The sequence below is a fragment of the Euleptes europaea genome, chromosome 3, assembly GCF_029931775.1.
Source record: "Euleptes europaea isolate rEulEur1 chromosome 3, rEulEur1.hap1, whole genome shotgun sequence".
Lineage (NCBI taxonomy): Eukaryota > Metazoa > Chordata > Lepidosauria > Squamata > Sphaerodactylidae > Euleptes > Euleptes europaea.
Window position 1 is genome coordinate 28,568,307 of NC_079314.1, and position 71,577 is coordinate 28,639,883.

The following is a 71,577-nucleotide window of genomic DNA, read 5'->3' on the forward strand; positions in this document are numbered from 1 at the left end:
TTGAGGCGAGATTAGAATTAGAGTCTTTGCCCTTCTTATTTTATACACTACAGTAGGCCTTCAGACCTGGGTGTAAGCCTGATCGAATAAAATGGAACTTGCTTCTGAGTAGATCTGACTTGCTTAGGATTGTCCCCAAACTGAAGATCTGATGCTTCTCACCAGCCTTAGGCCCCTCGCTTATTAGGCTGACCATATTCCCTTGAGACAAAAACGGGACATTGGGATGGCAAAAACGGGACAGGGTTTATGTAATATTAGTGTAACCCAATCAGAGCACTTTTTCTATGAGAATTTACCCAGCCATGCCTGCATGCAGCATAAGTCATGTCAGAACTGAAGGAAACAAATGGAAGTAGGGTTGCCAGGTCCCTCTTTGCCACGGGCGGGAGGTTTTTGGGGTGGAGCCTGAGAAGAGTGGGGTTTGTGGAAGGGAGGGACTTCAATGCCATAGAGTCCAATTGCCAAAGCAGCCATTTTCTCCAGGGGAACTGATCTCTATCGGCTGGCGATCAGCTGTAATAGCAGATCTCCAGCTACTACCTGGAGGTTGGCAACCCTAGTTGGAAGTGTAATGAGGTGCAAAACGGGACACAATTGACATTTTAATTAAAAAGATGGGACAGCTGGGAAATATGATAAAAACGGGACTGTCCCGTTCAAAACGGTACGTATGGTCAGCCTATCACTTATAGTGTTCTGGTAGGGAAGGAGGATTCGGGCTGGGAGTTGGAATTTCCCAGCTTTCCCAACCCCATAAACGTGATTTCACACCTAAACCTCCAATTCCATCCTCCCCAGTCTCTGTCTCCACTTCCCCTGTATCATTTTAGAAGAAGAAGAGTTGGTTTTTATACCCCGCTTTTCTCTATCTTAACTGTGACTAGCCCAAGGTCACCCAACAGGCTTCATTTGGGGGAAACAAACCCGGTTCACCAGATTAGCCTCCGCCACTCTTAACCACTACACCACGCTGGCTCTCATATCTGGCTCTCATAGCTGGCTCTTAATAACAACTCGACATGCTTCTGTACAAACAAAGTAACATTTATTTGACCTTTTGCATTACACAGTTCACTGTGCAAATAAAATATTTGTCCGGTGACTAAGGAGCTGATATGCCTCGCTTAGAGGTTGCCGACGCAGAAGTCATAATGGTGGAATCTGGGTTTCTTCTGGAGCGGTATTGATAGAATGCTTTATAGAAGTGGAAATCAAAATTAAAATTAAAACAAAACCAAGTGTCTGTTACGATTTTTTTAAAATTAAAGTTCTGGTTCTTTATGTTGTACATGTCTCCCCAAAGTGGTGTAGAGCAACTGGATAGGCTTACTAGTTCCCTGAATGTACCTTCCTTGCTTTCTAGAACATTTTTTTGCACCTTACGGAGTCCCCACCCTGCATCCGTCTCAATCACAAATTGAGGGCTCTCTTCCGTTCCTATGTATGGGGTGCCTGATTCTGATCAGGATCATGTGGAGAAGGGGTTTCAGCCTCCCCCCTGCCCCATTTTCCTAGCCTGAGACAATCTTGGGGCGGCAGGGTAATGGGTAGGGTTGCCAGTGCCTTCTTTGCCACTGGCAGGAGGGTTTTGGGGTGGAGCCTGGGGAGGGCAGGGTTTGGAGAGGGACTTCAATGCCATGGAGTCCAATTGCCAAAGCGGCCATTTTCTCCAGGGGCACTGATCTCGATCAGCTGGAGATCAGTTGTAATAGCAGGAGATCTCCAGCTAGTACTTGGAAGGTAGCAACCCTAGTAGTGGGCCTGTTGGGGAAACCCGCCTGTATCCCAGGATACCCATGGGACTTTCAGGTTGTGGAAACAGTGCAACACCCCTTCTCCGTGTGCTCCATGGTCCTGATCCTAATCATGCACCACACATGCAGGAAAACCTACATCTTGTGTGGCTCTGGAGGACCCCAATAGGCATACCATTTCTTGAAGAGGAAGAATGTGTTGTCGAGTTGCAACTGACTCACGGCAGCCCCATCCATCAAGTGTTCCAGGCCCCTGCTTAGCAACCCCTGGACTTCCTTGGTGGTCTTCCTTCCAAGTAGTAACCAGGGCTGAGCCTGCTTAGCTTCCAAATTCTGACAAGGTCAGGGTAGCGGGCTCTTCAGGCTGCTAACATTTCTTGCCCTCCTCCAAATGTTTCCTTGAGCCTTTTTCATCATGCCAGCTTGTCTGCCCCCTCCCTTCTTACTAGGGTTGCCAACTTCCAGGTACTAGATGGAGGTGATCTTCTATTACAACCGATCTCCAGCTGATAGAGATGTGTTCACCTGAAGAAAACGACCGCTTTGTCAATTGGACTCTATGGCCTTGAAGTCTCTCCCCTCCCCAAACCCCTCAGGCTCCACCCCCCAAATCTCCAGGTATTTCCCAGCCCGAAGCTGGCAACCCTACTCCTTACAGACTGTTGTGTTCCTGCCCCTGATCTGGTTCAAATTCTGCTCCCAGCCGTTCCTTGCCTAGACTTGATTCAAGCAAAGTTTTTTCTCCCTGAGCTTGTTCTTCTGGCCTTCCCCCTTTACATTCCATTTGCTTGTGCAGAATGCATTAAAAAAAACCTCAAATCCTCACATCGATTCATGGTCTTTTTTGTTTTTTTAACTGACTCATGGAAAAGTTGCAACCTGTTTTTAACTCCTTTGAAGAGCAGGTCTCTTCAGTGCTCTCTTTGTTTTCGTCAGGGAATGAACCCAGTCAGAGAAAGGGAAAAAAAAGAGAGTAAGAACTTCCTGGACACAGAGAGAGCCAAACGCACCACACTGTTTATCCGGGAGGGTGGGGACCGTCCAGGGCAAATGGATGATAGACTCAGGTGCAGGCTTATTCACCATTTTTTTCTGTCCCTTGGGGCTAGATTTCCTTCAACACCTGGAATGGGAGCTCATTTTAGTTCATTCATAGTACAGCTAAGGATTAGGGTTACCAGCGGGAGGTTTTTGGGGTGGAGCCTGAGGAGGGCGGGGTTTGGAGAGGGGAAGGACTTCAATGGCACAGAGTCCAATTGCCCAAGCGGCCATTCTCTCCAGGGAATCTGATCTCTATTGGCTGGAGATAGGGTTGCCAGGTCCCTCTTTGCTACCGGTGGGAGGTTTTTGGGGTGGAGCCCGAGGAGGGCGGGGTTTGGGGACGAGAGGGACTTCAATGCCAGAGGGTCCAATGGCCAAAGGGCCATTTTCTCCAGGGGAACTGATTTATATCGGCTGGAGATCAGTTATAATAGCAGGAGATCTCCAGCTAGTACCTGGAGGTTGGCAACCCTATTACCAGCTTTATCAGCCACCCCTTCTCCTATCTATTATATTGGTCTACCACCTTTCTTCCAAGAAGCTCAGGGTGGTATTTCATTTTCTCCGCTTTATTTTGACAACAACCTGTGAGATAGGTTAAGCTGAAAGAATATGAGTGGCCCAAGATCATCCACCTTCGTGGTGGAGAAAGGCTTTGAACTGTCGTTTCCCCAGACCACCACTCTAGCCACTGAGCCTCCTTGCCTCTTGACTGACCTATGGAACCATAGTAGGCAAAACCTCCTGGTATGGAGCTAAGGTTACATCAGGCTGGTAATTAAAGGCACAGGAGGAGGGGAAAATGTTGACAATTACACTCAGGAAAGTAGGTTCAAGATTTAGATGGTATATGCAGTATTGTAGAGGTCTTTTTGTAGGTCGCATTCAGGTTGGGTCTCCAGGCTGGGCCTGGAGTTCTCCTGGAAATACAACTAACCGGTCACCAGCCTACAGAGATCAGTTCTCCTGGAGAAAATGGTAACTTCAGAGAGTGGACTTTATGGTATCACATTCCTGCTGAACTCCTCCCTTCCCCAAACTCTGCCCTCCCCAGGCTCCACCCTAGGACTGCCAACCTCCAGGTGGTGGCTGGAGATCTCCCGCTATTACAACTGATCTCCAGCCGATAGAGATCAGTTCCCCTGGAGAAAACGGCCGCTTTGGCCATTGGACTCTAGGGCATTGAAGTCCCTCCCTTCTCCAAACCCCACCTTCCTCAGGCTCCACCCCCAAAGTCGCCAGGTATTTCCCAACCCGGAGCTGGCAATCTTACTCCACCCCCAAATCCCCAGAAATTTCGCACTCCGGAGTTGGCAACCCTATTCCCCACCTCCTTCCTCTGCTTACTAGTAGGTCCTGTTTTGTCCTGCTGAAACGGAACATACATTCTTATTCCTTTTAAAAAAATTAAACCTGTTAATCATTATTCTGTACCTACTGGAAAGAACTTGCAAAGGTGGGGATATTAATCATAGAAGCTGTTCTGTTCCGTCGGATATTTTGGGGTGCTAAAGCGGCCGGTGATTATGGAAACGATTGCCACTGCTAATGCTGCCGTTTGGCTATGAGTGATGATAAATTTGGGCAATAGAGAGCTGACCGACTGAACGTACTCAATGAATAAAGATAAGCTTTTCATTCCATCGTTGCGGAAAGAATGTTTACAAGCATGAAATCTTGATCAAACAAAGCTTAATCGCTGGGCACGGCTTCCTTGTTCGCTAATGAACACTTGGTCCACCAGCTCCCTTGGCCAGAGCTTGGCGCCAAGGACAATACCAAGGCTATGGGTGAGTGGTGGTCTTCCTGAGTCCGGCAAGGGCCCTATGCCTCGAACGTTGAGAAGAGGGCTACGATGCAAGCAGATAAGCTGCTGCTTTTCATGCAAAAAATCCCAGGTTCAATCCTTGCCGTCTCCAGAGAAAGGATCACAGGTAACAGAGATGACAAAGACCTCTCCCTGAAACCCTGTTAGCATTGTTATATGGAATAGAACTCCTTTATCCACTTTTTTTTAGACATAGCAATTGATCCCTTCTATTCCCTTTTCAAAGAAGAATTTCTCTTGCATTCCTCTTTGTCATTTTCTGTTATGCTTCTATGCACCCCTTTGTAATTTCATCCTCTGCTGGGATGTTACACTCCATAGGGTGCTTTAATAGGAGGCGAGCAAGTTTTTGAAAGACATTGTCCGCCTCTGTGCATTGGCAGAAAGAAATCCTGGCATTCTGTAGAACCTCCCTTCCCGCTCTCCCTCTCTTCAGATTTATCTGGATTAGAGTGGAACTGAATTGAAACAGACCCCAAATTCCTAAAAAGAGGGGGAGAAATGGATTGCTCAATTGCACGGAGAAATGGGATAAAGAGGAATGAAGAGAATGTCTCTTAACAACTCTACCAGCCCAAGTATGCAGCCCCGGGCTAAACAGACAAGTGGTCTGACTCAATATAAGGCAGCTTCATATGTTTAAGACACAGCATTGGGCGGGCTTCCAGGATGGCAGGACATTCAACGCATGGCCATCTTTTGCCCTAATAAATCTCATGGTACCACACCTAGAAAAGGAAACCTTTTGATATTCTTGGTAGAAAAGAGCTCAGAAGGTATCTCCAGTTAAAGGGACCAGGCAAGTATGTGATGTGAAAGACCCCAGCCTGAGACCCTGGAGAGCCACTGCCAGTCTGAGTACACAATACTGACCTTAATGGACCAAGGGTCTGATTCAGTATAAGGCAGCTTCATGAGTTCACACAAGAGCTAATATAACACCACTCCTGTGTTATTTGAACACTTAGCAAGGTACGGACAACAGGGTGACAGTTTACATGGATGATGAACAAAAAAAGGTTTTGAAACACTGTGGATCCAAATGAAGTATTCAAGATGCTGAAAGAGCTTGGTCCATCTTTGCCAGCTAAGGAGCGTCTTTCGGATACATTTTCAAAAGGAATATATAGCCCATTTCAGATGCACCTCTGATTTGTGGTTTATCCCTGCCATAAAAGATGAGCAATTGACATGCTAGAATTTGTAAACCTGATTTTTTTTCAGGCCCTATATCAATCAAAACAAATTGCCCTGGGCTGATTAAAAAAAAAAAATCTCCGCCTGATCTGCTTGCTGTACAAAGGACTCTATTTGGGGGAGGATGGGGCTGGCCACAGGTGGGGCAAAAGCACTGCCATTTGCTATTGACATCATGCCTAGAGCTAGGGCTGCCAGGTCCCTCTTCGCCACTGGTGGAAGGTTTTGGGGGCGGAGCCTGAGGAGGGCGGGGTTTGGGGAACGGAGGGAATTCAATGCCATAGAGTCCAATGGCCAAAGTGGCCATTTTCTCAAGGCGAACTGATCTCTATCAGCTGGAGATCAGTTGATATAGCAGGAGATCTCCAGCTAGGACCTGGAGGCTGGCAACTCACCCTAGGGCGGTCAGGGCTCCTGCTACGGGGGGGAGGCCTTCTGCCAGTAGCCTGCTTTGCTTGCTGATCATGGTGGGAGAAAACAACAACAAGACAGCAAGGTCGGCTGCATCTCTATGTCACTTCTGGGGAAAACCCAGGAGTGTAAGCGATTCCTAGAGGTACCCTACATCAGTTCTGGGTTTTCCTCGGAAGTGATGTAATGATGTTGCATGCCCCCTTTCCCCTGCCACAGACCTTCCCACCAATTGTCTGACTCAACCTGGCAATGCTAGCTACACCCATGGACCAAGAAATTGCTGTGTGGCACTCAGCATTATTTACTGGCTGGGAACTTTGCCTTAAGCCACCTAGTGAGTTTCTGGCAGTGGTGAGTTTTGAAGCAGGTTCTTCCCGGCACTCACATTTAGGCATTCTAGAAAAGGGCAAGAGTCCAATAGCACCTTAAAGACTAACAACAATATTTTCTGGTAGGGTATGAGCTTTCGTTAGCCACAGCTCACTTCTTCAGATATCTGAAGAAGTGAGCTGTGGCTCACGAAAGTTCATACCCTACCAGAAAATATTGTTGTTAGTCTTTCAGGTGCTACTGGACTTTTGCCCTTTTCTACTACTGCAGACAGACTAACACGGCTACCCACTGTGAATTTAGCCATTCTGTTAGACTCGCTTTGTAACTGTAGGGACCTGGGTGCCCTAATGGTCAGCTTCCTTTTCTAAAACGGGGTTCCTCTTTTCCACTCCTCAAAGGCCATCAAGAGTAGCACAACTACTCTGTATGGCTTTTAGGATGAGATGGGAGTTTCCTTACTTCCTCACTGTTCACAATGAACGGTTGTTTCAATTTTACCAGCCCTCCCCCACCCCCAAGAGTGTTCCCATTCTTATAAAAAATCTTTCCACTTCCACTGAACTCAGGGTTGTCAGCAGGTCTGGGGAAAATGGAGGCTGCCAGATGACAATTTTTATGGTTTTGCCATAGAGTTTCTGGCGATTCCTAGGACCCGTGCCACTTCCAGGTTATTCCGAGAAGTGATGTTACATAGTTGGCCTGGCAGCCATTTTCACTTTTCTTCCACCACTGCTCCAAGGTGGGCATCAGATGATCCCCCACCCTCACTGGGGGCGTTGGCAACCCTGGAAAAAATGTCCAGTATCTTTAAGTAAAGGTCCCCTGTGCAAGCACCGGGTCATTCTTGACCCATGGGGTGATGTCACATCCCGACATTTTCTAGGCAGACTTTGTTTATGGGGTGGTTTGCCAGTGGCTTCCCCAGTCTTCCCTTTACCCCCAGCAAGCTGGGTACTCATTTGACCGACCTTGGAAGGATGGAAGGCTGAGTCAACCTTGAGCCGGCTACCTGAAACAGACTTCCGTCGGGATCGAACTCAGGTCGTGAGCAGAGCTTTTGACTGCAATACTGAAGCTAAATGGGCAGTTGAAGCTTTTCATGGCATGGAGGTAAATAACATCACCGGATCAATAACATCCCATTAAACCTCTACTAAAGGGACAGAATATTATTTCTTCAGGCAGTTAGCAACAACCCCAATTCATTTCAAATTTCACTTTAGGTACAGTTTCCACAGGCAAGTTTGACTGCTACCAGAGTAAACCCCTCTTCATTCTTTCTCAGGGTGCTTCTGTCCACCGCAGGAAGGAGAATTTACTTCCTCCCAAGAAAGCTGAGCAAAGACTTGACTCCTAGTCCTTTCGTTCAGTGAAACCATGGTCTTGCGTATGAAAAGTTTGCCGACAATTCAGAAGTAAGGCGCTTGCTCTTGCGTAATCCCCGTAGAGGCATCGAATGCTGTTTATGCTCGTGTGAACCCAAGCATATATCGGCTAGCGACGAGCCAGCTCTCTCCATCCCACAACAAATTTGGCTTATATGGCATCTCTTTTGGCTTCCATCAAAACGTCTCAGACGATTTGTCATTCTTTGAAATCCCCTTCGAATGAAAGTTTGGTAGCAGATCCACAGACATTTCCAGTTGATTTATGTAGCTTTGGGTTTTGGACCTCAGGGACTTGATTCTCTTGGAGAAAATTGGCCTGCAGGGGAAGGAAAGCCAAATGAGGTATGCTCCATGAATGTTCCTGTTTAACTAACTAACCCGTTTTAGCAGCTCTGCGCAGCCCTGTGTCAACATTCATACGAGTCAACAGAAGGAACCAAGCTCAGAGCTTCTACGGGGTCTTCTGAATAGGGTTGCCAGGTCCCTCTTCACCACCGGTGGGAGGTTTTTGGGGTGGAGCCTGAGGAGGGTGGGGTTTGGGAAGGGGAGGGACTTCAATGCCATAGAGTCCAATTGCCAAAGTGGCCATTTTCTCCAGGAGAACTGATCTCTTTTGGCTGGAGATCAGTCATAATAGCAGTAGATCTCCAGCTAGTACCTGGAGATTGGCAACCCTACTTCTGAAGACCACAATATGCGTTAGATTTAGCTCTCATAGCAACTATCTGTTAGTCACATCTTTACAAGTTAGGGAAATAAAACAAGTTGCAAAGCTTTTTGTTTAAAAAGGATTTAAAAGTATTGCAACATCCTCCAGAGGTACACAAACCACATTTTGTGCTGGAACGTCTGAGGCATGCATTTTGTCTCAAGAGGAGTTACGGCTTCATGTAAACAGACTGCAAGGACTACGTCCCAGTCTTTAAGCGTCAGTGCTGCTCCCTGGTGGGGGGGAAAAATCAGTTGGCAACGTTTTGCGGAGGGGAGGCCTCCATTCCAAGCCATCTCATCCCCATCCCATGTTTCCAACGCCACCTAAAGCGGAACCATCCAAACACTAGTCGGCCATCAGGGGTTCCTCCCATCCCCTCAAATTAAAGTCAAGTTAGGGGCAGAGGCTCTGAGGGCCTCGGAGTGTGTCAGCTTTACTTTTCCATCCAGCGGTTGCTCCAGCCGCAGATGGCACTGGCAGGTCGAGGCCTTGCTGTAAGACAGAGACTTCTTGTTCTTCTTCCACTTCTGCGCCGAGCGGACGACCCGCTTGAAGATGAGGTAGAAGATCTCGCAGACGGTGAGAACGATGCAGATGGCGGAGGCGCCGACCATGAAGTAGGTGAACACCCTCTTCTCTGTAGGCCGTGCGATATAGCAGTCCACAGTGTTTGGGCACGGGTCCAGGTTTATGCACTTGACCAGACGGGGCAGGTCAAAACTGTTCCATATTCTGTGAAGGATGTAGAGGAAGATGATCTCAATGGCCAACTTGAAGAAGAGGGTGAAGAGGTAAGTCCACCAAAGGCCACCATGCTTCTTGCCCGTGTTACTATAGAGCTTGGGACAGTTTTCACCATTCTTCTCCCGATTCTTCCTCTCCCGATCCTCGCGGTAGGCCACGTGCATGATGACCAGCAGTGAGGGGCAGGTGACGAAGATGAGCTGCAGGGCCCACAGGCGGATGTGGGAGATGGGGAAGAAGTAGTCATAGCAGACGTTGGTGCAACCAGGCTGCCGGTGGTTACAGTCAAAGTCCTTCTGCTCATCCCCCCAAACCCGCTCAGCAGCCACTACGAAAACCAGGACACGGAATACAAACACGACAGAGAGCCAGATGCGGCCGAAGGCTGTGGAGTACTTGTTCACCCCACTCAGCAGGCCCTGTAAGGTCTTCCAGTCCATGGCGGCAGAAGTCTGCGGAGGCCCCGCTCACCCGAGCCTGGGGAAAGAAACAAGAAACACCAAGTCAGTGCCTCCAGGCAGTCTGTAAAGCCAGAAATTGGTGGTGGATAAATTAGAGACTTGTTATTGACTGGTGGTCTGTCTGTTTTCAGCCGGCGACTTACAAAATGTCATCAGTGCAAGGAAGGCATGAGATGAGCCTCAAGGGAAAGGCATTCCATATAGGGTGGCCAATCTCCAGGTACTAGCTGCAGATCTCCCACTGTTACAACTGATCTCCAGCCAATAGAGATCGGTTCCTCTGGAGAAAATGGCTGCTTTGGCAATTGGCCTCTATGGCATTGAAGTTCCTCCCCAAACCCCGCCCTCCTCTGGGGCTCTGCCCCAAAAACCTCCCGCTGGTGGCGAAGAGGGACCTGGCAACCCTAATTCCATAAGTGAGGTGCCACTACTGAAAAACTCCTGTCTCTGGTTGCCACCCCCCTCACCTCTGAAGGCAGAGGCACAGAGAGCAGGGCTTGTGAGGCAGACCTTAACTGGCAGGCTGAACAGTATGGGAGGAGGAGGTCCTTCGAGCAACCCGGCCCCAAGACATTTAGGGCTTTAAGGGTAAAAACCAGCAGTGTGAATGCTGCCCGGAAAGAAACGGGCAGCCAGCGCAGATCTCTCAGCTCTAGGGCGATACAATCCCCATCTTTTATTATTTATTTTATTTACGTCATTTATGCCCCCACCTTTCTCCCCGACGGGCCCCCGAAACAACCCCGTGAAGCAGGTGAGGCTGAGAGGGTGTGACTGGTCCACGGCCACCAAGCAAGCTTCCAAGATGGAGTGGGGATTCAGACAGAGATGCCCCAGGTCCCAGTCCGGCACTGGGATCGCTATGCCGTGCATGACAGTCTGGCTGCTGCCTTTTGTGGGAGCGGAAGTTTCCAGACTGTTTTCAATGGCAGCCCCATGTAGAGGGCATTACAGTAATCTAACCTGGATATAATGCAAGTATGGATCACCAATAGGGTTGCCAACCTCCAGGTCCTCCAAAGCAAAGTAAACACAGAATGGCAAAAGTGTGTAAATTACTATACCTCTTCCCAGCGACATACCTTTCAACATTAGAAGGAAATACAACTAGGAGGGCATTTACGTTAGCCTGATGCTCGGCTATGCCCTCCGCAGTACTAGAAGGAAAATTCCAAAAATATTCCCCTCTCACAAAGGCTTTGACCCTGTAACAGTGGGGAACCAGAAACATCGGAACATGTCCTCCTTAGGTGTAGCTACTATAAGGAGGACAGGGAGAAGATTCTTGGCCCTCTTTTAAGAAAGAGTACTGGTTATCCTGAAGCTGTTAAGAGTTGACATCCTTCTTAAGGATGAATTTTCTCAGGTAACAAAGTTAGAGGCCAAGTTTTGTAGAATAGTAGTTAATCATAGGAAACGTAAATATAAACAGGAATGAAAAGTTGTAGAGTGGAGTGATTGCTTAAGTTGTATTGTTGACCAGTTGTTTTAACAAGGGTAACATTTTATATAGTTCACAGTGGGTAGCCGTGTTAGTCTGTCTGCAGTAGTAGAAAAGAGCAAGAGTCCACTAGCACCTTAAAGTCTAACAAAAATATTTTCTGGCAGGGTATGAGCTTTCGTGAGCCACAGCTCACTTCTTCTTCTTGATCTGAAGAAGTGAGCTGTGGCTCACGAAAGCTCATACCCTGCCAGAAAATATTTTTGTTAGTCTTTAAGGTGCTAGTGGACTCTTTCTCTTTTCTACTATTTTATATAGTGTTTTAATTAAAATGTTCTGTTTTATACTGCTGCTCTGGGTAGGGCAATGTACCTGTAAATATTTTATGTTTGGTCATAGGACTGTAATAAACAATGTATATATACTATATCTCTTTACCAGAAATCAACAAGCTGCACTTAACAAACTATGAACATATTGCTCTCAATGTAAAACCAGAGAGTCGTAGGTAAATCACTCAATATTCTATCTCTGTCTTCCATGGAGAAAGAAAATTTACAGATACTTTTTCTTTCTCCATGGAAGATAGAGAAAGAATATTGAGTGATTTACCTATGACTCTCTGGTTTTACATCGAGAGCAATATGTTCATAGTTTGTTAAGTGCAGCTTGTTGATTTCTGGTAAAGAGATATAGTAATTTACACACTTTTGCAATTCTGTGTTTACTTTGCTTTGGAGCATTCTGCTTTGTACACAGAGGTGTCAAGTTTTGCTAACCTCCATGTACTAGCTGGAGATCTCCCCCCTTTTAGTTATATTTCAACATGGATTTTATTGCTTTCACAAACTGTCTTGTTCATATTTGGGAGTTTTGCTGCCAATCATGTATTGTGCTTACACAACCTTAATAAGTGCATATGTACAATGCAGGTTTCCGTAAGTCAGCTTACCGTTTTTCAAACTTTTGTTCCCAGAACGGTGATTTAGGTGGAACTTAGCAGCGAACTCTGGAGCTGTCTTGACTATAAAGCTGCCCCAGTCTCCTTAAAAAAAAAAAATTAGGGCATCTAATCTGGTCTTGCCAAAAATGCTGGCATCATAATATTTATTAATCTGGGCTGGGTAACTGGAGACAGCTAATTATTAGGCAATCATTTCTCGCCGACTCACAGCCTCCCTGGTTGTTTGTAGCACCATTAGCTAACCAGGAAGCATTTAACGAGAAGGCAGGTGAGGAGAAGGCTTTCATTTGTCACACCCCGTTTCAAATTCAGCATCTGCCACTCAATCAAGGGAGGCTCAGCAGCCAGGAGGGAAACCGTAAGGCCTTAAATCAAGCAGGACTTCAAGCTTTCTGCCACAGAGCTGGCTAGCTTGTTAAAGTCAATGCATGGGATTCAGATCATCCCCTGCACTTATTTTTGGCTCTCGGTATCCCATGTAGGTCACAGAGTTGCAAGGACAAGCCTGGGACAGATTTCCCTATTTCAGTCTAAACTCTATACCTTGCAACCCCAGCCCCACTTAGGTCTGTGGTTCCAAACCTTCTTTTGCCTGCCCACTTTTCTCCTGCCAATGGTGTATGTCCTCAGATAGCATGGACTTCAGGTTTTGGCGGCCTCTGGGCAAGAGGCCATCACTAGGCCTCCCCCTCCACTGATTTTCCCTTTCACTCTGGGTCCAGTTCCTACTGCTGTCCAGATGGAGCTGCTCCTTCTTCTCACCGCTGACACTGCACAGGCAAACAGGCAGCAATTACAAAGAGGAGAAGGAAGAGGGTGTGCAGTGGGTTGGCGCAGCCCTTGCAGAGTGTGGTTTTTCATGGGAGGCCTGTGATGCTGGCCTTTGCCCCATATCTACTTTCCAGTTTTCTTCCAGTCCTACTTCCTGGCTCCTCCTTTTTGTAACTCCTTGTCTCTACTACCCTTTCTTAAGTCCCTGGTTGTCAGGCCACTGCTTACTTTGCCCCACTTCTTTTAGCCTTTCTGTCTTTTGACCAAACTTCCTTACACTCCTCTCTTTCTCTGTCAACAGCATCCAGTCCTTCCTGATCTTAATCGCTATGAACTTTCCTCAGAGCATCCTCTCCAGTTCACCTTGTCTTGACCCAGTTCAAGACTGCTGCTACTTTCCAAAAGGCACAGTCCCTACTAACCCTTCCTTTTCTGTCTGATCCCTTTCTCACAATCCATTGCTTACTCTGTACCTTCTTCTAAGCTTCATGTCATTTGCTTCCATTTTCCCAACCTTTATCTCATTTTCAGGTAAGGTTTCAGTCCAGGCTGAGCTGATGTCTTCCAGTGAGCAGTATCAGGTCCCAAAATGTTCCCCAGGTGACACCACTATACCTGTATTGCACACTACTCTTCACAGCTAATTTTTTATTGTTTCAAAATCTGCCTCCTTCCTCCTGACAACAAATGATGACATCATCTAGTAGCCAATGGGATTTGGCTGCATGGCAGTATCAATGAAGGTAAAGTGAAGCCGATACAGAGTGACGGTAAATAGGAAGAATTATCCTCAGTAAGCATTCTTGGTCCTCTGTGACATCCCATTACTCATATGGTGAAATCTGATTCGGTAATAAATTATGATGCCACTGTTACTTAAATGAAGGCTAATTTGAAGGGGAAAAATCATACTGGAAAATGAAACCAACGGAAGTTACAAAGATTTCCCAATGGAAATCTGTCTCTGCACCTGAAAAGGGTTGGAGAGGGCTTGGAGATAAAACAATTTTTTTTGTCTCTTTAAAAGAAGTTAAATGAGGTGTTATTCAACAGGTGATGTTATTTAAACTCATGTCATGAAAAGCTTCAACTGCCCATTTCCACACAATAACCCTCTGTTAAAGATAGGGGATATTCATCCCCCCACTCCCTAGGTCTGTTGGCATTAGGGTTGCCAGGTCCCTGGTCGCCACTGGTGGAAGGTTTTTGGGGTGGAGCCTGAGGCGGGCGGGGTTTGCAGAGGGGAGGGACTTCAATGCCATAGTGTCTGATTGCCAAAACGGCTGTTTCCTCCAGTACCTGGAGGTTGGCAACCCTAAACACGTTGAGGACCTCTGGTGGGGAGGCTATAGTGGATAACAAACAGAGCACTTGATGCTACAGCACAGAAGGCCAACACAGTTTTAGGTTCCTTTCACAATACAGGCCTGCAGTAATGCAGAGTAATGCAGCTAACCAGCCATATACTGCCGGTACTTGACAAAATATCTCTTGCTTCCCCCCCCCCCCCAGTCCTAAACAGGGTGCAAAAATCTGAGCTGCTGAAGCACTTAGTTAGTTGCTGTGCCATGGGCAGGTGATCCACATAGGGTTGCCAACCTCCAGGTGGGGCCTGGCGATCTCCCAGAAATACAACTGATCTCCAAACTACAGAGATCAGTTCCCCTGGAGAAAATGGTAGATTCAAAAAGTGGACTCTACGGCACCACACCACTGCTGTGGTCCCTCTGCTCCCCAAACCCCACCCTCCCAAGGCTCCACCCCCAAATCCCCATGGATTTCCCATCTCAGAGCTGGCAACCCTAGCAGACCCAAGATTAGGGTTGCCAACCTCCAGGTACTAGCTGGACATCTGCTATTACAACTGATCTCCAGCAGATAGAGATCAGTTCACCTGGAGAAAATGGCCGCTTTGGCCATTGGACTCTGTGGCACTGAAGTCCCTCCCCAAATCCCACCCTCCTCAGGCTCTGCCGCAAAACCTCCCGCCGGTGGTAAAGAGGGACCCTGGCAATCCTACCCAAGATGTACAGTGAGCAGAAACTTAATTTCCAAAATTCGGGAAAATAATCATCGCTTGGCTTGAGAGGGAAGCTCCACATCAGCATAGGGTTGCCAGGTCCCTCTTTGCCACCGGTGGGAGGTTTTTGGGGCGGAGCCTGAGGAGGGCAGGGTTTGGGAAGGGGAGGGACTTCAATGCCATAGAGTCCAATTGCCAAAGCCACCATTTTCTCCAGGTGAACTGATCCCTATCGGCTGGAGATCAGTTGTAATAGCAGGAGTTCTCCAGCTAGTACCTGGAGGTTGGCAACCCTACATCAGCAACATGTCATTTCTCCATAAGTGGCCCCTGAAAGTGTCAGAGGCCCAGCCCTTCTTTGCATCTGGTCACCCTCTGGGTCTAGGTTGGCCAGTTTCTCAACCAGCCTCTGCACCTACGTCTTTAAGAACTGCTGGATGCGCAAACAGGAACAGCAGCTTGTGTTTACCGCCATCGTCTGAAAAGCTTCACTTGCAGATTTGTGTGTGTGTGTGTGTGGGGGGGGGTTGCACTTGGAGATACTGTTTACATAGGGTTGCCAGGTCCCCCTTCACCACCACAGGTGGGAGGTTTTTGGGGCACAGCCTGAGGAGGGCGTGGTTTGGGGAGGGACTTCAATGCCATAGAGGCCGATTGCCAAAGCAGCCATTTTCTCCAGGTGATCTGATCTCTCAGCTGGAGATCAGTTGCAATAGCAGGAAATCTCCAGCTAGTACCTGGAGGTTGGCAACCCTATGTTTACAGCAGTCTGGCTTATCTTTTTCTGGTCACTTGGCCACACTATATCCCTTCCCTCATCCGATCCAACTCCGGTTTTTGCTTGGACCGTGAGAAAGTTTCCTTGTTAAGCAAGCTAGTTAAATTTCACGGGGCTGCTGTCCGTCCTTTAATAAAGAGCTTTGTAAGCTCTTAACTGGAGCTTTTCATATCTTTGGAATGCATCGAGTGGGTAGGGTTGGTTTCCTCTTTACCCTGCCTGGCTCTCTCTACCCTGCCTGAGATTTCACAGGTGGCTGATGATTTACGTTTTATTTTCTCTGGGCATGTTCCGAAAAACAGCATTCGCTAGACCACGTTCGACAGACCTTTCCTCGGAGTGGCAGCGCTTGGCTTGATGTACCTATTTGCAAAATGACTCCAGCCAGGAGAAAACATTGCTGTCTCGCCTTGAAGAAATGCTGGGTGCTGCAGAAGATTTTGGAGCACTTTTTTTTAAAGGGGGGAGCACAGACAGTTCCTGCGGACTTTCAGCTGAGCCTCTTATAACTTGCTGTTGCCATGTGCGAGCTAAAGCTACAGTTCAACCCCCCTCTCCCCCCCCCCCGGTCCACTGTGGCTTCACATTAAGTTGGAGAACCATCAGTGGCAGCAAACATCAACAGGTTTGTCAGCTGGTTCTCATTTTTGAACCCACGAGAATAGGGTTGCCAACCTCCAGGCACTAGCTGGAGGTATCCTGCTATTACAACTGATCTCCAGCTGATAGTTCACCTGGAGAAAGTGGCCGCTTTGGCAATGGGTCTCTATGGCACTGAACTCCCTTCCCTTCCCCAAACCCTTCCCTCCTTAAGCTTTGCCCTAAAAACTTCCCACTGGTGGCAACAAGGAACCTGACAACCCAATGCGAGAAGCTTTTAAGGAACCACAGAGTTCCCTGGAGCAAATTCCCATGTGGCGTATTTATTAAAATTATTACAATGGAACAGTCTGTTGCCACCTCTGATATTTGTATGTGTTGGTTTACTCTCAGGGGATGGAGGTCCAGCTCAGTTGGTTCTACAACGGTGTGTGTGTGTGTGTGTTAAGTGCCGTCAAGTCACTTCCGACTCTTGGCAACCCTATGAATGAAAGTCCTCCAAAATGTCCTATCTTTGAAAGCCTTGCTCAGATCTTGCAAATTGAAGGCTGCAACAGTAGGCTTAGGCTTTCCAACCTCCAGGTACTAGCTGGAGATCTCCTGCTATTACAACTGATCTCCAGCCGATAGAGATCAGCTCCCCTGGAGAAAATGGCTGCTTTGGCAATTGGACTCTATGCCATTGAAGTCCCTCCCCAAACCACATCCTCCTCAGGCTCCGCCCCCAAAACCTCCCGCTGGTGGCGAAGAGGGACCTGGCAACCCTATGTAGGCTGCGTGAGCTCCCTTGTCCTGAAACTCCTTTTCCCCGTAACCTTATCTTCTTCCTAATAAATGGATGTGCTTTTGAACACACCCGTCTCTGCTGCATGACCCTGAGGAAACATCCCATCTCATTTAAGATTCACTGGCTTGATTCATTCTCTGGATGACCCCAGTTTTTAGACTTTGGTATTATGGATTGTTTAGGGATGTCTGGGTATGAAGGCTTATGGCTCCTTTTTTGGGAGTGGAGCAACTTGGTCCTTAAAAATTGGAGGTCAGGTGAAAGTTCAACAGGATCAGCCTCCATCCACATCTCTATGCCAGGAAAGCTATAGCTGCTGAACATCTGCGAGGTTAAAAAAAAAGCAGTGGTAGGCTGTAACATTTATTTATTTACTTGATTTATACCCTGCCTTTCTCCCCAATGGAGACCTGAAGAGAGCCTGTGTGGTGTAATGGTTTAGAGTGGTGGACTCTAAATCTGGAGAGCTGGGTTGGTTTCCCCACTTCTACACATGAAACCAGCTGGGTGACCTTGGGCTAGTCACAGTGCTCTCAAAACTCTCTCAGCCCCACCTACCTCACAAGGTGTCTGTTGTGGGGAGAGGAAGGGAAAGAGATTGTAAGCCTGTTTGATTCACCTTAAAAGGTAGAGAAAGTCGGCATTTAAAAACCTCCTCCTCCTCCTCCTCCTCTTCTTCTTCTTCTTCTTCTTCTTCTTCTTCTTCTTCTTCTATCATTCTCCTCTACTACAACCTCACAACAACAACCCTGTGAGGTAGATGAGGCAGAGTGTATGTGTGATTAGCCCACAGCCACCCAGCAGGCTTCCGGGGCAAATAGGGAATTGAAACCTGGGTCTCCCAGAGCCTAGTCTGACACTCTAACCACTATATAACACCGTCTGTCACCTTTGTACACAGATCAATATCATTCCAGACAAGATTGCATTACTTTGTGAGACAATGCTGAGTGTGTATCTGCCATGAGTAATGTGAATTTTTTAAAAAAACCATTATGCCCGTAACAGGGTTGGGATAAAGTGGGGAAATGCCACCCATTCTCCACTCTAATTTATCCTGACTCATTCCGCCTCCGGCGAGGCCCAAGTCTTAGCTGAGGTGGAAAAATCGACATCTGGGCTGCACCTCCTCTGACTTGCACGACTGAATACAAAAATGTACTCCTGTGCCTCTCTGGGGAAAGGCTAGGTTATATGCTAGTTTTCTTTATGCAGGGAGTTAATTTTTTTTATAATAAATGGGCATTCCATCACATGTCAACCCACACCTACAGTTAGGGTTGCCAGGTCCCTCTTCACCATTGGCGGGAGGTTTTTGGGGCAGAGCCTGAGGAGGGCAGGGTTTGAGGAGGGGAGGTGCCAGAGAGTCCAATTGCCAAAGTGGCCATTTTCTCCAGGAGATCAGTTGTAATAGCAGGAGATCTCCAGCTACTACCTGGAGGTTGGCAACCCTACCTACTGTGGTATTCTACCTCAGTGAGAACTAGTCCATTGCAGAGCCTGGCCACAGAACCAGGGAAAGGAAGTGACTTTCAATTAACTGAAGAAGGGTTGAAAGTGCCAAGAGTACCAGTCTGTGATTTCAAGGTGATTTTAATCCTAGACAGGGATGCCAGTGAAACTTTTCCCATCTCACGCCATGAAAATCTTTACCTGCTAAATCCCTTTTCAGGCTGTTAATGGCACCGGAGGAGGACCAGTCGAAAACCGTGGCAATCCTATCAGTTTGTTCATCCATACAGTGTCTAAATACAATAATGTCTAAATACAATAGCTTGGATAGAGTCTGGTGTAGGGGGGTCAAACATAAGGCCCGCGGGCCTGATCCGGCCCCTTGAGAGCTTTTATCCAGCCTGAGAGCCCGCCGAGGCAGCTACCCCACCCCAGTCCCGATCTGGGCTGGCGAGGCATGGCCCAGCCTGGCCAAGTGACATTTATGTCACACCCAGCCCTCGTAACAATTGAGTCTAGTGCTTCTGCAAGCACAAGGATTTTAACCTCTCCCCTCCCACGGGAGACCAGTGTGTCTGCTGAAATCTTGGTATCTGAAGAAGGGAGCTGTGACTCACGACAGCTGATACCTGCCAGAAATTTTGTTAGTCTTTAAGGTGCTGCTGGACTCTTGCTTTTTGCTCCTGAAATCTTGTTCTTGTGGGACTCCTGCCACCCCAGGGACAGGAAGGGGGAGACAAGAAACTCACACTGCGTGAGTGGAAACCCATGCACCTGAAGAGAGGCTAGCCGTGATCCAAAGCAAAATCTCTATTTTAGAAGCACCAAACTTTTCACAAAATGGTAAGAAAAGGACTTTAAATAATAATAATAATATTTTTACACACACTTGAAAAGCACAGCTGTTCATGTTAAAGTTCCTGATATTCTTCATTGCCAGCATAGTTAAGCCAGCCGAGTTAAAAAAGAAGGCTTCTGTTTAATAAGGACATTCAATACTGGACAACTGCTCTCCCCATTAGGAAGTTTGTCTTCATGTTCAACCCAAATCTGCCCACCTCTAACTTAAGCCCATCAGATCATCTCACCCTCTAGAGCAGCAGAGAACAAGTCTGATCAATTTTCTTATGATTTTATATTTATCGATTAAAGTACATTAATCTAATTTTTCTTCCCAATCGGGACCCAAAGTGGCTTACAACATCGTTATCCTCTCCTCCGTTTTATCTTCACCACCACAACCCTACAAGGCTGAGACACCCAAGCTCACCCAGCGAGCTTCCATGGTGGAATGCGGGTCCAGCTAGGGTTGCCAGGTCCCTCTTCTTTACCGGCAGGAGGTTTTTGGGCGGAGCCTGAGGAGGGCGGGGTTCAGGGAGGGACTTCAATGCCATAGAGTCCGATTGCCAAAGCGGCCATTTCCTCCAGGTGAACTGATCTCTGTTGCCTGGAGATCAGTTGCAATAGCAGGAGATCTCCAGCTTGTACCTGGAGATGGGTAACCCTAGGTCCAGCACATCAGCCAATACATCACATTTGGTTTGCAGGGAATTGCAAGCGATGCTTTTCAAAGTATAGAGGCAAGCATTCTCATCCATTAATCTTTGCAAATAAGGGTATTGTTAAATGCATAGCACAGGGCGTAGGCTGGGAAGCTCGCAACTAGCAACCTTTAACTAACTAAATGTACTGTAGAGGAGCAGATTACTGGGTCACTTTCCAATTTTGTATTAGTCAGGGCTGCAGTCATATCTCAGTTTCCTACTTTTGCATTTCTCAGGTCCATATGAACAGGCAGGACTGTTACTACTTGCAACATGACTGGATTTGCATTCACGCAACTGGGGAATTATTCATATGTCTTTGCAGGCAATTGTGATTTGCTCACAATGATCAGTGGGAAGCCAAGGGCATGTTGATACCAGCCTGCAGAGAACTTCTCCAGTTTTGGCTGGAGTCGAAACGAAACATCACACTGAACTTCGGCAAAACTTTGCATTTGCAGTGCAAAACGTTACGAACTGGGCTTTGAATCGGGAGCGTAAATTTCCCTCCCAGCAATCTGAGTGGTGTTTTGCTTGCTGCCTGTTATGTAAGAAAACCCTCAGAAAATGCAATGAAGGCAAAGCCAGATGAAAGGATATCCCTTCCCCCTCTGTAGAAATGTTTTCCACACCTGTTTTGACTTGGCTCCTTTTCTTCCCCTTTTACAACTTGCTTCCTGTCTAGATTGAGTCAAGTTTGGCAGGCATTCCATAGGAAATCGCAGAAACTATTGAGAGTTTTGGGTGTGTGCCGTCAAGTCACCGCTGATTTACGGCGACCCTGTCAGGTTTTCAAGGCAAGAGACATTCGGAGGCGTTTGCCATGGCTTGCCTCTGTGTGGGCTGCGAGAATTTGGAGACAGCGGTGACTGGCCCAAGATCACCCAGCGGGCTTCGTGTGGAGGAGTGGGGAATTGAACCCATTTCGCCAGATTAGAGTCCGCCGCTCTTAACCACTACACCACGCTGGCTCTCATCAAGAGTTAAGCAGTGTCAATAAGTCTTGGTATTCATAAAGTGCTTTCAGTGTTCAAACCACTTCAGATGAATTGGCCTGCATCCCCCCCCCCTCACTCTGCTCAGCAAAGTTTGAATTCTTCCACCTGTTGAAGAGCCACTTCGAGGAAGAGAGGAAGGCTTTATACTTTGCTGAGCTGAAGGGTGGGATGAAGGACCTTTGTTTTTTTCATTCCCTTCACAGGTCAGGCCAGAAGAAGAAAAAGAAGAAGAGTTGGTTTTTGTATGCCAACTTTCTCTACCACTTAAGGAAGAATCAAACCGGCTTACAATCACCTTCCCCTCCCCACAATAGACACCCTTGTGAGGTAGGTTGGGCTGAGAGAGTGTGACTAGCCCAAGGTCACCCAGCTGTCCTCGTGTGGAGGAGTGGCGAAACAAATCCAGTTCACCAGATTAGCCTCCGCCGCTCATGTGGAGGAGTGGGGAACCAAACCCGGTTCTCCAGATCAGACCCCACCGCTCCAAACCACCACTCTTAACCATTACACCACACTGGCTCTCACCGAGGCGGTCACCAAGTCCTTCTCTTGCCTGCAGTCCAATGTGCTGGGCATTGGAACCAGGGCTGGGAACGAAGGCGGCATGGTGTAGCCCGATCTCATCAGATCTCAGAAGGTAAGCAGGGTTGGTACTTGGCAGGGAGACCACCCAGAACGACTCTGGAGAGGAAGGCAATGGTAAAAACCTCCTCTGCTTCTCGCTTGCATCGAAACCCTCTTTCTGGGGTCACTATAAGTTGGTTGCGGCTTGATGGCAGTTACATATGCAGTAGGGTTGCCAGGTCCCTCTTTGCTACTGGTGGGAGGTTTTTGGGGCAGAACCTAAGGAGGGTGCAGTTTGGGGAGGGAAAGGACTTCAGTGCCATAGAGTCCAATTGCCAAGGCAGCCAGGTGAACTGATCTATTATCGGCTGGAGATCAGCTGTAATAGCAGGGGATCTCCAGCTAGTACCTGGAGGTTGGCAATTCTAGTATGTTGGGAGGAATCCTAATCAGGTCTACTTATGTCTGTACTTTACTCCCAGGGGAGTGCTCTTAGAGCTTCAGCAGTAGATTTGCAAGGGAGGGAGGCAGGTCAGACTGAATTCCTGAGAAGTGCTGGATCATGGCCTGGAGGTCCTGTAGGGCTGCCAACGGACCAAAAACAATAAATAGCAGCTTGTTCTGCAGGAAGCAGCAGGTGAAAGATTTTCTCAGGATGAATATCAGAATAAATGCATGTTAAAGTCTGCAGATCAGGTGGCTATTGAAGGCCCAGGGCCCAGGAGCTGGTTTGGAAACAATCTTGGCCGTCTTGTCCTCCGCAGAAGTCCTAACACTGTCACTTGGATTTAATCGTCACCATTTACATGCCTGGCGTATTCCTGAATTTTAAACTGCCATTCTAAGAATATCCCAGTTTTTAAAACTGGTCCTCCTTTGCATTTAAAACACCCACAGAATTTTAACAGCAGAAACTTTTCCCAGTCTTGGAGAGAAGCCATGTAGGGAAATGCCACCTGTTCAATTCTGCACTTTGAGCTGCTAAAGTTAAAAGCACAGGAGCAAGCTTCTTGAAAAGTTGGCAACAGTGCTCCTAATTGGTGCTTCTTGTACCTGGTAGCCAGGCTAAATACCTACCATTCCTAGCCTGTTCTTCCAACATATCTGGCTTCCAAACACATTGCTTCTTTAAACAGAGAAGCATTTTCTACTCTCACCCAAACCTGCTTGGGTTCTTAACTCTGCTTTCCCTGTGCTCCAGGCGGTGCTTACATGGGAGTTCACTGTTTAGAGAGGGGACTGGAGATGAGCTGTCAGTCTAATGTAGAAAGTGGAATTAACCTCATAAATGCTGCAGCAGTGTAAACCCATCTGCCAGCCATGTCCTGCTTGGATTGTTGCATCTCACAGGGGTTCAAATCCACAGTGGTGTCCTGGATGACCCACGGTGAGGCCCAGGTAGAGTTGCCAACCTCCAGATACTAGCTGGAGATCTCATGCTATTACAACTGATGTCCAGCCGATAAGAGATCAGTTCATTTGGAGAAAATGGCTGCTTTGGCAATCGGACTCTATGGCATTGAAGTCCTTCCCCTCCCCAAACCCCGCCCTCCTCAGGCTCTGCCCCAAAAACATCCTGCCGGTGGCAAAGAGGGACCTGGCAACCCTAGGCCCAGGGCATAGAGAATGGAGCTTGGACCAGAGAGACCCAAATGCAAATCCTGTCCCTCTCCAGAGGTTCTTTCTGGAAAGTTGAGTAAGTCACTCTTCTCAGTTTCCAGGTTGAAAAACCAAACCTTACTGAGTTGTTGTGAGGGCAAAATGTAAGGAAGTCTGTAAACTGTGGTATACTGATTCAAATGTCAGACTGCAATCCAGTAGACCCAGGTTTGAAGCCCCACTCTTACATGGAAGCGCTCTTCGTGACTTTGGGCCAGTCACACATGCTCAGTCCTCTCAGCCTAACCTACCTCACAGGAGTAGAAAAGAGCAAGAGTCCAGTAGCACTTAAAGACTAACACAATTTCTGGCAGGGTATGAGCTTTTGTGAGTCACAGCTCAATTCTTCAGATACAGCTAGAATGTGAGTCCATCTATCTTTAAGTAGAGAAGAGTGAATTCAGACACCCAATGGCAATAGCATGTAAATGTCAACAGCAGGTAAATGATATTAGCAGGCATGATTGAGTTAAGTGTGATATGCAGAGGAGGAGTAGGCTGGAGAAATCAACATTGGTAATGAGACAGGAATTCCAGGTCTCTATTCAATCCAGGAGAATGCATTGTCAGAATTCACTCTTCTCTGCTTAAGGATAGATGAACTCACATTCGAGCTGCTATCTGAGGAAGTGGGCTGTGACTCACGAAAGCTCATACCCTGCCAGAAATTATGTTAGTCTTTAAGGTGCTACTGGACTCTTACTCTTTTCTTCTACTACAGACAGACTAACATTGGCTACCCATTGTGGTCTACCTCACAGGGTTGTTGTGAGGATAAATATGGAGGATGGGAGAATAAGGTAAGCCACTTTGGATCCCCCTTGGGGAGAAAAAGTTGGGTATAAAAGGAGTAAATTAGTTTATAAAGTAGTTTGCAACTGAAATGCTATGTGAGGTGCTAAATTCCTTCCTGGAGCACTGCCATGTATTATTTATTGAGTAAATCTACATGCTTCCTTTTCTCCTGTAATACAGGCCTTACAAACTTTGATTACCACAGGTAATCAAAAAATAAGAATACACTCACTCAAAATCTGAATCCGTTTAGCTCAACCACTCCGCACCCCAATGCATCTTCTCTCAGCCCCCCTTCAGTAATAAAAAGTTTTGCATTTATGTAGTGCTGTGGGCATATTTAGCACATCTGCTACTACTGCTGCTAATGAATAGCGTGCTGCCAGGTTGCAATCGATTCATGGTGACCTCATACACAAGATGTGCAAGAAAAGAGATGAGCGGAGGAGGTGGGTTTGCCATTGCCTTCCTCCCCATAGCAACTCCAGTCTTCCTGGGTGGTCTCCCATCCAAGTACTAATTGTGGCCAACCCTGCTTAGCTTCCAAACTTGGACAAGCTCAGGCTAAGCCTATTACAGCTAATTTTAAAGCATCTCAAAATTCAAAAATGAAAGACAAGCTCTGCTTGCAGATTTGCAATGTAGCTACATTCCTTAGGATAACCACGTCCTTTCCCTAGATCTGTGGATGGGTCGGTGTGACAAAGATTGCTGAAGTGTACCTGGTGCTCTTTCTTCTGCTGCTGTTCAGGCCACTTTCAATAAGTTCTGTGATCAGCTAAGTCAGGCATAGGCCATTTAGGCATGGCTGTTTCCTTGTTAGGGTTGCCAGCTCCGGGTTGGGAAATACCTGGAGATTTTGAGGGTGGAACCTGAGGAGGGCAGAGTTTGGGGAGGGACTTCAATGCTATAGAGTTCAATTGCCAGAGCACCCATTTTCTCCAGGTGAACTGATCTTTGTCACCTGGAGATCAGTTGTAATAGCAGGAGATCTCCAGCCACCACCTGGAGGTTGGCAACCCTATTCCTTGTGATAACCCCACCGACTACTTCTGGGCTTTGCCTTGATTATGCATGCCTTTTCCGACCGGCAGAAGCCGCCTGGCTCTCCCCTTGCGTTTCCGCGCATTTTGCCCGCGTTTTCTGGATTCGTGTTTAGCTAGCATCCAGAAAACCCGGGCGAAATGCAGGGAAACGTGCGGGGAGAGTGAGGCGACCTCTGACAGTCTGAAAATGCATGCATAATCAAGGCAAAGCCCCAAAGTAGTTGTTGGGGTGACCGTGAGGAAACAGCCATGCATAAATGGCCATAGTGGCTGGAGGCAGAGAAGAGGGGAATTCAAATATTAAATCACTCTAGGTGACTCAAGTAGGTGAGCCACAGTATATGCTCTAGAACAGGGCACGAATGATCTAGATCACCCAGCACCCAGCAGGATTTGCTAAGCATCCTCTGCAACTCTTCTGTTACCCAAATGAATCTGATTGTAGTTCAGGACCAGCAAGAGGAAGTATTTCTTTCCCCAACACATCATTAAAGTATGAGGATGGCCCAGGCTAGCCTGAGCTCACCAGATCTCAGAAGCTAAGCAGGGTCAGCCCTGGTTAGTATTTGGATGGGAGACCACCAAGGAATACCAGGGTTGCTGTGCAGAGGAAGGCACTGGAAAACCACCTCTGTTAGTCTCTTGCCATGAAAACCCCAAAAGGGGTCGCCATAAGTCGGCTGCGACTTGACAGCACTTTACACACACACTCTCTGTGACACGCTGATGGCTGCTAACTAGAGCATTTCAAAATTTTAAAGGAGAGGGGCAAAATGGAGCTTCCATGTGCAAAGGCTGAATACCTTTGGGTACCGGGTGGTGAAGGATGGCTGCCACCTTTGGGGCCTGCCACAAAACCTCACTTGGTGACTTCAGGCCAATCCCACCTTCTCAGCCTAACCTACCTCAAAGGGTTGTTGTGAGGATATAATGGAGGAGAAGAAAATGATGCAAGCTGCTTGGGGTCCCCATTGGGGAGAAAGGCAAGGTAAGTCAACAAATAAGCAAAGTATAAATGCAAGAATCTTGAAGGGCAGGCTCACACAAATATCACAGGCTCCTGCATGACACAATGACCGGTAGGTGCGAATTTGGTTTACCAATCAGTGCATTTAGGAGCAGGGCTGAAACTCAGGGGCAGAGAACCTGCTTTGCGTGCCGAAGGTCCAGTTAAAAGGATCAGGTAGTAGGGGATGTGAAAGACCTCCACCTGAGAACCTGAGGAGCCGCTGCCGGTCAGAAAGGCTGACCTTGCTAGACCAAGGGTCTGACTCATAGGGTTGCCAACCGCCAGGTAGTAGCTGGAGATCTGCTATTACAACTGATCTGCAGCGGATTGAGTTCAGTTCACCTGAAGAAAAATGGACGCTTTTGGCAATTGGACTCTATGGCAGTGAAGTCCCCCCTCCCCTCTCCAAACCCCGCCCTCCTCAAGCTCTGCCCCCAAAACCTCCCGCCAGTGGCCAAGAGGGACCTGGCAACCCTACTGACTCATTATACGTCAGCTCCATGCGTTCAACTTTTCAGTAGAGGTATTCGTATTCTCCATTGCCAGTCATCATGGTCCCCATACATAGAAAAAAAAGGCACATTTACAACCATCCATAAATTCACAGAACCGCCAAGTGCCTTTCCCCTTTTCTCAGTATATATTAGTATAAGTGCATATATGAATATTTAGACTTCCCTATTATCTCTCCCTCTCACATACGCTGATTTCAGAAACCCCCAGGGCTAACAGATGTCATTTGTTCCAAACCTCCGTCTCTTAGAACGGAGTAAGTACCCTATATTTCAAAAGCATGTCGCGCCACAGCTTTCTGAAAACAAAACAAAACAGATTCCATCGCTTCATAAGGACCTCTTTTTTTCCACTCCCTAAATAGTACTAGTTACTACCACTTTCCTTTGTAAGGAAAGATATCCCCAAGACTATAGCGGTGATCGGCAGCTTGGAAGGAAGGAAGGAAAGAAAGAAAGAAGGAAAGAAGGAAAGAAGGAAAGAAAGAAAGAAAGAAAGAAAGAAAGAACAATGTAAAAGTTACAAGCTTGATGTTCTCTGATTGAAATCAAAAGTACTATACTTAAACATGCTAACTTTGGCTGGATCATACCAAAACAGCGCAAGGTTCCCAACAACACCACAAACTCCTGAATTCAGAAGAAGAAGAGTTGGTTTTTATATGCTGACTTTCTCTGCCAGTTAAGGGAGAATCAAAACGGCTTACAATCACCTTCCCTTCCCCTCCCTACAACAGAGGTAAGTGGGGCTGAGAGAGCTCTAACAGAGCTGTGACTTGCCCAAGGTCACCCAGCTGGCTTTGTGTGTAGGAATGGGGAAACCAATCCAGTTCACCAGATTAGCCTCTGCCGTTCATGTGGAGGAGTGGGGAATTAAACCTGGTTCTCCAGATCAGACTCCAGTCCACCACTCCAAGCCACCGTTCTTAACCCCTACACCATGCTGGCTCTTCTGCTTTAACCTTTCCCCCCTCTCCTTGAAGCCCACTTGTTCTTTTTAGGTTTCCAGTTCACAAAACCCACCAGCAGCTAAGGTGAGTCGAGCAAGTGAAAGGGTGAAATAGACTCTTCCTTGTAACAGGCATCAAACAATGCCTGTTTCCTTTCGACCAGCCTGGGTGGATTTGCTGCTTGGCAAGCGGATGGCAAAAATTTCTTCCAGGCCGACCGGACCCACAGCGAGAAATTGGATCCAGAGAACATAATGCGTGTGTCAAAAACACATCATTCGAATGTTTGGTTGAAACGATCCAGACCCGCTTATTTTTTTTTACAATATATTCATCGTTTCAACTTTGCTTTTATAGGAAACATTGGCACTGTCGTGAACTGCGTGTCAGGTTGCTTCCTACTAGCTGGTTTCGAACGTAAATAAATCTCGGTCTGTCTGTCCAGCAGGCTAGCTAGCTTCCAAAGCCCCTCTTCGACACCCTAGTAACACGTGAAATTCCACTTACCAACTCAGAACCTTCCTTGGCCCCCAGCACGGTCAACCTCACCCAAAAGAGCAGCAGGGAATTGCCCCGCGAGGTCGGAGTCCCCACGCCGGAGGGTTTATGCCATGAAACTTTCTCTCCTATCCAGGCAAGCGAAGCACCTAAGGATCGTGGGTTCCTTGCATCTCAATGAGCTGCCTCCTTCTCGGCTGAACTGAGTAATGTAGGTGTGGTCTTTTTGAGGTTGTGCAAGGGGAAAGGAATCCTTTTTTTTTTTGCAAGTGGCAAAGGCGGGAAGGAGGAGGAGGAAAGGCAGAGTAGAGTTTCACTGGGCTGGTTTTGCAGCTGGCCTTGGCTGCAGGAGAGCAGGAGGGGGCCAGCAGAAGATGCTGGTCCCCGAAGGTTGGGATGGCAAATGGGGCGTACCCCTTCTCCTCTCCCTTCTTGTCCCAGGATGAGGGATCCCACTTTTTCTTTGCACATGGCACTTGCCAAGTTGGCCTATGAATGCTGGCTGTTCCAGGTCACAAGTTGGGTGCTGTCCAGCAGCGGTGTTAGCTGCCGCTCTCTGGACGCCTGATAGTATGTGGGAGAGAAGTGCATTGGTTGAATTAGTTTTCCCCCCCCCCCCTCAGGATCTCTGTAGAAACTTAAGAGCACATGGTGCTTTTACAATGGAACCTGAGCAAAAATGACAGGTCTCTACCCAAAAGAGCTTGCATTATAAATGTCAAGAATAGATGAGAAATTGAGGGGTGGGGGGAAGCAGGACGGGAGGAGAAGGGTAGCGGCAAAGACACAGGATTCTTAATAGAAGAACCTGCCCTACGGAGATGGGCCAGCAAGAAGACTAGTAGCTAGAAGAACAGTGGTCACATTTCCCCTCCAGCATCTAACACAGCCAGTGTGGTGCAATGGTTAGGGTTGCCAGGTCTCTCTTCGCCACCAGCGGGAGGTTTTTGGGGTGGAGCCTGAGGAAAGCAGGGTTTGGGGAGGGGAGGGACTTCAATGCCATAGAGTCCAATTGCCAAAGTGGCCATTTTCTCCAGGGGAACTGATCTCTATCGACTGGAAATCTGTTGTAATAGTGGGAGATCTCCAGCTATTACCTGGAGGTTGGCAACCCTAGCAATGGTTCAAGTGTTGAACTAGGATTGGGGAGGCCCAGGTTCAAATCCCCACTCTGCTACATGAACACATGAAGCTGCCTTCTACTGAATCAGACCCTTGGTCCATCAAAGTCTACTCAGACGGGCAGCGGCTCTCCAGGGTCTCAGGCTGAGGTCTTTCACAGAAGCTTGCTGGATGAATTTGGACCAGGCACACACACTCATCCTAACCCACCTCGCAGGGTTGTTGTGAGGATAAAATGGATGAGGGAAGAATGATGTAAGGTGCTGTGGGTCTGCACTGGGGAGAAAGTCAGGGCATAAATGAAGGAAATAAACGTGTAGGACAGGCGACATAAAACAACATTCAGCGCAAACAACTAGAAAAGATGGACATCAGCTGTAATTCTGCAAAAACTCCAGGCTCCATCTTATCTCCTTCCCATCCTCTCCATCCCAAACCTCAAAGCCATCTGTCATGTGTGTGCAAAGTGTAATTAAGCTGCAGCCAACTTATGGTAACCCCAGCAAGGGGCTGGCAAGTGAGAAGCAGAGGTGGTTTGCCATTGCCTTCCTCGGCAGAGTCCTCCTTGGTGGGCTCCCTTCCAAGTACCGACCCCGCTTAGCTTCCAAAATCTGATGAGATCAGGCTGTATCATTCTGCCATCCTCCACCATCTCTCATAAGTATGTTTGCCAGCTCCTGGCTGGAAAAATACCTGGAGATTTTTGGGGCGGAGCCTGAGGAGGACGGGGTTTGGGGAGGGGAGGGACTTCAATTGCCAAAGCGGCCATTTTCTCTAGGTGAACTGATCTCTAACAGCGGGAGATCAGTTGTAACAGCAGGAGATCTCCAGCTAGTACCTGGAGGTTGGCAATCCTACTCATTAGGGTTGCCAGGTCCCTCTTCGCCACCAGCGGGAGGTTTTTGGGGCGGAGCCTGAGGAGGGCGGGGTTTGGGAGGGGAGGGATTTCAATGCCATAGAGTCCAGTTGCCAAAGCGGCCTTTTTCTCTAGGTGAACTGATCTCTATCGGCTGGAGATCAGTTGTAATAGAAGGCGATCTCTGGCTAGTACCTGGAGGTTGGCAACCCGACTCATAGGCAGCAGAAAATGTGTAGGTGTGGATATTGGCCCCTTATGTTAAGGAAAAATTTCCCCATTTGAAAATAAAATCCAGAGTGCAGAATGCAGCAGAAAACCTTCTGGTGCACCACTAACTTATGCAGCTGTCCCACAACTATAGGTCTTGAGATAATTACTCCTTTCCCTAAGTAGCTACAATTTATACTTCCAGAATGATTTCTGTATATACTGCTTTCAGAATAATTTTGTGTTCTCTGCCACTCCCCTCCCTCCCAAATCTCCTTTCCCGTTGGAAATAGCTGTGGTCAGAGGAATCTGGCAATTTGTTCTTGGCAGCATCCTTGGTCTTCTTGACTCAGACTTGGACAGAGAACTTGTTTTCTTCAACTCTGAAGTTTGGAACATCGAAGGAAGGTTGCCACAGCCATAATTAAATCCTATCGTGTTCGTGTCCTCGTTTACCAGACCAAGAGGCCGCTGCCTGCCGTGGGTAAACCCATGGATCCCTTCTGCAAACACGGTCTCTTTCCACCCCACAAAAAGCCTTCCCCTGAAAGTTGCGGTTAGTGATAGTATTAGATGTTGGATGGTATTGAGAACTCCTAACTGTGGGATTATAATGTGGAATTTGGGAACTACATTTTTAATATAGTTGCTTTCACATTGGTTAATGGCTTAAAGTTAGGGTTGCCAAACTCCAGGTACTAGCTCCATCTCCTGCTATCACAACTGTCCTCCAGCCGACAATGATCAGTTCACCTGGAGAAAACGGCCACTTTAGCAATTGGACTCTATGGCATTGAAGTCCCTCCTTTCTCCAAACCCCGCCCTCCTCAGGCTCTGCCCCCAAAACCTCCTGCCGGTGGCAAAGAGGGACCTGGCAACCTTACTTAAAGTTATGGCCTTGGTCCAATGTAGGGTTGCCAGTTCTGGGTTAGAAACTTTCTGGAGATTTGAGGGTGAAACCTTGGGGAGGGTGGGGTTTGGGGAAGGGAGTGGGGCCTGATGCTGTAGAGTCCATCCTCCAGAGCAGCCATTTCTCCAAGGGACCTGATCTCTGTACCCTGGAGATCAGTTGTAATTCTAGGAGATCTCCAGCCCCCCCTCCCCCCGGAGCTTGACAACCGTATGGGCAAGAACTAGGGTTGCCAACCCCCAGTACTAGCTGGAGATCTCCTGCTATTAAAACTGATCTCCAGCTGATAGTGATCAGTTCCCCTGGAGAAAATGGCTGCTTTGGCAATTGGACTCTACAGCATTGAAGTCCCTCCCCTCCCCAAACCCCACACTCCTCAGGCTCCGCCCCAAAAACCTCCCGCCAGTGGCAAAGAGGGACCTGGCAACACTAGCTATAACCTTGTATCCCATCCTCATTTCCATTTAAAGATGAGCTTGGTTGTGTTTCAGCAAGGGATGCTACTGGGGGCTACCTGCTAAGGCTTCTTGCTCCCCCAGGCATCTGTAAACACAGAGCGGCAAGCGGCGCATGCTCAGTAGGGCTTCCTGAAGTTCAGCATGATTATGAGAGTCTGGGAAGCTCTACTGGGCATGGGTAGATTGCTGTGCTGTGTATAAAGATGCCTGGGGGAACCAGGAGTGTTCGCTGCCCGGTAGGGTTGCCAAACTCCAAGTGGAGTCTGGAGTTCTCCATCAAAAACTGAAAATGCAGCTAACTATCTCCCCTTTTAAAGTGGTGGCTAAGTTGTCATTGGAAGAGAATTTGCTTGGAAATGTGGCTGAGATCCCTGCGGCATTTCATGCCAGCTCTGGTCTGGCTCTTCTGAGTCATCTTCTCCCCGATGCATGAGAGCTGACAGTCTGCAGTTTCAGCCCTAGAAAGCTTTCATTAAACTCAGAGTGTTGATTGAGGATGTCTCTTCTCCCTGTGGCCTAGGCTTGCCTGTTTGTTCTTCTGCGGGGCACAGGAGAAAGCCCAGGTTGTTCTCTCTCTGTCTCCCCCACCCACCCACTTATCCTCCCTCCTGTAGGGTGAGGGGAGGGGTGTGTCTTTGCTTTGTTTTTGCTCCTATTCATTGGCTGAACCAAGTGAGCCAAAGTTGAGCATGCCCTTTGTTTTCATGCGCGCACCTGTTTCTCCCACTGTTCAAGCCTATGGGAGGAGCTTCAATCACATTGTTTTTCTGAGGTTCCCAAACCCCGCCCTCCTCAGGCTCCGCCCCAAAAACCTGGCAACCCTACCCTTTGCTCTTGTGCCTTTAATAACAGCGTGAGTAGCAGCATATCCATGCTATGAAATGCTTTGGATGATTTCTGCAAAAAAGCCACTGTTGAAGGCACAAGAGCAGCCCCCTCTCCCATTTTGCCAGACAAAGAAGAAGAAGAGGAGCAGGAGGAGTTGGTTTTATACTCCGTTTTTCTCTACTGACAGGAGCCTCAAAGTGGCTTACAATCACCTTCCTTCCCCCCACCCTCCCCACAACAGGCACCTTGTGAAGTAGATGGGGCTGAGGGAGTTCTGAGAGAACTGTGACTAGCCCAAGGTCACCCAAAAGGCTGCATGTGGAGAAGTGGGGAATCTAATTTGGCTCTCCAGATTAGAGTCCGCCACTCATGTGGAGGTAGGGTTGCCAGGTCCCTCTTCGCCACCAACGGGAGGTTTTTGGGGCAGAGCCTGAGGAGGGCAGGGTTTGGGGTGAAATGCCTGAAATCATTATGTTATTGAAAATGTATTCTTTCACTGAAGAAATGTATTCATTCACTAAACATGTACTGGAAACGTATTCTCTGATTTGAAATATATTCTTTGTACTCAATAAAGTATATCTGCACTCATGAACATGCCACACTCAGCATATTAGAGGTGGCTTGTATAGTTACACCAAGCACTTGCATACGTTACGGGCCTCAGGTATAAGAGGTTCACTGTTGCTCCTTAGTTAGAAGCTAATTAAAGAATCCATAGATGGCCTTAGTATACTTGCATAAGCTGGTTTTCCAGAGATAAGAACCAGCTAGGAACCCTCTTAGTTAGCCTTGGCAGCTGCCAGGGTCCAAGATAAGAAGAACTGCAGTAATTTAGGATCAAATAGAGAAGCACCTGGGAATGTGGGTCTTCACTGCTCCTTAGTGAGAATGAGATCACCATTTCTAACGCCTCCGAATCTCTAAAAGGGTATTCAAATCCTTAAATATCTATTATTGGTTCTATTTATTGACGCCATGTATTTCGTCTTTTGTACCTCCCATTACCAAAGATTATATCCGTGCTTGCACTCCTTTGATGTTTGTGTGAATTGTCCTGCGCATTTGGGGCAATTTTCACCCGGTGTGTCTATTGGGCCTAATAAACAAACTGCTTTGAACTATCAACCTCCTACTGTGTTATTATCATTGGGAATTGATACAATAATACAGGCTTATCAGGGGAGGGGAGGGACTTCAATGCCATAGAGTTCAATTGCCAAAGCGGCCATGTTCACCAGTCGAACTGATCTCTACCTGCTGGAGATCAGTTGTAGTAGCAGGAGATCTCCAGCTAGTACCTGGAGGTTGGCAACCCTATGTGGAGGAGCGGAGAATCAAACTCAGTTCTCCAGATTAGCGTTCGCTGCTCTTAACCACTACATCACACCGGCTACTCTTAACCACTACACCCCATATGCTAGCTGTGATTATGAATGTTCAGATGCTGGTTTGGCTCATGTCCTGTTCACCAGTTGCAAACAGAGAACCTGTTTTTCAATGGACTATTTATCTGTCCATTGACCTGTTTGTGAGTGCTCCGCAGGTACCTTCCCTGTATTCTTTCCTAACAGTGCAGTCCAGGGCAATCTGCTTTTCACGCATGCACATTCTCACAGAACACAATTTCTTTCATTAATTCAGAGATATATGATTCTTTGCAGAACATTGAAGAATCCCTGAGACCATGGCAATGGTTTATTTGCACAAGAAAATGGGCAATAAAATGTGCCACAGAGTCAGAGAAAAAAACAGGAATTGGGTTTCTGGTCCGAGACAGCCATTTGGCTTGACTGCCATTTGTAAAGCATGATCGGTGGTAAGGAGCATGCAGCATGTGCCAGGTAACCTGATTGGAGGAAAATTGGGGTCTCTCTCATGAGGGGTAGGACCCTAAAGCTAGATTGGGAAGTCTCCTGTCAAAGTGGGCAGAGAGGTTTAAAAGGTGGAATCGTCCTTTGATCTGGGTTCAAATCCTTTACCCAGGTGTTGTGACCATACACTGGGACCCAAGTTCCTCTGAAAACAGGGCAGTAGGGAGTTCAGGGATGTGTTTGCTCCACCAAAGGTAACTTAGCTAGAACTGTGTTTTTATATTTCTTTTCCTTAGATCTGTACTCATTAGGAATGGCAGCTATTTTCCATGCATGTGCTCAAGCTTAACCTGTAGTAATAAAGTTTCTTTCCTGTTTAAGAAAGCAGACAGTGATTCAAATCCTATCCTCATGCCTAGACTGCTCATGCACATTAGGAACATGCATGCACCGGATTTGGGTGGGGGATAAAGTAATTAGAAAGCTCTGCCCTTTGTACTTGCTCAGAGGCAGCCTTACCAGGGTACCCCAAGGGACTGGTTATGTGACAGGCTGGGTTTTACAACTTGGGGTGGTGGCACGAACAGAAACATGCTTTTACATGCAGGCCATCACGCAACCCGCATGTGAGAACACACAGACCCAGGGTGGGTTTGTGACAAGTTTACTCCCCCACTTTAGAAGAAGAAGAGTTGGTTTTTATATGCCGACTTTCTCTCCCACTTAAGGAAGAATCAAACTAGCTTACAATCCCCTTCCCTTCCCTTCCCCACAACAGACACCCTATGAGGTAGGTGCGGCTGACAGAGCCTGCAAGGGAAACCTCTCCGTTAGTCCTGGAGATAGTCTCCAGGCCACTGCCATGCAGGACTCATAGCCTGGCCCTGTAGCCCCCCAGGACCCTTTCCCAGTCCGCAGGAATTATGAAGAAGAAGAGTTGGTTTTTATATGCCGACTTTCTCCCCCACTTAAGGAAGAATCAAACCGGCTTACAATCACCTTCACTTCCCCTCCCCACAGCAGACACCCTAGGAGGTAGGTGGGGCTGAGAGTGTGTGACTAGCCCAAGGTCACCCAGCTGGCTTCATGTGGAGGAATGGGGAAACAAATCCGGTTCACCTGATCAGAGTTCACCGCTCCAAACCACCGCTCTTAACCACTACACCATGCTGGCTCTTTACTGTGCTGCTGCTCCAGTTAAGTCAGTCGCAAATCATATACATCAGTCATAAATAGTTTTTTAAAAGGAACTATCATTCTGTGTTTGTTTAAGTAGTGATTAGTGACATTAACAGCTGCCAATCTATTTGGATTGGCGGCAGCAATTTTGCACACATTCAGTATTGAAAAAAAACAAACACCTTGATGCAAACCAGTTTGGCAGGCATCCCAGTGATCAATCGAACCAAACAGGCCCGACGATCAGCTCATGTTTGATCGACACAGTCAAAGATGCTAAATTCAACTGTCAATCACATTTTGGATGAAATTTGGCATGTCCCTAATGGTAATGCCAACGAGGGATTTCATCATCTTTCCAAACAGACTCTCCCCCACTTTGCCATCACTGTGATCTTTTGCTCTCCAGGGTGCCATCCAGACATGATGGGATTTTGCACGACTGTTGACCTATCAAAATAATTCCTAACAGGATTTCCCCATGTAGAGACAATCTGGGAGACATTTGGAGAAGGAGGAGGAGGAGTTGGTTTTTATATGCTGACTTTCCCACTTAAGGAAGAATCAGACCAGCTTACAATCACCTTCCCTTCCCCTCCCCACAACAGAAACCCTGTGAGGTAGGTGGGGCTGAGAGAGCTCTAAGAGAGCTGTGACTAGCCCAAGGTCACCCAGCTGGCTTCATGTGGAGGAGTGGGGAAACAAATCCAGTTCACCAGATCAGACTCCACCACTCCAAACCACCACTCTTAACCACTACACCACACTGACTTCTATGGTGCAATAATAGTGCAATGCCCCATGACTTGTGGATGAACCCCAGAATGGATGACCAGCATTCAGAAGTCATATAACTGGGTATGGAACCCTTGACTGGAATCAGATGAGTGGAGATGGATTGCAGCTGCTCTGTAGGGAGCGAAAGTTACTTTGCACGTGCTCAGAAGCACTATTGTCTATTACTATTATCGTACATGTTCCAGGGACAAGGCACCAAAATAGGTTCTGGGGCTGTGCTCCAAAAAGCTCTGGCTCAACCTAAGCCCTGCATAAGCCTGATGTCATTTTGGCTCCTCCTTTTCCTTCCCTTCTGGATCTGAGATACCTTAGAGATCATCAAAGACGATCCAAGTCTTGGCTTCTATTGATAAGCCTTGCGGGGGATGAAGCCAGTTGTTGCAGTTAGGTACTGGGGATGCTCATCAAATATGGCAAGTTGCAGTGGGGGCAAACAAAGTCCATTCGGCGTAAGGACGATGGTTCCCTGGATTAGTCACACGAGTGAACCTAGCTAGTCAGGGAACACCTAGTTCCCTAACCCACAGCATGGCACCCAGCAATGTGTTCCCTGGCGCCCCCTTTTCACATGCCACCCCATCACAAGGTTGAAGCTGGACAGGAAAGCTGGCTAATAGATTCTGCCTAGCAGAAACAGCTTGAGGAATACAGGGGTGTACGAGAGAAATCGCTCTGACACTCCTGTGCTTGCTTCCTCTGTGTTACAATCCATAAATTGGTAAATAAACTATTTAAGGTTCTTGTGTTTCAGTAGGTATATACATGAATGCATGATGCTGCCTTATACTGAATCAGACCCTTGGTCCATTGAGGTCAGTACTGGCTGCTCAGACTGTCAACGGCTCTCCAGGGTCTCAACCAGAGGTTTTCCCCGTTACCTACCACCTGATCCTTTTTATCTGGAGATTCCGGGGGGTTGAACCTGGGACCTTCGGCATGCGAAGTGAATGTTCTACCACTGAGCCACAGACCTTGCTTAACATGTAGCCATGTTAGTTTGTTGCAGCAAAAACCGAGAAGAAACCTCCTGCTACCTGAACGGCCAAAAGATTTATTGGAGCTGATCTGGGCTAGAAGCCACTTCATCAGCAGTGACCTTGTTTTCATCTGCGGTAAAACCATCTCCGTTTCTAGAAAGTAGGGAATGCAAAACAATATCTTTCCCAGGGATCTTTTAATTTAAATGATTTATATACTGCTTCATAACCACAAATTCTTCTAGCCTGGATTCCACATCAATGTTTCCCAGACATTTTCCAAGGTGCTGTTGAGAAATTTGCCCTCATCTCAATGCAGCTTTTGCGTCTTTGCAGTCTTTCGGTATGTCGTTCTGTGATTTTTATTGGCTTTCAAGTGTTGGCAAGTTCATCCTGGGTTAACAGGGTAGGGGAAAAATATCTGTGAAGGATGTCTAGCAGACAACCTGGTCCTGCGTTGCCTGACCATATATAGAGCTGGTAAAGAGAGTCTGTGGCACATAGAACCAGATTTATGGATGAAAGCAAGACTGGAGCAGAGACTGTCAACTAAAAGGCTTCTGGAAGGCGCAACTTAGTGAATGGCATTATGCAAACTACAGCTGTGCAAATTTCATGATGGTGAACGTTTACTGTTGGTTTATCGTTTATTCTGTATCATAAAGTTCTGGGGAGAGGCACAATTTTATTCAACCACCTCTCCAATTTCTGAGATATCAGAAAATTTTGCTTATTGCTCTCGCAAATCATCTTGTTGCAGTCGTGAAGGCTAGTTGCTCGGGGGCCCCACGAGCATAGGGGCCCCATGCTAATCTATGTATCTATGTATCTTGTGACTTGCTGCCAATGAATAAATAAATACTGTACTCAATTGTAAATATTTGTTATTGGAAAATGCATATTTAGCATGTGTTTTACTAAAGATAATGAACAATATTAATGTTCATTTGGGTTTGGATTACGAGGAAATACTGAAGTATAATGTAAGAAAGAGGGACCTGGCAACCCTACCCATCATCCCAATTTCCTCTTGAAAATTCTCTCCCCGAGCTGCTTGTGCCTCCAGTGGGGAAAAATCAACTGGGGATTTACAGTGGGAAAGGGAGGTGTTGAATCATGTCTCTTTCCCTGTGCTTAGTCTTCCCCTTTTTAATGTCAGTCCCAGCAACTGCATGGTAAAAAAAATGAAAATAATAATAATAATAGATTGGTACAAAAGGATCAGGCAACTCCATGCTACAGGGCGTAACGTGCCCTGAGAAACTAGCTTGACTCCTCACGGAATCTGTGCACCAGTTGTCCTGGACACTGTGATCCAGCCTAACTTCTTGCTTTTGAGGTGTCCACTGACCTACATACAAGCTCCAGAGTCAGGGAAGATCACGAGATTCTGAACTACAGTGCGGCTCCTTTAAGCTCAGCTCAGCTTTCTCTGCCCTGACCTGGAAGGCCCACCAAGGCTATCTCGATCTCTTCAGATCTGGGCTGCTGAGCAGGGTAGGCCCTGGTTCATATTTGGATGGGGAGCGTCAAGGAAGGCCAGGGTTGCGACGCAGAGGCAGGCGGTAGCAAACCGCCTGTTAATCTCTTGCCTTGAAAAACCTACGGGGGTTGCTGTCAGTCATCTGCAACTTGACGGCACTTTCCACCACCACCAACCTTCTCCACCGAGCGATGAGACTTGGAGTGGCCATCAGGACTCAGCACCAAGCTTTAAGGGTTCAGTGGTGCTCTAGAACTTGTTGCAGCAGACAGGTATGCCCTGGGAGATCAGTTGCATTCAGGGCTCACGTATGGGCTTCCTGGAAGCATCTGCTATCTGCTGCCCCTTGGAACAGTCCATACTCTAGCACACTGGTTCCCAACCAGGGGTCCGTGGACCCCCAGGGGTCCGCGAGAACTAAATTAAGGTCCGCAAAACAAAGTTATAAACCCATAATAAATTAATATTTTCAATTAAAAGTTCTCTATTTTAAAATATATATATTCAAATATTATTCTAAGTTTAATGTTTAACTAACAGTTATGATTAAAGTTTATTTTCAAATTCTCTGAATTTTTATTTTGAACCTTGGGGTCCCTGCACCAAACAAAAAAGTCCTAGTGGTCCCTGGTCAAAAAAAGGTTGGGAACCACTGCTCTAGCAGATGTGAACCTGTCCATGAACACATGAACACATGAAGCTGCCTTATACTGAATCAGATCCTTGGTCCATCAAAGTCAGTATTGTCTACCCAGTATTGTCTACCCAGGCCCTCCAGGGTCTCAGGTAGAGGTCTTTCACATCACCTACTTGCCTAGTCCCTTTAAGTGGAGATGCCAGGGACTGAACCTGGGACCTTCCGCATGCCAAGCAGATGCTCTACCACTGAGCCACAGCCCCCTTTAAAGAGTGTCCCTCTCCCTCTGCTCCCCTACAGTTATTCCGCTATCACCTACCTGCTCCTGCTTCAGATCACAGCCCTTCTGCTCCTGTGCCGGCCAACCTCAGATGGTTGCACCCAGTGTCTATGAGACGCAGCCAGACTAAAGGTGGCAATAACGAGAAAATGAGAATGTGTAGGTGGACATAAAAATGGGCCTTGCTCGCCTCTGCACCCACATTTATTCTCAACCTTTTGCTTCTGTGCCTGTCCAGTTCCTGCACTTTTCCCGTGGAGTGAAGTATGTTGGTTATTAGACATGCAAATAGGTCTGCAATGACGGCAGGGGGACTGGTGTAGCAGGAAGTGATGTCACAAAAGCACAGGAGAGGAAATTAATTTAAGGAGAAAGCTAAGATGGCTTTAAAAGGAGGAGTTAAAATAATTATTAGGGTTGCCAACCTCCAGGTACTAGCTGGAGATCTGCTTTAAAGTTGTTTCTGACTGTCAGAGGTTGCCTCGGTCTCCCCCTGCCTTTCCCCGCGTTTTCAGAGACCTGTTTTATCTCAAACTTGAAAATGTGGGCAAAATGCGGGGAAACGCAGGGGGAGAGCGAGGCGACCTCTGAGGGTCAGAGACGGCATGCATAATCAACACAAGAAAAGTTGGTTTTTATTTGCCGACTTTCTCTACCACTTCAGGAAGAATCAAACCAGCTTACAATCTCTTTCCCTTCCCCTCCCCACAACAGACACCCTGTGAGGTAGGAGAGGCTGAGAGAGTTCTGAGAGTTCTGAGAGAACTGTGACTAGCCCAAGGTCACCCAGCTGTCTTCGTGAGTAGGAGTGGGGAAACAAATCCAGTTCACCAGATTAGCGTCCGCCGCTCATGTGGAGGAGTGGGGGATCAAACCCGATTCTCCACCGGGTGGAGGAGTGGGGAATCAAACCCGGATCAGACTCCACCTCTCCAAACCACCGCTACACCACACTATCAGGGAGCCTGACTCCTTTGAAAAGCGGCAGATGCCTGAAGGGGAACAGCTAGAAGTGCCATAGGCAGGGAAGTCAGGCCATTCTGGTTCCTCATGGAGGATGAGACTCAAAAAGCCAACCTGCCGCCTCTTCTGCAGCCTCTGGTTATTCCGCCTCGATGGTCTCCCCAGTTTCAGTGCCTCATCAACTGTCTCGTAAGACTTTATGTTGAGGAGTTGAAGACAGCTGCATCGGCTGCCCCTTTTGCTTATGTATTCCATTCGAGGTGCTGATATTAACCTTGAAAGCCCATCATGACCTTTAAAAAAATTTTTTTTTAATTGGATTTTATAATACAAATTTCCCATATTAACAAACAACGATAATGGTAACATGTAATTCTAAATCCTAACTAGATGTTGTTGTAATTTCTTATATACGTTATAAACTACCAGATAACGGAAAATTTTTCGACTTCCCCATCACCTCCGTCCGCCTCTTAATAAAGTATTCTAACCCGTCGTGATTGGTCTGATCTTCTTATATCTCAGTTAAATTTCATATAACATATTCTATTAGTATAATTAATTGTAGTTCTTGATATTAATAGTATCGTTTAGATCAGATTAAAAGGTAGACTTCCATTTTCCCCAGTCCTAATTCATATTCACAACATTTCATCCAAGCCTCCCATTCCCCCATAAATCGTGCATTGTCTTTTTGATTTAAAATGGCTGTAAGTTTTGCCATTTCCACCAGTTCAAAAAAAGCCCATCATGACCTTTGACCCTTTACCCATGCTGGTCCACAAGGAAGCGCCAATCATCGGACCAAGGATTATGAACAGTTCTTCCACTTGGCTCGGTGAGAACTGTTTCTGCTCAAGTTTGGACTTTTTGGGTGGTCACTCCTGTTCTTTGGGCTGGCGTTCCCAAGGATGTGAAGAAGGCCTTGACCTAGGGTTGCCAGCTCCAGGTTGGGAAATCCCTGGAGATTTTTGGGGCGGAGCCTGAGGAGGACGTGTTTTGGGGAAAGGAGGGATTTTCAATGCCATAAAGGATTTTCAATGCCATAAAGTCCAATAGCCGAAGCGGCCATTTTCTCCAGATGAACTGATCTCTATCAGTTGTAATAGCAGGAGATCTCCAGCGAGTACCTGGAGGTTGGCAACCCTGCCTTGACCTTGCAAAAAGTCTGAAGGTTCCGTAAGCTCTTTGGATGGCTTTGTGAGTGGGGGAGTGGTGGCAGTTATTATGATGGGGTAAACGGCTCAGTCTCTTCTTGTTGCTTGCATTTAATTTTTGGTAAATGAGATTTTAGTTGGTTTAAATGACGTTAAGTTGCTTTGGGTGCCACTGATGAGGGTAAAAGCAGGATGTAAATTATTCTAAATAAGTCAATAAACGAGAGGGGAGGGAAGGTATCATGGCATAGCCCGATCCCGTTAGATCTTGGACGCTAAACAAGGTTGGTAGAATCATAGCATCATAGAATCATAGAGTTGGAAGGGACCACTAGGGTCATCGAGTCCAACCCCCTGCACAATGCAGGAAACTCACAACCACCTCCCCCCCCGCACACCCCCAGTGACCCCTATTCATGCCCAGAAGATGGCCAAGATGCCCTCCCTCTCATGACCTGCCTAAGGTCATAGAATCAGTATTGCTGACTGATGGCCATCTAGCCTCTGCTTAAAAACCTCCAGGGAAGGAGAGCTCACAACTTCCCGTACTTGGTACTTGGAAAAGAAACCACCAAGGGAGATTCTGCAAAGGAAGATAACAGCAAACCACCTCTGCTTCTCGCTTGCCTTGAAAGGCCCTTGCTGGGGTTGCCATACGTTGGTTGTGACTTGATGGCACTTACGTACATAAATGAACGAGGCAGTAGTGTTGGTTTGCAATCCCAGACTCAAGACTGCCTTTGCCATCAGCTTACTCCCCCCTCCATAATAAATTCCATGCTGCCGTAGGTGAAATTTCATTCTGAGAAAACCTGACGTGCAACCTCCGTAACCTCAAGCGTTGTGTTACATAACATCCCCGAGACGGCAGGGCGGGTTCAACTTTTCCCCCAAACACAGGAGCCCCATGCATGTCCAAACAGATGTAGGCCAGGGGAGGGCAGAGCTCCTTAGAGATTACCGGGGTGTTGTTTGCCTTCGCACATAGTTTAAGACGAAGCCATTGCGAGATCAAAGCCCCACTTGGTGAGCCTGGCATTCCCTTTCATAACAAGGAGCTTTGTCAAGAGTTGGTATCCTTAGAAACTCCGTTTGTTGCTTGTGTCTCGAACACCTCCAGCGCTCCCCGAGAACACGTTCCTTCTTGTTCAGCGGCGTCGGAGGAGATTCCTCCACATGGTTGTCTGAGCAGCTCTGTTTGACCAAAACATGGGGGGGGGGGGTTCTCTCTAAAATAAATACAATGAAAGAAAGGCAATGTTAAAAGAATGTGGTAGTTTCCTTCGGGCACCCCCTCCGCGCGCATATGTCTTCGCCCTGCATATGAGGAATGTGTCAGGCTCATGGCAAGGATGCAGGGATGGCAACAAACTTCAGCATGAATAGGCTTAGCTCCTAACATTTTTTTTAATGCTCAGCAGTGGAAATAAGAAGAGATAGTTTCTTCTAAGCATGTGCGCAGCGTAGTGCATTTTGCAGCGGCTGTGGTTAGAGAGGCAAACTAGACTTGGGAAGGGACTCAGGTTCAGATCCCTCGTCACCGTGGGACTCGCTGGGTGACCTTGGGCCAGTCACACACATTTAACCGCATCTACCTTGCAGGGTTGTTGTGAGGGTAAAATGTTGGAGAAGAGACTGGGCTATTCATGCTGCTCTGGGTTCCTTGGAGGAAGGGTGGGGGACGTAACAGTGCACAAAATAAATGACAATAATAACAACTGCATTATCACATCTGCTCCAACTTAACCAAGATTAGATGGTAGAATTTCAAGGTCAGAGGAAGTGATACTTAGGCAAGTCTGGTTTTTAGAAATCAGGAGTTATTTTCACAACCGCTTCTGATGTGGTAGTGGACTTGCACACTGACTTTCAGCCACAGGTGCTATGCACTGAGAAGGCCACATGAAACCCAGTGCCACAAACTGTATGTGCAGAGGAGGAGCGGAGAATAGTGTAAACGACTTTGGGTCTCCATTGGGGAGAAATGTGAGGTATAATATCTGAACAAACAAACAGAAGTGCAGGTTAGAGTTTTACACACTGCTACATGAATTACTTTTTTAGCTACTGTCCAGTCAGGGATCCTGTGCTTGAACCTGGCATCTCATGAACCAAATCTGAAACCTATCAAAGTATGGAGGCCAGCACTGAGTGTTATCAAACCTCAGACCTCACTCTGAAGAGAACAGCTGGATCCGACCAGCTCCCATCAAGTCCAGCATTCGGTTCTCAGAGTGGCCAACCAGGTGCCTCTAGGGATGCCAGAAGCAGAATGTGGTGGGGGTTTACCCACTGTGAGCATAAATATCAGCAGACCATATGCAGATTGTTAGAACATTTGGGAAGCTCAAAATAAGTTAATTCTCTTTCTAATGGAGTGGGCTAAGGTTTGGAAGGTAAAAAAACACCAAAGCGAAGAGCACTTGCAGACAAAATTAAATCCTTTTATTGACCCATTAAACTACCTGCATTGCTAAAAAACAAAGATCTGTCTTGGTTAGATAACATTTGGAAGAATATCATCACTTGTTTGGAGCATTTGTTATTTATGTAATATATTTTGTGTTTTATTTGTATTATTTTGTGAATTATTATAATATTTATTTATATAAATAAAATGTTATTTTAAAAAACAGAACATCTGGGAAGCTTTGCTTCTTTTTGAAAATGCTCTGATAAAAATTTCCTGGAACATCTCCATTTATAATTTCTTCTCCTCCTCCTCCTCCTCCTCCTCCTCCTTTTTTTTTCTTGGAAAGGATTGTCAAGGAAAGGGTAGTAAGCAATTCCTCCCTCAAAGGAATGCACGTTAATGCCATTTCTACATGGATACTAACTATAAAGAATGCTAGCAATGTGCAGGGAGCTGGTACTCAGTGCTTTTGCAAAGGATAGGAATTAAGCACAGACGTTATGATCAAGGGAGGTTTTGACATCTGAGGAAGAGAGAAGAAGGAGCAAGAAAGCCAAATGGAATGAAAGAGAAGCAGGGATGGGCATACACTAAACATCCAAACTTGATCACAAATTGTGAACAGTGCCGTACACTTGAAGACACTCCTGGTTATCAGCCACGTGTTCTAAATTGCATTGCAAATGTCTCACACAGCTGCATCTTTGCGCTGCTTTCCTGCAGCTTTCCATGTCCATAAGTCGAAATAATTCAACACAGTAAGTTACCCAACAGGGAGAAGAAACTGGGCAATCCCTTTTGGTTGCTTTAACCATGAGCCACAGAAGAACTTGCAGGGAGGATCCTCATTCTTAAATATGCCATTAATGTGTAAAGTAGGAAGGAATGTGCAAGTGAGGGAAGAAACATCCTGCTTTGTCCCACAGTGCTTGAAGCATTTTTCTCCCAGAGTGACTCACTTCTGGTAAACACACGAGGACCCCTCTGTTCATTATTAGATACTATCTGTGCCCACTTTCTCTGTTCCTGAGTTGTGAAATGCTCACTCAGTGCCCACTCTGCGAGCAAAGACCAATTTCCCCATCTGTCTGAAATTTGTTGGTGGATCCCCTGGGCAAGGGGGACCATCTCAGACAATTGTACCAGGCAGTCTATGGTCATTTGTGCACGGGTACTTGGACTCATGTTCACCCCCTGTCTGACTCGGCTGTTCCTTGGAGTTCTGCATGAGTTTCCCATCCATTAGAAATTACCTCGCTGCCAGCCCCCACAATGTCTGGGTCTTTGTGTTCCTCTATTAACCCGACTCTTCCCTCTCCCCCGAGCTCAGCCCGGCTGAAATCTCTGTGCAGAAGGCAAAGCACAGGACAGAGAAGCTTGCTTTCTCTCACAGCCAGTCACAAAGCAGAGTGTAAAGAGGTGATGATTCAAATGCTTCCTGCTTCCTCGTGCTCTTTCTAAGCAAAAGAAAGCCTTTTTAAAACCAAGGCTTGGATTCTCCCCCTTTCATTTCAGATTGCTCTGGTTTTTGTTTTTTCTTCTTAAAATGCTTTTTTATGTGGCAATTGGGTTTTGGGTTTTCTCTCACAGTAAGCACTGCGAAGTAAGCCAATTAGAAAGCAGCATTTAACGAGACAAGACTTGATTTGAGCTTGGAGACTGCTGGTGCAGAAATTCCCAACAGGAAAGTGTGGGTCCAGCCTGCAACAAACCTCAGGTAAAACTCCCATGCATAAATGATCTATGTCTGTTTTGGCCCTAAACCACATAAATGTCATAACCCATTGAACACAAGTTTCTCAAGTTTAAACATGAATGAAAAAGATGTGTGCACATTCCTAAACATTATTCCCTCCTCAAATGCCTAGTTTGAGATTATCTGTAGAGTTTGGCCAGGCCTGTTTTAGAGTTTGCACTCCAGCGCCAAACCCACACGACTGTGCCAGGGGCCATGCTCTAATGCTCCAATTCTGCCCTCTCCAGGAAACAGGTAGTTCAAGATAGACAAAAGGGGTCAGGATGAGCGAAAGGTTCCTACCCCCTCCAGGTAAACGCAGTGAGGTTTGGCTGCTGACTCTGAGCTGAGCCAGACGAGGGAAAGGCATCTGACTGTTTATGAGGAAGGCGCTACCATTCAACTCCCCACCTCACTCGCAGAGACAGTAGGGAAGACTTGCTGCTGCAAACTTTGTCGAATGATGCAACAGGTGACTGAAACACGGGACAAGGAAACTTCGTCTTTCGCTGTCACATCCTCATCCCGCTCTGCATGACTTTTCCCACAACTGATCTCAAAATTACGGCAGTCCTAGGTTTACTTCTCTGCTTACGTGCCTCAGAACAGGTTCCCTCCATGTACCTACTCACTAATCATTTGGGTTCTTTCTACAATTACACGTCTTATGGATACCAAAAAGACCTGTTGTATGTGGAGAGGGGACCTATACTTTGGTGGTCCGAAGCACGTTGCTTTGGGTTTAGGGTTGCCAACCTCCAGGTACTAGCTAAAGATCTCCTGCTATTACAACTGATCTCCAGCTGATAGAGATCAGTTCACCTGGAGAAAATGGCTGCTTTGACCATTGGACTCTATGGCACTGAAGTCCCTCCACTTCCCAAACCCTGCCCTCCTCAGGCTCCACCCCCAAAACCTCCCGCCGGTGGTGAAGAGGGACCAGGCAACCAGTTAGAACATGAGGATGGCCATATTAGTATGTCTGTAGCAGCAGAGAAGAGCAAGAATCCAGTAGCACCTTAAAGACTAACAAAAATTCTGGCAGGGTATCAGACCTGATTTTGTGAGCTGATATCTGAAGATATCTGAAGAAGTGAGCTGTGGCTCACGAAAGCTCATACCCTGCCAGAAATTTTGTTAGTCTTTAAGGTGCCAGTGGACTCTTGCTCTTATCCAGGTTAGGTCACTGTAATATACTTTACATGGTGCTTCCACTGAAGACCATCCAGAAACTTTAGATAGTTGAGAAAGAAGCCACAAAGTTGTTAACAGGTTTTGAGTATAGGGAGACTTTAAAGAAATGTACTAGGAAGCCAAACTATTTCCTAGTACAGCTTAAAAGAGATGGTTCTTATACTAGAGTATGGCAAGGGCCATCTTCTTTCATAGGAACCTGCCCACCACTTAAGATGAGCTTAGATATTTGTGCTCCCACCTGCAAAGTCCAGAGGCCAGACTTTTTCTGAGGTGGCACCTTGATTGTAGAATATCCTTCCTATAGTAGCTTGTGTGGCATGTAGCCTGCTAAATTTTAAGCGGAACCTCCTATTCACTGTCAACCCAATAAGATCCTGAGTTCCCACGACAGCCTGGAAATTGATGGTTTTTACGTTTTGGGTTTTTTGTTGTTCCCTGTGTTATTTGATTGTGTCTCATCTGCTGCAGTCTGTCTGAACTTGCTATTTTTCAAATTTGACCCCAAAATCAAAGCTGGCAACAATTCTCAGTGTGGGTCTTTGCTATTTTTTTTTTTTGCAAATGAGTCCACAATCTAGGTGCCATGCTCTCTACTTGCCATTGGCTGAGCTGCTCTGATGTCACAGGCTGTGATCCGTAATGAATCCAATAAGTCTTGAGCTGCCCATCTAGCTGCATGAAGAAATGAGGAAATCTTTACTATTTAGGTTTCTTGGCAATTTTTGATAAACGCAATGAACAGGTGTATAATTATAGCAAGGGCCTTCATTGCTGGTGGAAAGTAAATTAGAAGGATATGAGCTTTAAGGGGAAAGAGGAAATTTAAGGGGAAATTCCCCATCCCTTATTTGGACCTCCCTGTGTATTCAGGAAATAGGGTTTCGGGGAGAATTAAAAATATATGAAGAGTTTGTGGCTGGATAATTGGACTTCCTGCTTTCGGAATCAGGGTTTTCTCGGTGCGATATCGCTCTCCCTGTTTTCCTCCACACACAAAATTCCTCCCAAGCCTTTTTCTGTCATTGCCAGCAACTTGTTCATGATTCATGAATAGATTAACCCAGATGAAGCATGCACACCACCCTTGTTGTTAACCTGCAGCTGGCACACGCACCCCGTCCGTGCGTCTAGACTGACGTACGTGCGGTTTGATTCCCTCCACCTCGTCGGGGAACGAAAATGATGAATAGACGTTTTCCTGACGAAGAAATATATCCGGTGGATTCTGGAATGCAATCAGATATTTCTTTTAATGAAAATTAAAAGGCAGCTAATGAAAGCCTTCCCAGTTTTCTGCTTTGCAGTTTCTCAGAGGTGGGAATGGACTGAAACCGTGCATTTAATCCTCCAAACAGGTTCATCTGGGGCACCTGGCAAAGAGCAGAGGGACTCAATTAGCTCTCTTCACACAAGCTGAGCACGCAGTGGTAATTCAGCGTGTCTTAACACGACTTAAATACACTGATGCGATGAACGGGCATTTCATTAAGAACACCCTGAGCCACAATGATTTATGTGGCATTTGCAGAAGCCAAATCCATCTAGCTCTGTCACGTCCAATCCATTCATTATTGGGGAAGAGAAATTCGGGCTGGGGAGAACGACCACCAAAAGTCGAAAGAGCTGCCTTCGTGAATAACAAACGCCGGTTCACACATTTTATTTTAATTTCCCTTTCCAGCCAAACTTTTTTCTTAAGGAAGCTTGAGGGGCCGTGGCTCAGTGTTAGAGCATCTGTTTGGCATGCAAGAGATCCCAAGTTCAATCCCCGGCATCTCCAGTTAAAGGGACCAGGCAAGTAGGTGATGTGAAAGACCTCTGCCTGAGGCCCTGGAGAGCCACTGCCAGTCTGAGTAGACAATACTGACTTTGATGGACCAAGGGACTGATTCAGTGTAAGGCAGCTTCATGTGTTCCCCTTTGGGGGAGGGACCATGGCTCAGTGGTAGAGCATCTGCTTGGCATGAAGGTCCCAGGTTCAATCCCCGGCATCTCCAGTTAAAGGGACCAGGCAAGTAGGTGATGTGAAAGACCTCTGCCTGAGACCCTGGAGAGCCACTGCCAGTCTGAGTAGACAGTACTGACTTTGATGGACCAAGGGACGGATTCAGTGTAAGGCTGCTTCATGTGTTCATGTGTTCCCCTTTGGGGGAGGGACCATGGCTCAGTGATAGAGCATCTGCTTGGCATGCAGAAGGTCCCAGGTTCAATCCCCGGCATCTCCAGTTAAAGGGACTAGGCAAGTAGGTGATGTGAAAGACCTCTACCTGAGACCTTGGAGAGCCGCTGCCGATCTGAGTAGACAATACTGACTTTGATGGACCAAGGGTCTGATTCAGGATAAGGCAGCTTCATGTGTTCAAGCTTGTAGGAGACAGTAAGACAGTAAAACAACAACAACAGGAGTATGGGTAGGGTTGCCATCACTGGGTTAGGAAATACCTGGAGATTGGGGGGCGGAGCCTGAGGCGGCCATTTTCTCCAGGTGAACAGATCTCTATAGCGAGTTCGTCTCTAATGAACGGAAAACTTATGCATAACTCCAAGGAACAACCGAGACAGACCGGGGGCAAACGTGAGTGAAAGTACCCATGCATAAATGACCGAAGTCATGTTGGGCAACAATCTAGATATCCTTGGCTATCATTGCATATACAAGGAGCCAGAAGATGAAGACCACACTGAACCAGATACAACCCCACACTGTGGCATACTTGTTTACCTCACTGAGAAGTTCTTGGAGTGAGGCCCAGTTCATCCTCTCCATTTCAGGTTAGTGCAGAAGGAGCTGAAAAAGAAATTTTTAAAAAAGAAGAGCAATAGTTCGGACTGGTTTAATTATGTATTTACCGGTACTTCATTCCTACTCTGTCTTTCTCCCCAATGAAGTGGCTTACGTCCTTCTCCTCTTCTCTGTGTTATCATCACAAGAACCCTGTAAGGTAGGTTAGACTGAGATTGTGTGACTGGCCCCAACCAGTAAGCTTCTGTAAAAGAGCTGAGATTTGAACCTGGGTCTCCCAGATCCTAGGACATCACTCTAACCATGACACCACCCTGGCTGGGACACTATCTGTAGTCTTGTGCTTTGCATAACAACCAAATGAAGGTTTTGTTCCTCTACGAAGATGTCTACAACTGAAGAATTCATAATAGGGTTGAGCAGAATGTTCTCCAGGTTTCTTTTTCACTTCAAATGTGGTCATTGAGGGAAGGGGAAGGACAGTGATCCAACCGTTCACAACTGTTCACAGCTACTTCCCATCTGCTGCTGTTTTAGTGGCTGTTTCCCCCCCTCTGTGCCATTGCTCCTCGAGTAAACCTAGCCAATGAGGGACCATGTACTTAGCATGGTAGTTTCACAAAGCTACATCGCTCACCAAATTTGAGTGGGTATTGCTATTTGGAGTGAGGGCAATACTTCAAATGCCCATTCATAGCGACCAATGCCCATTTAGAGAGAGGGCAATATTTCTTGTACGAGTCAAGTGGACCCAAACAACTAGGGATCACCAAAGAACACTTTTCCAGCCCTTTCACAATGATCCTTGAAAAAAAAATGCTGTGAAGGGATTCTGAAAAAGATTTTCAGTAAACATCCCTCCTCTTCCAGTTCAGCCCTAATCCATAAAATTAGCATTGATAAGATTATAGACGTCACATTTTGGGTAGTCAAATGATCCACGCACCAGAGGTGTAACTGATCCACCCATCAGAGGTCCAAACGAACTGGCCAGCCACACCTATATAGGCACCGTGGACCAAAAAAATCCACCCTCACCGTATCTTTCTCTGTATTCCATAGGGAGAGTATTCCTATGCATGGATTTTTAGATGCCGTTGGACCAAAATGGAATGGCAAATCCCGAATGCGTGATATCCGAGGAGGGGATTAAGCTTGTGCTCTATCTCCCCGTTCTGGCCAAAACTGAGAACCACCAGCTTATCAGCCCGACCAGCAAATAAGCCTCTTGAAAAACAACATGCCACAGCAGGCCATGTGATAAGATCTGATACTCTTAAACGCTTCCAGTCAGGCTTGTTCTCTGGTCAGAGCTGTGAGGGATTTCCTACCGCAATCTTGCTCCCCTTGACTTTGCAGAAGGATCTTATGGATTGAGAGCTGGAGGAAAATAGGAAGCAGAGAGTAGGAATCAATGGTCAATTCTCACAATGGCGGGATGTGAGCAGTGGGGTGCCTCAGGGATCTGTGTTGGGACCGGTGCTTTTCAACCTGTTCATCAATGACCTGGAGTTGGGGTTAAACAGTGAAGTAGCCAAGTTTGCAGATGACACCAAATTATTTAGGGTGGTTAAAACAAAATTGGACTGTGAAGAACTCCAGAAGGATCTCTACATACTGGAAGAATGGACATTAAAATGGCAAATGAGTTTCAATGTGAGTAAGTATAAAGTGATGCATATTGGGACAAAAAATCCCAACTTCACATATACACTGATGGGATCTGTGCTAGCAGCGACAGACCAAGAAAGGGATCTTGGGGTGGAAGTGGATAGCTCAATGAAGATGTCAACCCAGTGTGCGGCTGCTGTAAAAAAGGCAGATTCCATACTGGCCATAATTAGATGAGGAATAGAGAATAAAACTGCTGACATCATACTGCCCTTGTACAAATCTATGGTGAGACCACTCTTGGAATACTGTGTACAGTTCTGGTCACCACACCTAAAAAAGGATATTACAGAGCTTGAGAAGGTGCAGAAAAGAGCAACCAAAATGATTAGGGGACTAGAGCAACTGTCCTATGGGGAGCGGTTAAGATGCTTAGGGCTGTTTAGCTTGGAAAGAAGGCGGCTAAGGGGAGACATGATAGAGGTCTATAAAATTATGCATGGTTTTGAGAGAGTGGACAGGAGAAGTTTTTCTCCCTCTCCCATAATACTAGAACATGGGGTCATCTGCTGAAGCTGGAGGGTGAGAGATTCAAAACAGATAAAAGAAAGTATTTTTTTCACACAATGCATAGTTAAATTGTGGAACTCCCTGCCCCAGGATGTGGTGATGGCTGCCAGCTTGGAGGGCTTTAAGAGGGGAGTGGATATATTCATGGAGGAAAGGGGTATTCATGGCTATTAGTTAGAATGGATACTAGTCGTGCTGCATACCTATTCTCTCTAGTATAAGTGGAGCATGCCTATTATATTGGGTGCTGTGGAAAGCAGACAGGATGGTGCTGCTGCAGTCGTCTTGTTTGTGGCTTCCTAGGGGCACCTGGTTGGCCACTGTGTGAACAGACTGCTGGACTTGATGGGCCTTGGTCTGCTCCAGCAGGGCCTTTCTTATGTCCAACAGGTATTAAAAAGCATGAAGGTCTTTGTTGTTGTTGTGCTGCTTGATGATAACATGGACCCAGGTAGGACATTCGGACCGGCAGGAACATTCTTGGAGTGGCGGGAGTCAAGACAGGATGTTTGAAGCATCCATGTCTGACATCATAGAATCATAGAGTTGGAAGGGACCACCAGAGTCATCGAGTCCAACCCCCTGCACAATGCAGGAAATTCACAACTACCTCCCCCACACACCCCCAGTGACCCCTGCTCCATGCCCAGAAGATAGCCAAGATGCCCTTCCTTCCATGAACTGCCTAAGGTCATAGAATCCGCATTGCTGACACATGGCCATCTAGCCTCTGCTTAAAAACCTCCAGGGAAGGAGAGCTTACCACCTCCCGAGTAAGCCTGTTCCATTGCATGAACAATGTCTGGATTGGCCCAGTTCAGTACTCTGAGCGCATGGTAACATCATTCATGTGATGGAGACCAGGTCAGACTAGAGTTGACAACCTTCAGGAACTAGCTGGACATTCCCTGCTATTACCGACAAAGATCAGTTCCCCTGGAGAAAATGGCTGCTTTGGCAATTGGACTCTATGGCATTGAAGACCCTCCCCTCTCCAAACCCCACCCTCCTCAGGCTTGGCCCCCAAAACCTTTTGCCAGTGGCGAAGAGGGATCTGGCAACCCTAGGTCAGACCAAAGAAATTCAGGTATATGGCGTCACATGTATGACTGCCTTGTGTGACCTGGGTAAATGCAGTGTACAGATGTTGAAGGGATTCACTTGATCCATGTGTAAGGTTGCCAGGCCCTTCTTTGCCACCGGTGGGAGGTTTTTGGGGTGGAGCCTAAGTAGGGCGGGGTTTGGGGATGGGATGGACTTCACTGCCGTAGAGTCCAATTGCCAAAGCGGCCATTTTCTCCAGGGGAACTGATCTCTATTGGCGGGAGATCAGTTGTAATAGCAGGAGATCTCCAGCTACTACCTGGAGGTTGGCAACCCCATCCATGTGGTCCTTCCACCTTTGGGGGTGGGAGAGAGATAAAGAATACACATACTTGGTGAACCGTGTGAATTATTTACTCCGCCCTTCATTTGTGTACCTGCTCGTTGGGCCTGGTTCCAGCTTTCCTGCCCTATGTAAAAGCAATTTCTGCAAGCCTAAATGGCTGAGTGGGGCCGCAGATATTCTTCTGGGATTTAGACTTCTGTAGAACTCTCACTAAACTGACTAATCCTCATGAAGAAAACAGTCAGCTCTTTATATCCTCTTCCAAATCTCCTGTTGATGTGGTAGAGGTTCTGAATCACTGCCTGGCTGCAGTGGTTAACAGGCGAAAAGTGAACAAATGGAAACCAAACCCTGAAAAGACAGAGGTAATACAGGTTGGGAAGGAGGAGGTCTCGAAGGATATTGTTCTCCCCACTTTTGATGGAGTTCAACTGACCCTTGCTGCAAAACAGGCTTTCCACCGACTCATAAGATGGCCCCGTACTTTGATACGCCTGACCTGGCTACCTGCATCTATGCCACAGTAACATCAAGACTAGACTACTGCAATGTACTGTACATTGGTCTTCCCTCAAAATCGCGTTGGAAACTCCAACTGGTCCAGAATGCCATGGCTCACCTATCAGCGACAAGAAGAAGAAGAAGACTTGGCTTTTATATGCTGACTTTCTCTTATCACTTAAGGAAGAATCAAATTGGCTTACAATCACCTTCCCTTCCCCTCCCCACAACAGACACCCTGTGAGGTAGGTGGGGCTGAGAGAGTGTGACTAGCCGGGCTTGATTCCCCACTCCTTCACATGAGCGGCGGATGCTAATCTGGTGAACTGGGTTGGTTTCCCTACTCCTACACATGAAGCTAGCTGGGAGACCTTGGGCTAGTCACAGCTCTCTCAGCTCCACCTACCTCCCAGGGTGTCTGTTGTGGGGAGGGGAAGGGAAGGTGATTGTAAGATGGTTTGATTCTTCCTTAAGTGAAAGTCGGCATATAAAAACCAACTTCTTCTTCTTCTTCTCTTTTTCTTCTCCTTTCTTCTCCTCCTCCTCCTTTCCATCCACCCAACTGTGTGTACCCCTGTCTGACTATGCATCCTTTCCTGCTCACAAGCCCTCTTACAACCTGCACCACGTTCATGCTCTTTTCCCACCAGCACTGACTGGTGTGTGCCGCTTAGGGTTGCCAGCTCTGGGCTGGGAAATACCTGGACATATTGGGGGTGGAGCCTGAAGAGGGTGGAGTTTGGGGAGGGGAGGAACTTCAGTGGGGTATAATGTCATAGAGTCCACTGTCCAAAGCTGCCATTTTATCCAGGTGAACTTATCTCTGTGGCCTGGAAATCAGTTGTAATTAGGATTGTCAGGTCCCTCTTCATCACCGGCGGGAGGTTTTTGTGGTGGAGCCTGAGTAGGGTGAGGATTGGGGAGGGGAGGGACTTCAATGCCCTAGAGTCTAGTTGCCAAAGCGGCCATTTTCTCCAGGGGAACTGATCTCCATCGGCTGGAGAACAGTTGTAATAGCAGGAGATCTCCAGCTAGTACCCGGAAGTTGGCAACCCTAGTTGTAATCTCAGAAGATTGTCAGCAACCACATGGAGGTTGGCAACTCTAGCTACTGTTGGTAGTGCCCTGCATGCCCTTCACCATCTATGGTGGCCTTTCAGGTTTTGGAGCCACAAACTAGGCTAATATTTTGCCTGTCCCCCCCCCCCTTACAGAGGTGAATTACTTCAGCAGTGCCTGTGTAACTTCCCATTGCATCTGCTTATCTCACTTCATCATGTACCAGGTTTTACATTTTGCCTATCCAACAACATCTGGGAGTGTCTCACACCCATGCTGAGTGAACTGATTAGCCTTTGGATTTCATCTTACTTTGAATCGGCCTCTCTTTGTAACATTCCTCCCTTTCTGTCCTGCATATACATCAGCATGATAGCTACAGTCCTATGCATCTGATGAAGTGAGCTTTGATTTATGAAAGTTTTTGCCAGAATAAATTTTGACAGCCTTTACGGTGCCACTGGACTTCTGTCTTATTTCCAGGTCGATGAGAGACCCGCAGATTACAGAGTCATGTGTTGTGCTGGCTGTCTTTAAGTCTCCTGTAGATAGGGTTGCCAGCTCCGGGTTGGGAAATACCTGGAGATTTTGGGGGTAGAGTCTGAGGAGGGTAGGATTTGGAGCGGGGAGGGATTTCAATGCCATAGCTAGGGTTGCCAAGTGCCCGATGGTGGCAGGTAAAATCCTGCCAATCCACTGGGCTGCCTGCCGACAAGCTGAGGGTCGGCGGGCAAAGTGTACATGCACGCCTGCGCAACGCACCTACCTCTCCTCCGGGTTTACCTGGAAGCGATGCGGACACTCTAGCAATTTCTGCAGAAACTCTTTCGGCAGAGATTGATAGACTGTCTGCGTCGCTTCTGAGTAAACCTGGAAGTGATGTAGGCGCATCACACAGGACGTACACGTACTGCATGCTGCAGAAAAGCTCCCGCAGATGGAGCTACAGGACCTGGTAAGCCTAGGGTTGCCAGGTCCCTCTTCGCCACTGGCAGGAGGTTTTTGGGGCGGAGCCTGAGGAGGGTGGGGTTTGGAGAGGGGAGGGACTTCAACGCCATAGAGTCTAATTGCCAAAGCAGCCATTTTCTCCAGGGGAACTGATCTCTGACGCCTGGAGATCAGTTGTAATAGCGGGAGATCTCCAGTTACTACCGGGAGGTTGGCAACCCTAGATAAGCCTAATAGAGTCCAACTGCCAAAGTGGCCATTTTCTCCAGGGAAACGGATTTATATCACCTCGAGATCAGTCATAACAGCAGGAAATCTCCAGCCACCAACTCGAGGTTAGCAACCCTACCTGTAGAGGATAATATAGTTAGTAGAGTTGTCAATTTCAGGTTGGGAAATTCCTGGAGAATCGGGAGTGGACCCTGTGAAGGAAGGAGATTGGGAAGAGCTCAGCAGGAATGCGATGCTGGAGTGTCCACCCTCTGAGTTGGCTATTTTCTCCAGAGGAACAGATCTCGGTAGTCTAGAGATCAGTTGTAATTCCAGGGGAGGGACTGTGGCTCAGTTTGTAGAGCATCTACTTGGCATGCAGAAGGTCCCAGGTTCAATCCCCGGCATCTCCAGTTAAAGACCTCTGCCTGAGACCCTGGAGAGCTGCTGCCCGTCTGAGTAGACAATACTGACTTTGATGGACCAAGGGTCTGATTCAGTAGAAGGCAGCTTGATATGCTCATGTGATATCTCCAGGCCCCACCCTATTTGTTACCTTACGCCATGCCTCTCTCCTTCTACCTTCTGTGCAATCACTCAGTCAAGCCCCTAGCCCTCAGTTAAATGCCACCTCTCCAGTTTTGGACTGAGGGCTGCAAATCATACAAGCTTCCCCAAGAAAAAAAGCAGATGTATGCAGGCTTTCTTCGATCCACCTGGAGCAGAATTTGAAATGTCCTTGGCACAGGGAGAAGAAACCCTGCTTAATGCTCCTGCCCTTACCCGAGGATAGAGCATTTTTGCCGACTCTTGCTGGTTTTTCCTATTGTCACGACAGTCCCCAAGGCGCCTCTGACTTTGAGAATGGTGCAGCAGAATGTCTGGATGTTAGGTGTGCCTCATTCATATTCCGCTCATAAGCTCAACGAACCACTGCACTGCCCTCAGTTTTCAATCCAGAGACACCAAATTAAACTGACTCTTTTTTTTTTTTTTTTGGACTGTGTCCCAGCCTTAACAACGAGGTTTATCGCCTCTTTGGAGGAAGATGATGGCCCTGATCCATGGAACAAAGTCGGTGCATGCATTACAGGACCTTTCTCTCTCTACCCGGAACGGCAGAGCTGCCTTTCCCTGGGATGCTGGCCTCTAGGTGAGACCTGGGATCCCCCAGAATTACAGCTCATCTCCAGACTACAGAGATCAGTTCCCCTGGAGAAAACTGATGCTTTGAAGGGTGGACTCTGTGGCATTGTACCTAGGGTTGCCAACCTCCAGGTGGCGGCTGGAGATCTCCTACTATTACAACTGACCTCCAGGCGATAGACATCAGTTCACCTGGGGAAAATGGGTGCTTTGGCAATTGGACTCCATGGCACTGAAGTCCTTCCCCTCCCTAAACCCTGCCCTCCTCAGGCTCCGCCCCACAAACCTCCTGCCTGTGGCAAGGAGGGTCCTGGCAACCCTAATTGTACCCCACTGTCCTCCCCAAACTCCACCCCCAAATCTCCAGGAGTTTCCCAACTTGGATCTAGCAACCGTACCCTACAACCCCCTGCCAGTGAGTACTTGGCAACCCTACCCCCTATATTTTGAACTGCTGTTGATTCAATCTCAGAGTGTTTATCTTATTAGGTTTTAAAAATTCTGCTTCTCAGCCAAACGTTGGCTCTCAGAGCGGCTCAGAGGAATCAAAATCCAAAACGAGTGGCAATTAAAATTCAATGGGAAGTGTGCCTCAAGGGAGGAGGATTTGCAGCTGAGCTGGACTGAAGCGCGATAACTGAACTGTGCACATTTGTCCATGGTGGGGAGGGGCCATGGCTCCGTAGTAGATTGTCTGCTTCACGTGCAGAAGGTCCCAGGTTCAATCCTTGACATCTCCAGCTAAAAAGATCATGGGGTAGGCCTGAAACCCTGGAGGTGCACTGCAGATTGAGTAGACAATACTGACCTCGATGGACCAAGGGTAGGGTTACCAACCTCCAGGTACTCAGCACAGATGCGAGAGTAATTAACAAAGTGCAAATATTTATATAAATAGCTACACAAATACAACACTGAACATCAACTAGCCGTTCATGCATTCATATACATCCTAAACCATCCTAATAAACATGAACAAGCAGGTGCAATCATCAATAGTCCAAATATCATATAGAGGGTGGTTCCACGAAGGTTCCCACGAAGTGGAGCCGCAGAAAGGCGGGGATACAGCCGTTTCGATTTGTTTCAGTCTCTTCTTCAGTCCCCCAATATTCATTCACTTTTATAAGCTCGCTACTTCTATATTTCGACTGCTATTAATGTTGCTGTTATTTAATTCTGGATAGTCAACACGTTCCCCGCAGGGATACAAAGGTGCAGCAGTGACTGCTACACCTTTGTATCCCTGCGGGGAACGTGCTGACTATCCAGACTTAAACAATAGCAACATTAATAGCAGTCGAGCAGTTGAGAAAAGAAATCGAAACGGCCGTATCCCCGCCTTTCTGCGGCTCTACTCCGTGGGAACCTTCGTGGAACCACCCTCTATATGATATTTGGACTATTGGTGATTGCACCTGTGTGTTCATGTTCATTAGGATGGTTTAGGATCTATATGAATGTATGAATGGCTAGTTGATGTTCAGTGTTGTATTTGTGTAGCTATTTATATAAATATTTGCACTTTGTTACTGACTCTCGCATCTGTGCTGATTTCCAAACCCCGTGGTACTAGCACAGAGGTGCCTTCTTTCCACAAACCTCCAGGTACTAGGTAGAGATCTCCTGCTATTACAAGTGATCTCCAGGTGACAGAGATCAGTTCCCCTGGAGAAAATGGCCGCTTTGGCAATTGGACTCTATGGCATTGAAGCCCCTCCCCTCCCCAAACTCTGCCCTCCTCAGGCTCCACCCCCAAAATCTCCAGGTAGTTCCCAATCCGGAGCTCGCAACCCTAGTTCACCTGGAGAAAATGGCTGCAATGATAAGGCAGTCCTGGGTATAAGAGAGGCAGCTGACATGTGCCCAGAAGGCCACATGGTTTGCCTGGTTCTGCAGGTTTCTTATATCTCTGCTTTATTCCACAATGGGATGAGTCTTTGGATAAATAGCTTTCTTGCCCACCCACCCACTTGCCCCCACTGCCAAAGGGGTTGAGACGCGCCACCACTAGGGTTGCCATCCTCCAGGTAGTAGCTGGAGATCTCCTGCCATTACAATTGATCTCCAGCCGATAGAGATCAGTTCACCTGGAGAAAATGGCCGCTTTGGCAATTGGACTCTATGGCATTGAAGCCCCTCCCTTCCCCAAACACCCTCCTCAGACTCCTCCCCAAAAACCTCCTGCCGGTGGTGAAGAAGGACTTGGCAACCTTAGCCACCGCACAGCATTGTTGTGACCCGCGGTAGTGTTAGAGCTGGATTTTATTTTGCGCGTGGGTTCCATGTGTGTTGGAACATTGTAGCTGCGTCCTTAAAATCCAAACTCCTGAAAATCCAAACTAGATGTGACAATCCTGATTTGAATCTAGTTGAGCAACATCTTCAAGTTTCTGCATTCTCTCTGCCCCTTTTGCCATTTCAGTGCACATGAGCGGGGCTGATTAGCTGACATGAGTCATGTTTATTTTAAGAGACAAAGCTGGTGCTGGAATTTGCTTGCAAACATATGTTCCCATAAGTTGCCAACATTTCCAGTTGTGGAATTTGGCAAGTTAAAATACTTGGCACTTTCAGCTTAAAATTCATCAATATTAAAAAAAAAAAAAGAAGAGTAATTTTAAGGGTATCTTTCAGAGTTGCCATGTTGGAAACACACCCTTTCCCCCTGCTTTCTACCTTTGAGGGCATGAAGGTATATGAAGCAGGGCCTTCTGGGTGTTGGCACCAACTCCATGGAAGCTACTTCTCAGGAAAATGTAGCCCACTAGATTAAAATGTTTTCATCTCAGGCCACTGGTATCACATCCTCATTCTGTCAGGCGGTTAGGGATATTTGCTGCAAACTATACCTCTTATGAGTTTTAAAGGGTGTTAGGGCTGTTCTAATCTTATTCTGCCTTCTTTGCTTCTGGTTTTCTGCCTAGATTTTTGTGGGTAGTTTTTGCTATAGAGTTGCCAGCCTCCAGATGGAGATCTGCCATTACAATGGATCTCCAGCTGATAGAGATCAGTTCCCCTAGAGAAAATGGCCGCTTTGGCAATTGGACTCTATGGCATTGAAGTCCCTCCCCTCCCCAAACGCATCTTTCCTAAGGCTCCGCCCCAAAAACCTCCCGCCGGTGGCAAAGAGGGGCTTCGCAACCCTATTTTGGTGGTCAAAAGTGGTGTCACAGAGAACTTATGGTGACCCCGTAGGATTTTCAAGGCAAGAGACAAACTATGGGGTTTTGCCATTGCCTGCCTCTATTCTGGACTTCCTTGGTGGTCTCCCGTCTAAATACTAACCAGGGCTGACCCTGCTTAGCTTCTGAGATTGGGTTAGTGTGGGCCATCCAGGTGAGGACAGATTGTTTTTAGTGCTTAACATTTTCAGTTGATAATTTGCTGTCACCAATTCAACAATTAAAGGTAAATATATTTTCACGGTACCCAGACCTTTTAGCCATTTTTTTTAAAAAAAAGCTTAAAATGATTTGCCACTCTTTACTAGAATAAAAGGACACTTTAATAGTTTATTTTTTTCATGTTCATGCCCTGGTACAGTAGCACAAAAGAACCTAACATCTTTTTTTAAAGTATGTCCTTAGCTCTCCAACCCCTAAGTTGGTCCTCAGAGACTCATAAACTTCAGTAAATTAACTTACCAATTAAATGGATTAAAGCACATATCCCTAATTTTCATGGCTCGCCGCCCTTGAATACTTGGCGGAAAAGCAGCACACCATTTCTGAAAAAGACATTAAATAAAAACGACTGGTCCGGCACAACTGATACTGGGTAGCGATTCTACCTTGGGGAAGCGGCTTTCTGGCTTAGTGAGGAGGAGAATTTAGGTCAGTCACAGTTTCCCCAAGAGATGAAAGCACCCCGTGGGATCTTGAGGAGCCGGTGACTCAAAGGAAATGGGGACACCTACGTAATCACCATTGCCTCATTGATAACAGCTAATTACCTAGTGGAGTAGGTCACCCGAGGGAGTGGTAGAGGTGCCATCCCTTGCAGGGTTTCAGTCAATCTTGGAGAGAGGCCTCGGTTTATGGCTGAACAAGAAGATCTGGACTCGATGCAGAAACGATCATGTGGCACTTACAGCGTGTTGTCCAACAGTTTGGAAATCCGTTGGGATACCTCCTGCCTGCCTTCATGTCAAAAGAACATAAGAAAGGCCATGCTGGATCAGCCCAAGGCCCATCAAGTCCAGCAGTCTGTTCACACAGTGGCCAACTAGGTGCCTCTAGGCTAGGAAGCCCACAAACAAGACGACTGCAGCAGCAGCATCCTGCCTGTGTTCAACAGCACCCAATATAATAGGCGTGCTCCTGTGATGCTGGAGATAATAGGTACGCATCATGACTAGTATCCATTTTGACTAGGAGCCATGAATACCCCCCTCCTCCATGAACTCCCCTCTAAAAGCCTTCCAAGTTGGCAGCCATCACCACATCCTGGGGCAGGGAGTTCCACAATTTAACTATGCGTTGAGTGAAGAAATACTTCCTTTCTTCTCCCAAACCAAGGAAGGATAGGTTGATTCAGCAGAAGCCAAAACTGACAAAGCCAGTGGGTTGGATCCGGACTACATTTTCCAGGGGAAGAATGGCACTTTCCTACCTCCCCTTGCCCACTGCAGCCCACTGATCTCCACGCAGTGCCAGTCCTGGGGGGATCAGGGGACCCTGAAGAATGACCCAAGGGTAGGATTTCCAGCTCTGGGTTGGGAAATGCCTGGAGATTTTTGGGGTGGAGCCTGAGGAGGGCTGGGTTTGGGGAGGGGAGGGACTTCAATACCATAGAGTCCAATTGCCAAAGCAGCCATTTTCTCCAGGGGAACTTATCTCTATCAGCTGGAGATCAGTTGTAATAGCGGGAGAACTCCAGCTAGTACCTGGCACTTGGCAACCCTAACCAAGGGTGATCTGCAGCGGGAAGGGAGGTTTGGTGACAATTGTCTGGATCCAACCCCTCGTCTTTTGATTAGGCAACTTGTAACCTGACTAAATGCATGTGGCCAAGATGCTCCAATAGTGTCTAACCTTTCTGTTTTTTCCTCCTTGCAAAAACACATCGCAAGCCTATGGCAAGGGTTGTCCTTTTTCACATAGCTGTCATGCATGGCGGTCAAGGAACTTTATAAATAATCAATATTATTATTTATTACTGCCTGAGATTCCAGAAAATCATGTTTTATTGCAACTCAAATGGCACATGTTTTTTTCCACCTACACAATAGTTGCATAGCTGGGTTGAGCCTCAGGACTCTCTTCCTCTGCAATCTTTCTTTTTTGTTTTGTCCTTGGTTCAGAAATTTTGGAAAATTTGCTACTCAAATTGCCCAGACAATGAAGTTCAAACCAGACAAGATGTTGGGAGTTCTGTGTCTTTAGGTTGCAGGACTTTTTTTTAAACATTCAATTATATCAGGAGCATGGAGGCTGGATTCAGGTTGGGGTCATGGCCCAAAGAGAGGGGGAGGTTTAAACCTCTTCCCCATGTAGGGTTGCCAACCTCCAGGTAGTGGCTGGAGATCGCCTGCTATTACAACTGATCTCCAGCCAATAGAGATCAGTTCACCTGGAGAAAATGGCCACTTTGGCTATTGGACTCTATGGCACTGAAGTCCCTCCCCTCCTCAAGCCCTAGCCTCCTCAGACTCCACCCCCAAACCTTCCTGCTGGTGGCAAAGAGAGACCTGGCCAGCCTTTCCCATGCCATTTTTCCTGATCTAAAGCTCTTCTGGGGAGCCACTGTTTGTCCAGGTGTGGCAAACATAAAGGCACCCATATCTGAATTCTTATCTTTCTCCATTGGATTGAACAGCTACTCTGCTGGGCCATTTCAGAACAGGACAACAGTGCAGGGGGAACGTTTCATCTCCCTTCCTTCACACCATAGTCCTGAGCTTCAGATACAAAACACTTGTCTGGCTTGGTCCCCTGACTCTCAAAAGGGGGAAAGATTTTCAGCCGAGTTTTATGGTTGCCATGGTATGGAAGCGTCAAGGTTGCTCAGCACTCCTTCTTCAGACACAAAGCAATTTGTTGCCTGTATGTGCCACTCACGTTTGGAGACCATGTTTGTACCATTGTAATGTGTAGGGTTGCCAGGTCGCTCTTTGCCACAAGCGGGAGGTTTTTGGGGCGGAGCCTGAGGAGGGCGGGGTTTGGGGAGGGGAGGGACTTCAATGCCATAGAGTCCAATGGCCAAAGTGGCCATTTTCTCCAGGTGAACTGATCTCTATTGGCTGGAGATCAGTTGCCAGAGTCCAGTTGCCAAAGGGGCCATTTTCTCCAGGTGAACTGATCTCTATCGGATAGATATCAGTTGTAATAGCAGGAGATCTCCAGCTAGTACCTATTTTGTTTGAGTTTGGACCTATTGTTGAATTTGGACCGACATTGGGTTTATTTTTGAAAGGAAGTACCATTGAAAGTCTGGGACTTGAACTGCAATCTGGTTGTACTATTTCTTGATTTTCTATTTCCCAATTTGTGGACTTTTTTGTTGTAACCTTATACCACCGGAGTGATTGGTATTGTATGTGAATTGATTTTGTTTAGGATACAGCCAGTAAATGGTAGAAATATTTATAGAAATTCTCGATATATGTGTTACTAGGCAATATATTTTGGCTATGACCTATTGAGCTGGTGCTGTTGTTTCCTTATCCTAGTACCTGGAGGTCGGCAGCCCGAGTAATGTGATGCAACAGACCCGGGGTCCCCATCCTCTCTGAGCCTGTGGGCACCTTTGGACTTCTGGCACAGGGTGGTGGGCGCAACCACAAATTGGCTGCTGAGGGAGGCGCAGCACAAAATGGCACCAAAGAAGGCACAGCCAACCACACACACACATATATATACACCCACACATACATGACCACACAAAGGAAATCAAAGTGCAGGGGACAAGAGGAGTAATTTTTAAGAGTACACTTGGAAAGAAAGAGAATAAAATCAACACTATAGTGGCAGCAGTTATTGGAAAAAAAATTACTTTAATTTGCATAGCTAATCAGGTCTCCAACCGTCAATTAGAAGCCCTGCCAGGTAGGAGCCCCCCCTGGCCCCACCCACTTTCTAAAAACACTTGGTGGGCGCCAGGAAAGGAATCAGCTTGCACCATGCCACCCATGGTCACCATGTTGGGGACCCCTGCAATAGATGGTGCTGCTTCCAGAAATGCATTCTCTGGAAACCAACCACAATGACTGTGCAATGTCTTTTCTATTCAAGTGATAGTAGGCTTGGAAGAGCCCATAGCACCAGCAAAAAAGTTTTCTGAAAGTGCTTGCAACTCTTGGAAGGAAGCGAGCACCTGCCTCTGGCCTTATAGGTCGTTTATGCATGGGAGTTTTACCTGAGGTTCGTTGCTCGCTGGACCCACACTTTCCTGTTGGGAATCTATGCACCAGCAGTCTCCAAGCTCAAGTCAAGTCCCCCTTTAAATGCTGCTTTGTAATGGGCTTACTTTGTAGAGCTTACTGTGAGAGAAAATCCCCCCCAAACCCAACTGCTGCACAAAAAAGCATTTTAAGAACAAAAAACAAAACATGGCCCAATCTGAAAGGGGAAATCCAAGCCTGGGTTTTAAAAAGCCTTTCTTCTGCTCAGAAAGAGCTCCCAGGAAGCATTTGAATCCCCGCCTCTTTACACTCTCCTTTGTAATTGGCTGTGAGAGAAACCAAGCTTGAGTATCCTGTGCTTTGCCTTATGCACAGGGATTTCACCTGGGCTGAGCTCGGGAGAGGGAACAATCGGGTTAACAGAGGAATGGGAAGTCCCGGATTTTGTGAGGGCTGGCAGTGAAGTAGGGTTGCCAGGTCCCTCTTCGCATCTGGTGGGAGGTTTTGGGGCAGAGCCTGAGGAGGGCAGGGTTTGAGAAGGGACTCCAATGCCATAGAGTCCAATTGCCAAAGCAGCCCTTTTCTCCAGGTAAACTGATCTCTATTGCCTGGAGATCAGTTGTAATAGCAGGAGATCTCCAGCTAGTACTTGGGAGGTTGGCAACTGTACAGTGTGGTCATCTCTAATGGATGGAAAACTCACGCATAACTCCAAGGAACAACTAAGACACACCGAGGGCAAGGGTGAGTGAAAGTACCCATGCATAAACGACCATAGATCACAATATTAAGGAATATAAATACATCAGGATATGGAGTTTGTTTTTAACGAAGATCTTAGGCTGGGTTATGTAATAAGGGAATATATGACAGAGGCCAACACAGCTAGGTTAGCTCGATAGTCTTCTTAATCCCTCAACCTTATTTCTCATGTCACATTAGGGTTGCCAGCTCCGAGTTGGGAAATACCTGGATATTTTTGGAGTGGAGCATGGGGAGGGCAGGGTTTGGGAAGGGGAGGGGACTTCAATGCCATTGTGTCACATCCATGTTAAAGAAGGTTCTGACATGAGAATGAAGGCACGCTGGTTCTTCCTGGGTGTGTGTGTGTTCCTCTTCTCATTTGGTGGAACTTTTACCCTACTTTCTCATGTTTTGATGTAGCACACGGGGAGCTACTTGTGAGAGATGCAGTGGCTGGTTTGTAATCTATCCCATGGAAGACCTGTACCCCCACTTCACAGGCTTCCTGTTGACCGGGAGGAAGACAGCCGGCCTCCTTGTGAATGAGGGTCCCGCTGCGGTGCCGGTTGAATCTTTCACTCCTGGCCTGAAGGGCCTCCTTACACCTCTTCCCAATGAGGTAAGACGCCTCGATGAGGCTGAGAAGGATGCAGACGCAGGCTGTCACCACCATGAACAGAGTGAAGATGTTCTTCTCCGTTGGCCTGGAGATGTAGCAGTCGACGATGTTGGGACAAGGGGGCAGGAAACACTTGACTAGAAGGGGAAGGCGGTAGTTTGGGTAGATGATGTAGAAGATAATGAGGAAAACGATGTCCACGGCAGCCTTGAAGAGGAGGCTGAAGAGATAAGTCCACCACAAGCCCCCACGCTTCTTGCCCACGTCAGGAAAGAGCCGCCGGCCGGTGTCTCCGTATTTCTCCAGGAACCTTTTCTCTTTTGCTTCTCGGTAGGCGACGTGCATGATAACCATCAAGGAAGGGCAGGTGACGAGGATCAGCTGAAGGGCCCAGAGGCGGATGTGGGAGACCGGGAAGTAGTGGTCAAAGCAGACATTGGGGCAGCCCGGCTGCTCCGTGTTGCAGTCAAAGTCCTTGTGGTCGTCGCCCCACACTTTCTCAGCAGCCACGAGGTAGACCAACAGCCGAAAGATGAAAACGACCGAGAGCCAGATGCGCCCAAAGGCCGTGGAGTACTTGTTAACTCCACTTAGGAGACCTTCGAAGACTCCCCAGTTCATGGTCTCTGGTTTCAGTTAATAATCCCTGAAACAAGAGGGGAGGGGGAGTCAGGATAGGTGCCTAACCAACACAGCCTAGGTATAGAGCCCCTTGGTAGCTGGCGGATGACATGAACACATGAAGCTGCCTTATACTGAATCAGTCCCTTGGTCCATCAAAATCAGTATTGTCTACTCAGACCAGCAATGGCTCTCCAGGGTCTCAGGTAGATGTCTTTCACATCACCTACTGGCCTAGTCCCTTTAACTGGAGATGCCGGGGCTTGAACCTGAGACCTTCTGCACGCCAAGCAGATGCTCTGCCGCTGAGCCACAGCCCCTCCCCCTCTCATTGCTTTGCTAGATCTGAGTCACCTCATGGAGGTGGGAACAAACCAAGGGCTGCATCCACACCTTGGATATTGCACTACTCATAATTAGTGATCGGATCATCTTGCTCGCTCAGGAAAAGCCAGTTGCAAACGCTCACTATAGTGCAAGGATAGCGTAAATCCATGGGGTGTGGAAGTAACTGAGGTTCATACGGGCTTCCCTCCCACTCCTGATTGTCCACCCTTTAAGCCTGTACTTCTTAAGGGAGGGCACCTTGGCCATCTTCTGGGCATGGAGCAGGGATCACTGGGTGTGTGGGGTGGAGGTAGTTGTGAATTTCCTGCATTGTGCAGGGGGTTGGACTCGATGACCCTGGTGGTTCCTTCCAACTCTATGATTCCTCATTGCCTTAAGAGATCTATTCTGCCATTTCAGCCAAATTTGTCAAGGAGCTGTGTAAGGTAAGTGGTTAGAGTGTTGGACTAGGACCTGAGAGACCCAGGTTTGAACCCCCACTCTGCTTTCTGGGTGACCTTGGGCCAGTCACACATTCTCGACCTAACCTACTTTACAGGGTTGTTGTGAGGATAAAAAACGGAGGAGCAGGGTAGGGTTGCCAGGTCCCTCTTCGCCACCAGTGGGAGGTTTCTGGGGCAGAGCCTGAGGAGGGCAGGGTTTGGGGAGGGGGGGACTTCAATGCCATAGAGTCCAATGGCCAAAGTGGCCACTTTCTCTAGGGGAACTGATCTCTATCAGCTGGAGATCAGTTGTAATAGCAGGAGATCTCCAGCTAGTACCTGGAAGTTGGCAACCCTAGAGCAGGGAATGATCCAAGACACTTTGGGTCTGCACTGGAGAGAAAGGTGTAGTATAAAACAAACAAACAAACAAACCATCCTTCCAGCCAGCCACCCATTTTGAAAGCTCAGATCTAGTTAAAATAAAAGCAATACTCCCAGATGTTATGGCATGTTACAATATGGGAAGGGAAGGGCCACGGTTCAGTGGTAGAGCAGCAGCTTTGCATGCCTGCTTTGCCCCAAGCTCAATCCCCAACATCTCCAGTTAAAAGCCTCAGGCAAGTTGGTGAATGGAAAGACCTCCATCTGAGACCCTGACGAGCTCCTGCCAATCTAAGTAGACAATACTGATCTTGATGGACCAAAGGCCTGGTTCAATTTGAGGCAGCTTCGTGTGTTCATGCCTTCAGTATTTGGAATTTGCTGGACTGTAACACAAACACAAAAAAAGATTATTGAAGACCCCACTCAAGAATCTCCCAGTGCAACAAACCAGCCTTGGCTGGCCAACAGCCACAAATCCAAGGCTGCTGGGGAGATGCAGCCCCCCTCCCCCCTAGGAGGAACACAATGGGGGGATGAACGAGTAGTTGCGGCACCTGACCTCCCTCCACCCCATAGAAAAGTCTGCTCCAACCTCCGTTTGCTCCAGAAAAGAGGAGAATGGGCATTCTGGCCTTGGCCAGAAGAATAAAGGTGGCAGGATAGGGTTGCCAGCTCTGGGTTGGGAAATACCTGGAGGTCTTTGGGGCAGAGCCTGAGGAGGGCGGGGTTTGGGGAGGGACTTCAATGCCATAGAGTCCAATTGGCAAAGCGGCCGTTTTCTCCAGGGGAACTGATCTCTGTCACCTGGAGATCAGTTGTAATAGCGGGAGATCTCCAGCTACCACCTGGAGGCTGGCAACCCTATGGCAAGAGAGTTGTCAAGCAAGAATATTTATTTATTTTATTTACTTCATTTATATCCAGCCTTTCTCCCCAGTGGGGACTCAAAGCAGCTTACATCATTGTTCTAGCCTCCACTTTATCTTCACAACAACCCTGTGAGGTAGGTTTGGCTGAGAGTGGGTGACTGGCCCAAGGTCGCCCAGCAAGCTTCCATGGCCCACTGGGGATATGAACCTGGGTTTACTCAGGTCCTAGTCTGACACTTTAACCACTACACCACGCTGGTTCTCTATATCGAAAGCCAGCGTGGTATAGTGGTTGGGATACCATCTGCAGACTGTTGGACACCGGTTACCACTCTCTGAAATGATCAAGGAAACTTCCAGCTAGGGTTGCCAACCTCCAGGTGGTGACTGAGATAATAAGCAGCACGTGGGCTCAGAAAATAGTTAGAATAACGAGAAACTGTGCAATTGATAACAATTTATAATAAAGGAATATAAATCAAATGCAAAAAGCAACATTTAATTGAACTCAACATTGTCTACCAGATAGTCTGTGAATATACAATATAAAAAATCCACCTGGGATATGCTTCAACTAGAGTTAGCAAACAAGGGTCTATGAAATATATCAACATTGATAACTTCAATGGTTCACATAGCAGCATGACATAAGACAATTACAAACTGATTTTAAAGTATTCACAGACTATCTGGTAGACAATGTTGAGTTCAATTAAATGTTGCTTTTTGCATTTGCTTTATATTCCTTTATTATAAATTGTTATCAATTGCACAGTTTCTCGTTATTCTAACTATTTTCTGAGCCCACGTGCTGCTTATTATCTCAGTCTCTACTTAATTCAGCACAGGTTATTTATTTACCTTAACCTCCAGGTGGTGGCTGGAGATCTCCCGATACTACAACTGATCTCCAGGCGACAGAGATCAGTTCCCCTGGAGAAAATGGCCGCTTGGGCAATTGGACTCTATGGTGTTATACCCCACTGAAGCCTGATACCCTGGGGAGCTGCTGCCACTCAGAGCAGACAATCCTGAATCCAAGAATAAATGCCAGCTTCATGTGGTTATACTCTAACCACTATTATTTATTTATTTGAAACCCTTATATGTCAGCTCCTCAGAGACCTGCTTGAGGTAGCTCACAAAAATAAAGTAAGGATAAAATCATAAAAAGCATAAGGTCCAACCATGAAAATCCCAGCAAGAACTATCTAACAACGTAAAAAAATCTCTTATAACTGTACCTGGATTAGAAGCAAATTGTAAAAAAAGAAGATAAAATTAAAAAGATCAACCCCCTAGTTAAAAGCCCTGGTAAAGAGAAATGGTTTGGCCTGGTATCTAAAAGTAGGGGGGCTTCACTATAGGGTTGCCAACCTCCAGGTAATGGCTGGAGATCTCCCACTATTACAACTGATCTCCAGCTGATAGAGATCAGTTCCCCTGGAGAAAATTGCCACTTTGGCAATTGGACTCTATGGTATTGAAGTCCCACCCTTCCCCAAACCCCACCCTCCTCAGGTTCTGCCCCAAAAATCCCCAGGTATTTCCCAACTTGGAGCTGGCAACCCTACAACTCTACAATTACCATGACCTAGATTAGGATTGCCAGGTCTCCCATTGGCAACCCTTGTTGCCTGCCACCACTCTAAGAGGTGGCAGGAGAAAAATCATTTTTTAAAAATGCTGGCATTGTGTGCAGCGTGATGTCACTTCTGGGATAAACCAGAAGTGACGTTATGTTGCTGTAGGACTTTCCAGAAACTCTACTGTTTAACCACAGTTTCTGGTGATTCCTAGGGTGACATGACATCACTTCTGTCTTTTTGTGGAAGTGATGTTGCAGTGTACATGATGCTGCCGCCCCAGGTACACACTCCCCAAGCTCCCAATAGCTGCCAAGCGCAGATGGCCTGGCAACCCTACCTCCGATTTCTTTTTCTTCTGCAAGCAAATGAATGGCTCCGTGCTGGGCAGTCCGCTAGACCAGTGGTTCCCAACCTTTTTTTGACTAGGGACCACTAGGACTTTTTTGTTCGGTGCAGGGACCCCAAGGTTCAAAATAAAAATTCTGAGAATTTGAAAATAAACTTTAATCATAACTGTTAGTTAAACATTAAACTTAGAATAATTTTTGAATATATATTTTTATAATAGAGAACTTTTAATTGAAAATATTAATTTATTATGGGTTTATAACTTTGTTTCGCGGACCTTAATTTAGTTCTCGTGGATCCCTGGGGGTCCACGGACCCCTGGTTGGGAACCAGTGTGCTAGACTATCAAGACAAGAACGAAGTTTACGGTGGACAGCGAACAAGGAAAACGGTTCTGTTCACTGGAATTTTTTCTGGCTGTCCCCGTGATCAGCAGGTTCACCATCCCTGCAGTGTTCTATTTCTAAGCCTCCTACATGGGTTTATGAATGTAAATGCGCTCCTTTCTTAATCAAATGCCGAAATGACGCTTGCTTTTCGGTCCTTATTCTCTCACGCCTCTCCAGCCCACTCTGCCTTGTGCAAACCTTTTCAGGCCACGCAAATCCCCAGCCTTTTCCCTCCTGCAATTTCTTTTATGGAGTCACAGCGAGGGCCCGTCGGACTTGACCGCCCCCTCTTGAGGTGTTTCACCATCCTCACCCCTCCCCGAGCTTGACCAACATCTCTTCATTTGGTTCCTTTCCAAGCCAATTTACTTGACTCTGAGTCAGAGAGGAATTGGGAGACTTGTGTCCCAAATCCCCACCTAACCATGAAGCTCGCCG

The 71,577-nt window shown here is 47.1% G+C and overlaps 2 protein-coding genes across 2 annotated transcripts; both read right to left on the reverse strand.

The window, feature by feature from the left end:
* Positions 1-8,154: 8,154 nt before the first annotated feature.
* Positions 8,155-28,294, reverse strand: LOC130475099 (gap junction beta-3 protein-like). The gene is made up of 3 exons (XM_056846826.1): positions 28,273-28,294; positions 9,108-9,891; positions 8,155-8,274 (listed from the first exon to the last, which is right to left on the reverse strand). Exons 2-3 carry the CDS (start codon positions 9,852-9,854, stop codon positions 8,155-8,157), a joined length of 867 nt encoding a protein of 288 aa, XP_056702804.1. The 5' UTR covers positions 9,855-9,891; positions 28,273-28,294.
* Positions 28,295-65,938: 37,644 nt separating this feature from the next.
* Positions 65,939-66,813, reverse strand: LOC130475214 (gap junction beta-5 protein-like). Its single transcript, XM_056846956.1, has one exon. It carries the CDS (start codon positions 66,785-66,787, stop codon positions 65,939-65,941), a length of 849 nt encoding a protein of 282 aa, XP_056702934.1. The 5' UTR covers positions 66,788-66,813.
* Between the last annotated feature and the right edge of the window lie 4,764 nt (positions 66,814-71,577).

Coding starts and splice junctions, on each gene's coding strand:
- LOC130475099 (XM_056846826.1), bottom strand. CDS start 9,854: ATGGACTGGAAGACCTTACAGGGCCTGCTGAGTGGGGTGAACAAGTAC. Junction 8,275..9,107: donor AGCAACCGCTGGATGGAAAA/GTAAAGCTGACA, acceptor CTTCCCCTGCAG/GCCAATTTTCTCCAAGAGAA.
- LOC130475214 (XM_056846956.1), bottom strand. CDS start 66,787: ATGAACTGGGGAGTCTTCGAAGGTCTCCTAAGTGGAGTTAACAAGTAC.